This window comes from Electrona antarctica (genome assembly GCF_951216825.1).
Source record: "Electrona antarctica genome assembly, chromosome: 9".
In the NCBI taxonomy this organism is placed as follows: Eukaryota; Metazoa; Chordata; class Actinopteri; order Myctophiformes; family Myctophidae; genus Electrona; species Electrona antarctica.
The window spans coordinates 52715770-52776717 of record NC_136790.1 but is presented as its reverse complement, the minus strand read 5'-3'; the positions used below and the strand labels follow the sequence as shown (position 1 = coordinate 52776717).

At 43.6% G+C, this 60948-nt stretch overlaps 1 protein-coding gene across 3 annotated transcripts; it reads right to left on the bottom strand.

Moving 5' to 3' along the window:
• Window positions 1–1821: 1821 nt before the first annotated feature.
• On the bottom strand, window positions 1822–16930 carry LOC306929791 (syntaxin-16-like). 3 transcript variants are annotated; one of them, XM_079510465.1, is made up of 11 exons: window positions 16779–16930; window positions 15946–16084; window positions 12860–12950; window positions 12382–12489; window positions 10480–10620; window positions 8912–9074; window positions 7848–7936; window positions 6692–6835; window positions 4707–4787; window positions 3825–3949; window positions 1822–3790 (listed from the first exon to the last, which is right to left on the bottom strand). In XM_079510465.1, the coding sequence occupies exons 1-10, from the start codon at window positions 16828–16830 to the stop codon at window positions 3848–3850; spliced, it is 1110 nt and encodes a 369-aa protein (XP_079366591.1). In that variant the 5' UTR covers window positions 16831–16930; the 3' UTR covers window positions 1822–3790; window positions 3825–3847. The 3 variants fall into 3 exon arrangements, with proteins under 3 accessions (XP_079366591.1, XP_079366590.1, XP_079366592.1); XM_079510464.1 differs by having other exon boundaries at window positions 1822–3949; XM_079510466.1 differs by lacking the exon at window positions 16779–16930 and adding an exon at window positions 16430–16449 and having other exon boundaries at window positions 1822–3949.
• Window positions 16931–60948: the final 44018 nt, after the last annotated feature.

The window sequence follows — 60948 nt, the reverse complement described above, 5'->3', positions numbered from 1 at the left end:
AAAAAATATATAATTTATTCAAAAATAAGATTAGACTAATGGAAACCCTAGAAACCCTTCAAATACTGCTGTTGGTGGTCCCGAGACCCCAGACGACCCACTGCCCTAAAAGGAAATCCAACATTGAGAATCTCTCTCAGGCAACACATTAATTCCACTTAAGTCTATCTAAGGTTTATTAGACTCAATGGGTCTGGTTTAGTACTAGTTAACAGATTAACTAAATCGCGTTATATATACTTTAGTAGGGTCAAAGCAGGTCTCGACAGTATTCGTTCTGGACACTAGATGGCAGCATTGCATCTTTACTGGGGACAATGGAGAGCTTCAGCAGCTAATATAATATTTATTAATTAGATCTCCAACTTACAAAACATTTGAATGTTTTTTTTTGAGTGGTGCAAACCACTCCAACAACTGGCTTTGTTAGTACCCGTGTGTGTGTGTGTGTTTGTGTACCTGTTCCCAAACTGTTGCATGTCAAGGACCCCCAAAATTACACTCATTAGCCCACAGACCCCCATTTGAAAACATATGCCAGGGACCCCCATAAGACATTAGTGATTCTTAACCATTTTTATTTCAAGGACCCCCCAGTTTGACATGCATTAGTCTACGGACCCCCATTTAATTGCATTTCTATCTCTGAGATCCCAATTTATATTGTAAAATCAATGTAATTTAACTCTGAGAGTGTACGGGTCCGTTGGGTTCCATTTGTACACGCTCTGAGTTAGACCCATAAGGGTCCATTTGGTTCCAAACTATCATTTAGCTGGGGACCCCCTAGTACTCCCTTAAGGACCCCTGGGGGTGCCCGGACCCCACTTTGGGAAACAGTGGGGTCAAATATATATAGAAATATTAACATTAATTTGTATATTATTACATTGATTCTAGTGCTAGACAGACACAAATATATATTTTGAAGTACTACTTTTTAGTTTTTATACTTCCCCTTCAACTAAAAGTTATTAAATAAATAAGAATGGCGGGAATGCTTTTTGCAGTTCAAAAGACAAAAAAAAAACACCATTTTCCCAGTTTATTTAAAAAAAACTGTTATTTCAACGTTTGTTTGGAAATCAAAGAAAGCCTTCAGTACAGTACCACAGGACCGTTTTTTTCCACACATAACTTCACATCAATGACAATGGAACAAATGGATACAGTGTGCACTTGAGTAGATATGTCAAAAATGTGTGTTTGTCATTTGTAACGCATTAACCCATTCTGTACGGGAACCCCTTTTGGTGTTTGAAGCATTATGTTGTACTTTAGCTATTGAAAAATAGCAATCTACAAGCTCATAGCGCGCCACCGAGTGGCGCGCTACGAGCTTGTAGGTCTGCTATTTTTGAAAAATCGGGAAAATGTGGCACAAATCTTTGGGTTTTTCAGAAAACTCATGATTTAGAAGACATTTGTAGAATCGTTCCCAGGTCAAAATGGGTTAACCGTGTAAGGGATTGTAATTGCATTGCAACATGTTCTAGGTCGGACAAAAAAAGAACTCAAATTTAGACTAGACATATTTTACACGATATTTCAGAATTATGCCCCAAAAGGCAAAATACTTTGACCTCTTAATTATTTGAAGTCATTAAAAAATAAATATTTTCTATTTTTACAGGAAACAGTAGTATCACATCCACGAAAAACAAAACGCCATCAGCCTTCAATATGTGCAAACTGCAAAAGAGTTTAAAAAGGTAGCAAATTATATGGGCGGTCCAGAGAACAAAAATAGTCAAGTGTTAAAATAGTGTTAATAATAATAAAGGCATGAATATTAGAATGAAACAAATAGGCAGCCGTTAGTCAAAATGAATGTTTTTGTTGGGGTATTGAATTCACAACCTAATGGCTTCAGTTTTCCAGAAAAAATAAAAAGCTTCCTTTCTTACGAGGAAATATGAAAGCAGAACAAATGTATATAATATATTGGAATGCATTTGTAGAATAAATAAAAGATGTGAATGATTCTCATTTACAAACAATTGTCACAACTTTTTTCCCCACAAACATTATGCTTGCAATGATCTTCTTCGACTGACATTTTTCCACATGAGAAATATCACAGTTCATGCTCAGAAACCAAGCAAAAAAAATGCTCATGTTTAAACAATAGTATCATCATAAGAGAGTAATGCAGCGTGTCTCCATGAGACAGCGGTCCTTCGACATTAGTCTTGCGTAGCCAGATGATCAGAGACCTCTGCGTACCCATATATATATATATATATATATATATATATATATATATATATATATATATATATATATATATATATATATATCTATTATCTGGTGAAATCTAAATTCAATATTTGGGCTAGAACATCTGTGAGAAGCAGACAAACCTATAGTCCAGTAATAATGTAATTTGACCTCTAACTAATTGCAAAAAAAACAAACTCAACTGATTTTGCATCTTCAATATATCCTGAATAACAGAAAAAATGTTGCCTGGAATTGTCTGAGGGGAAAGTGTTGAAAATGGCCTGTACAGTATGGCCACCATTGACATCCTATTATAAGGCAATATTTTCTAAATTTCCTTATGCTTTAAGTAGCATGTGACATATCAAACTAGGGGGTTTTCATGATGCTGAATCCATTCCATGCATAAAACATAAATCATTGGGCTAAATTTGGCCAAAGCAACCAAACCAAATGTGATGATGTCAGCACATTTGGGCAAGTTGCTATGGCCAACTTTCCCCTCAGACAATTCCAGGCAACTTTATTTCTGTTATTCAGGATATATTGAAGATGCAAAATCAGTTGAGTTCGTTTTTTTGCAATTAGTTAGAGGTTGATCCTGTATTTTCCATAGATTTCCTGTACTACTATGCCTACTGCTTTGAATGCAAATATCACCGTCCCAATGTGTGAAGGCACCGCATTCAAGTCTTTGCATTGGTTCTGCAATGCAGTTTGTAATTTTTAACATTTCTGAACTACCGTATTTCTGCCCAGTTAGTTTTAGCCCCTACATTAAGATGTAGATGTCAAAGAGAGATGTCCGCCTACCGATACGGTAAGCACGGACATCTCTGTGAATCTTCTGGCGAGGCAAGACCCCCTTGGAACATTGTTGGAGTCATTAATTAATAAGTCAGTCACTAGTATGTCTGATGGATTGCGGTCAAGTCACATGAGACAGCAGACCAGGCTCGAACTGGAACAGCCTTACTTTTATTAACCCATTCTGGACGGGAACCCCTTTTGGTGTTTTAACTAAGCATTATGCTGTACTTTAGCTATTGAAAAATAGCAGATCTACAAGCTCATAGCGCGCCACCAAGTGGCGCGCTACGAGCTTGTAGGTCTGCTATTTTTTGAAAAGTCGTGAAAATGTGGCGCAAATCTTTGAATATATATTTCAGAGCGAACTTTTTTAACTAAAATATTGGCTTCTGGGTGGGGTCCCTGAAACTACATATTTTGAGATGGGGGGGTCCGTGGCCCAATAGAGATAATTCTGGGGGTCCTTGACATGAAAAAGGTTGAGGACCACTGACATAGAAACATGGGTTTTTCAGAAAAATGTTAGGATTTAGAAGCCTTTTTTTTTTGAATGGACCTCATGTCCAGAATGGGTTACGGTCATCCACATAACGTCCAGTGCAGTCTAGCCGGGGACAAGTTATGTGGAGTTCTTTCACATGGTGAGTTCTATGAAAGGCAGTCAGTACTGTTTTGACTACAGCAGAGACCCTCGTCCGAGTTCACGCAGATGCACATCAAACACACACACACACACACACACACACACACACACACACACACACACACACACACACACACACACACACACAGCAAAAGCCGGAGGAATGAGGAATTAAAACTTTGTTCCAAAAAGAATAATTATTAGAACAATGACTATGACAAACAGGATCAAAATGACCAGCATCTTTCTGTTTTTCTTCTGGTACTGTTCAGCCTGCAAGGAAAAATAGCAAAAAGAAAAACACAAAAAGTCAAACACTGTATTGAAAATACTGCATTTCCACCGTTTATACCATATCTTTGTGCTGCACTCTACCATAAACACACGTTTAAACTAGATACTGTAAATGAGAAAATAATTTGAATGTATCAATGTTGAGCAACTGCATGGCTTATTTCTAGCCTTAATGTTACCAGAAACGGTTCTTTTTATGAGATATTTTGGTTTAAAAAGGTAGATAAAGTTATGTTCCCAGTCAAAAGTTGCTGAAACACGCAATTCGAAATTAACTCATTCCATGCCACGGGACGCCTTCGGGCGCCTTTCCCGTGACGCCCTCGTTGCCACGTGACGCCTTTTTGAAAAAAATATAAAAATATATATATATATAAATATATATATAAATATACAATATTATTTTTGTTTTGTTTTTCTTTTTAATCCATATTTTGAAAATTCCTCTAATCTGGTGTGCAGGTGATGACATTCACATGACATGCACAATAGAATTTCAATTTCTTTCTTTTTTTTTTATAATGGGCTTTGGTTGGGCACTGAATGAGTTGTTAACAAAAAAAACGTCAAAAATCTCAATCTAACCCAAGAACCACAATGGCATGTGTAATTGTGTATTGTGTACTGTACATCCTTATAATCTGTACAGTATAAACAGGGGAAACATAAAAGCATAATCACATGTCAAGGATTAATTAAACGTTGAAAACTAAATGTGACGCTAGCTTTACAGTACCTTTTGTAACTGTTTCAAGCCCTCGTCTGTTTTAACACAGGCCTGCTCCACGTTGAAGTCAATTCTGTCAAGTACGGTGCCCTAAAAGGAGAACAAAGTCATGTTAAACAGTGGAAGAGCATACTTCATATTTAATCATAATTAATTATACAAGTAATGTAATATAATGATTCTATTCCAAAGTGGCCTTGACGTACAGCATTTACTTTTTCAAAAATAGCAGATCTACAAGCTTATGAGCTTGTGAATGTATATTTTCTATTTTTGAATAGCCAAAGTTTAAAGTAATTGTTAATAGGTTAAAAATCTAAAATGACAGTGTCACAGAGACGCTTTCCCGGTTTTTAATGGGTTAAGCAAAGCAGTATTAGAAATGTGTCTTGATGGTGTTGACAAAAATACAAAAATGTTTTCTAGTGAGGCGAAAAAGTCCAATATTCCGGTTCACAAATCTTTAAAAAATGTCAGAGCTTATGGTAACCAAGTGGGATTCATATCGGATATAGCGCTATGAGCAATACAAACTGCCGGCGCACATATCCAAACGCACCTATAATGTAAACCCAGGGGTCATGAAACATACTCCCCTTCTCAATGCATAGAACAGGGCTGGGCAACTGGCGGCCCGGGGGCCACATGCGGCCCCCACCTTCACTTAATGCAGTCCTCAGGTTAATGTCAGAATACTGATTATTATTATTATTATTGGTTTCAGCTGTTTACAATTCTACGACATGCAAAACATGACTCACTGTAATTACTTCAGTCTAAATCAGTAGCTCATTGCTCAACACAAGTATAACTAGAAAAAGTGCCCTTCTGGGCACAGGTCTCCACCAGGAGGATAGGACTGTGTGAGATGTTTGGCAAAATGTTTAGGAGTAATATAAACATGTTTGCCTTTGATGGCAATTGGATGATTTGAGGCATTTTGTTCCAAAAATGTGTTTTGCAAAAATCAACCTGTTGGTGGCGCTATAACAGGCCAATGTGAAAAGGGTGGGATATATTCCTCAGCCCAGTAAGAAAATGTGTGAAAGATTTCACGTAAATTGCATGCTGCGTTCATGATTTGAGGCTTTTGTTCAAAACGGGGAAATCTTGCAAACTGTGAAAGCCAATTATAGCCAATTAGGATGGAATATGAAATATCGGACAGATCCGACTTGAGCACATGACCATAGAGATACTGTGTAACGATTTGTGAGATTTTTGGACAGAATCTGGAGGAGTAATATCAAAAAATGTGTTTTACAAAAGTCGGCCTCCTGGTGGCGCTATAAAAGGCAGATGCGGAAAATGCAGGTCAAAGGTTTGTCCTTGGCCTCTAGGGAGTGTGCATGCAACGTTTCACGCAGATCGGTGCAGTTTTAGGTAAAACGTGTGAAAAGCTGCCTCATGGTGGCGCTATAACAGGCCGTTCTGGAAAATGCGGGGCAGAGGTTCATCGTTGGCATCCAGGGAGTGTGTGTGCAAAGTTTGGCATCGACCGGGTTAACGGTGCCGGAGATTAGCTGTACACAGACGGACGGAAGGAAGGACGGACGGACACACACACGGACGGACGGACACACGGACGGAGTGCAAAACATACTCTCTCCCCATGCCTTCGGCCTGGTGGAGACAATTAAAGGCATTTGAAATTACATAAAAATGTTAATTTTCAGGATTCCAATTCAAAAATAGCAAAAATTCAAGATTTCAATTCGAATATAGCAAAAATTGCCGATCTACAAGCTCAAAACACGTCGCGCTGCGACGCGTTTTGAGCTTGTAGATCGGCTATTTTTGCTACGACAGTGATATATGGCCCTAGGGAGTGAGTGTGGAAATATAGTGGCCCTCTCCATCGTCAAAGTTGCCCACCCTTGGCATAGAAGAATCATTTGAATTCAGGGGGAAAAAAACAGTACCGACTGATCCATCAGGTGCTTAACCTGCTTATGGCCAGTGCCGTAATTGACGTAATGACTCAATAACATTACCTGTTCCACTACCATTGTAGCCAAGTCCCGAAAAACCTCATTGAGGTCTGAGATGGACTGCACTATTTGACGTATCTCCCTCTCTCGCTCTTCAACCAGGACTGTGTTCTGCTCCACCATCATTAGCTGGTCATCTGTGAAGCCCTAAAAGCAGCGAGTGGAAGAATAATCAAAGTTTGTGATTTAATACATTAAAATAGGGTAACAACAAACAATGGTAGGCTGTCACATTATTAACGGTGCAGATGAGATTCTGGAGCAAGTGGCTATCCCATATCTTCAAAATCTGGGACCCAACGCCATCCTCCAGGATGACAACCCTCGCCCCAGGCTCATCACTGGGTACCTCCAGAATTTGGGAGTGGAGAGGATGGAATGGCCTGCCGTGAGTCCAACCTCAAACCAATTTTGGGCCTGCTGTACGTGCTAGAATGACCAACAGAACCAAGTTGACCGTCTTGCAACAAAACCTGTTTTTTTCAAGTTCAAGTTTCAAGTTTATTGGTCATTTAAAATAAACTCGGGCAATGGGATGCCATCCCACAACAAAATGTGTCTAGGTTGGTGAGCAGCACGAGGAGGTGAGGTGGTGTCAACTGCCAAGTTGTTGCGGCTGCGTTTGGATCTTCCAGACGCTACCGAGTTCCATAACCGAGTGTAAAATTGATAAAGTGTAAAAATGGCCAATATGTGTTGTTTTTTTCTTTATTACTGAGGGAGAGTGCAATCATCCAATCCACTAAGCAACTCAAATAAAAGCAAGGGTTGAATACCAACCATTTTGCCATTTTGGCACATTTGTGGGGGGCGCTACCCACACATTTAGCTGTGTTGCTCATTCCACGAATTCATGATCCTTGCATGCTATACCTCATTGTAAAGGTGACTAATCAGCGATTCAAATTATACAAAATACAATACCAATTGGTATTATTAAAGTGCAGAAATAATAGACCAAACTTTAGTTTCCGAACTTTGTGTTCCGAGTTTTAAATGTCTTCTCCTTATAGAGCGTCGCAGTCCCGCCCCCTTGAGAGACCCGGAAAAGAATTCCCCGTTCATTTTCCTCTGACTGCGACGCTCTATAGAGAGGTCCAGAAGATGGTGCTATGGTTATTAATATTTATCTTCAAATATTTTTCACGTGCTTACTCACCCTGTCATACAGAGCTAAATCTTCATCCTCCTCCATGAGAGGTCCCGAGTCAAAAAAGTGCTTTGACCTCTCCTCGCGATTCTTCATACCTGGAAAACAAACACTGAACACTGAAATCCACAACTAGGTGTGTGTTTATTTTACGGCATAGCACGGGAGGTCAAGAACCTCTTCACATCAGGTGGTTGCCTCTGCTGAGTGCATTACAATCATTTGATAATTCCAGTTATACCACTTAACAGTACCAAAACATAATAGCATTTTTGGTTGGACATTTTGCACTCAAAATGAAAAGGTTATGAGATAACAAGTTATACATATGTAACCAGATTTGACTGAGAGCCTGCCATCGCGCAAACTCCAGCTTTTCACCAGAGAAAAGCTCAAACTGAACAACCGATATGTCAATTTGAAGCTATGATTCCCTGCTTTCATAAAACATGAAAAAACAAAAATTCAAAAAAATCCAATGGCAGTCCCACACAGTCACATATGACCTAGTAACAAAGGATTGGTCAATTATCTTTTAAAACTAGGTGAAGCCATAAGTAAGCCATGGTTATATCATCACTCACTATTATCTTAAAAACAATGTCAGAATTATTATTGTTGCAAGACCATGCCGGTTTCTGAAGTGAATTGTAGTGGTGGATTTGAGTTAAAGGAGCATTCAGTGATTTTGGTGATTTGGACAACCACCCGGTCCGCCCGGTAACACAATGTGCACATGCACACGCTCTACAGTGGGGGGAAGTGCAACAGGCCAACAGCATGTGCCCCCACTCGATCATGATTGGAGGAAGGCCCCTCTCATCCTGATTGGATGAAGGCTTTGCCACCCGCCACCAAAACTGAAACTAGGGTTTTTTGACCCCAGGGGCTCACTGGGGACAGGGAGGAACTCCTTATATGGTCAGCACACTCTATGGTAGGGAGGATTATCAAAAAAAAAAAGAAAAAATAAGTGATATTTGAATTAAGTCAAATCACTGAATGCTCCTTTAAAAGGGAAAATGGAAATAACATTTGATCAAGTCCTTCATAATGCCCAGAGGAAGCCTTACGTTTTAGGTAGCCGGACTGTGTGTGTCTAAAGTTGGTGGACAGGTCCTGCAGGTTCTGGGCCAGAGACGACACCACGTTCCTCAGAAGCCTCTCCTCCTGCTCGGTGCAGTGACCGCAGCGGGCCTGCAGGCCCGTCACGGCCCGCTGACATCGATGGAACATCTACCAGGAGGAGGTTTTCAAAAATGCACATTTTTTAGATCGGTGAATACTGGAGGAGGTTTTCAAAATGCACATTTTTAAGATCGGTGAATACTGGAGGAGGTTTTCAAAATGCACATTTTTAAGATCGGTGAATACTGGAGGAGGTTTTCAAAAATGCACATTTGTAACAGCTTCCGCGCCATTGCCGACGATTAAAGTCAATTGAAGCTTAATTTTGATACTGGCGCTTAACGCCATTGCCGACGGCCTCCGGCAATTGAGCTTTTATAGCGCGTTCGATTGCTCGAGCCAAAATGCTACTCACGTTAGCCGGTTAGCTAGCTGTGTTGTTAGCACAGCATTGGATCGCCCATCTTAGATCGTCGTCGCCATAAGCATCCATTCTATCCATTTCTTTCAATCGCCTGTAACTCCTATTCCTTGTCCCAGATGGCATTTTTGGTCAAAACAGCGTTTCTTTGACGGCACAGAGCTGACAATCTAGAGCTCTCCGGAGCTCCGGCCTGGATTCACATAGTAAACAAGGCCCATCCAGCTGTGTGAAAACTCCTAACGTAGAACTACCGGTTGTGGACCGGAAATGGCGGATTTTCAAAATAAGAGCTCAAATTAAAAAAATGCTGGCGTGAATTAGATCCTAATTTTTCAATAAATGATAGCGGTCTAAGTGTTAAGATCGGTGAATACTGGAGGAGGTTTTCAAAATGCACATTTTTAAGATCGGTGAATACTGGAGATTTTCAAAATGCACATTTTTAAGATCGGTGAATACTGAATACTAGGCCCGGACGGTTAGCTCAACCGTCTGGGCACCTAAGGCTGCCAAGCCAGCCGGACGGCGTGCCGCGGGTTCGACTCCTGAGCCCCACGGCCTTTGCCGCGTGTCACTGCCCATCTCTCTCCCCCTTTCCTGTCGGTCTACTGTCACTATCAATAAAAAGGCACAGAATTCCCCAAAACAAATATTAAAAAAATTATTAATACTGAATAAAAGTAAAATAATATATTTCAAAGGATTTTTGTTATAATAAAAACAAACAAATTTAAGAAATGCCATAAATAAAAAGAATACAAAAATGTAACAAGTAGTGAAAATCACTGATGAAACGACGCACTGCGCACTTGTAGAGCTGCTAATTTCACTCAAACGCTTCCTACTGTACGTCCTAGCACTAAAGCTATAATCCAGGACTTAATTAATAAAAGAATATATATTTTGGCCATGACAGTTTAACAACAAGCATACAAGTAGCATTATCTGTGGTTGGAGGTGTTCTGCAGCTTGCAATTACCTCTCTACGCCAGGAGAGGGAGATGACGGACATAAAACATAAAGGGTTGGAGCTTTACATTTACAATTATTTCAACGGCTAATAATATGGCCTCTTGTAAATCACTATACCTGTGTGATCTCCTGAGTGGTGATTTCTATGGCGTGTTCTTCCTCGCTGCTGTCGTCCAACGTGGGGCGATTCATGTGCTTGTCGTGAAGTCCCGCCAGGTCCTTCATCTTCTGCCGGACCCGTGTGATTTCATACTGAATCTGAAAAGACAACGGCCCGTCAGTCAGTTCGGCTGCATGGCAGCACATCCACTATCCTATCCACTAACAGATCCTGAAGGTGAACAATTTGACAGCCCCCTAGATAAGACTTTGAAGCTATTCACTCAGTTAACCTGAGACACAAGAGCACGTACACGGAAATAGTAAACTATACGTCCAAAACGGTTACTTGTCGGGATTCACATTAGAAAACGGGAAAAGTAGCTGTCAGACAAGCTCAGAGCTTTCAGAGCTACTTTTGATGCCATTGTGTGACGCTGTGGTATTATCAAGTAGGGCGTTAATTTAAGAACAATATGGAGGCTTCAAATGTCGTCTAAAGAGTTTAGGCTAGTTCAGAATATCATGGTGGTGCAAGAAGTGCCGTACTTCGGCATGGCACTGCGTTTGTTCGTTTGCTCCACATTGATGTTATTATGTTCTTGTTGACCTGCCTAACTTTGTTTCTGCAAGGGCGCCTGCTGGCCTAGCGGTCCAGGCGCACGCCACATATAGGCTCTGGCCTGACGGCGCGTCGCGTGTTCGAGTCCCGTTCATGACCACCTTTGCTGAATTTCTCTCCCCTTCTCTCTCTCTACCTCTTTCCTGTCAGTCTTCACTTGAAACTATCAATAAAGACAGAAAAGCCAAAAACAAATCTAAAAAAAAAAAAAAAAAACTTTGTTTCTGCAAGAAGTATGCTGCAGCAGTGCAGTCTATACTGTACACCAGAGTCCTGCACGGGTCCAATTTTCGAAACCCGCACCCGGCCCGGCCCGTCAATCATCAGTTCCGCAAACCGCCCGTTACCAGTGATTTATATAAAACTCGAAACCAAATCCGCCCCGCCCGTCAAAAATTGGACCCGTTACCCGTTCGTATCACAGGCACCGATAGCTATAATTGACTTTATTTCATCTAACACCGCATGTGGTGGTGGTGGTGGTGGTGGCGGCAGTGCGCTGCACACGGAACGGAAGACATGTAGTTGACTGAGGATACTGCTGCTTATTATCACAACATAAAGTTATATCACGATTTCGAACTAAATGGCATATTGGCATAATATATCAACAAGGAGAGGATGATAAAAAAAAAGATTAGCCTGATGAGTCGACCGTCTTGATCCAAGGATGTTTCAAACACGGTCATCACTCATCAGGCTAATCTTTTTTACTTTATTTACACTTACAGAGTGACGCATTAGGCCAACATTACCTGGGTTAGCTTTACATCTTGTGTTGAATGTTGGCATTATAATCCCTTGGTGTTTCATCAGCGCGAACGAAAATCACCAGGCTGCAGCCTGGTGATAAAAAAATAAACTCCACGCGTGAAATGCTACGATAAGGAAGCAAGGATTCGGCCGTGATGTCACTGCTATGCAACAAGGAAGTAGCACAGGGAAGCACAGCAGCAGAAACAGAACGCCATTATGAAGGACTCGGCAGTGATGTGACATCACTGACGATTCCTTGGGCATGTGACGGATCTAACTGGTCTCCGCTGTTGAGGAAAACCCCCAGCTCAGCTGCGGTTTATAACATGGTGCAGTCCGCTGATTCAAAAAGGTCACCCACCCGTGTTTCGTTGCGTCCCGCCCGCACCCGCACCCGTTATCTTATAAAAGTATATTTTCCGCCCGTTCCCACCCGTCAAACTCGGGTACCCACGGGGTATCCGACCCGGTGCAGGACTCTTCTGTACGGACCTGCCGTTGGTGATGAATAAACACCAGACCGTTTCACATCAGATCCTCACCTCGTCCACTCCGTCTACCCATTTGGGAGGCAGTTTTTTGGTGACGCCAATGGCAGCTTCAGGATCCAGACTGATCCCTGACACCAGAGCCATTCTGTCATCAGCCAACTTCAAGAAGAGAAGGAAAAACATCGTTTAAAAAGTAGTCATTTCAGAGACACTGTATATTACTAGTTACTACATGTAAAAGTTGACACTAGTTATTATTGGTTTAATATTCACTGTACATACAGTATGTTAAATTAACCTATCCCAACTATAACAGTGGGTGCTATTAAATAAGACCTTTTTTTCCATCTACAAGCTCAGCTCACAACACACCATGGCATCGACATGTAGTGAACTATTTTCTAATAATATATAAATATCTATTTTCGCTATATGTGGAAAATAATCCGGAAAACAATATTAATATTTGGAAGAATTTTGGAAAATTTTCAACTATGATGACATTCTCAAAATAGGTATGCCAGGTTACCAGCCATTTAAGGACCATCCTTTCATCTTGGAGTGCTCCCTCAGTCACGAACCCTTCAGCGAACACGTACTTTCGTACTGTAGATGGAAATCTGTGTGTTGTGTAGAAAAGACAGGTTGTTTTGTGCGTTGAAGAAGCCGACATGCACATGTGTACATACAGTATGTTACTATTTTTTTTTTAACTCTTTGAATGCTCTCTCGCACTCTTTATTATTCTTTGTTTGCTGCAGCTTGCTGTGTTTTAGTTGTTTTTTAATGTTATGCTATATCTATGCTGCTGCATTGTCAAGTTTTACTCTTATGCAACAATAAAGTACTACCTTTGTCACGGGGTAACCCGTGCCCTATATAGCCTACACTAGGACAGGGGTTCTCAACGTTTTTGGCCGGGGACCCCCGGAAATGCTTTGGCAATGTCTCGGGACCCCCACCCCGCCCCCTCCCGACCCCCAATATAAATTGACTGCTACAATAACCTTAAACCATTTTGGGCGGGAACCCCTTTTGGTGTTTTAAGCATTGTTATAATTTAGCTATTGAAAAATAGCAGATCTACAAGCTCATAGCGCGAGTGGCGCGCTACGAGCTTGTAGGTCTGCCATTTAAAACCTTTGCTTCTTTAGAACGCCACAACGGTAAGGCCCTCCGGTCTGCTTTTCAGATATGTTATAGAGCTCCACGAGACGCACGCGTGGAACTGTAGCACGTCCTCGGGCGACCTTTCTAGTCGACATGGCGCACGCGAACGTTCCACTACACCGAGTGGCGCGCTACGAGCTTGTAGATCTGCTACTTAAAACCTTTGCTTCTGTATAACGCCACAACGGTAAGGCCTTCCGGTCTGATTTACGGATATGTTATAGAGCTCCACGAGACGCACGCGTGGAACTGTAGTACGTCCTCGGGCGACCTTTCTAGTCGACATGGCGCGCGCGAACGTTCCACTACACCGAGTGGCGCGCTACGAGCTTGTAGATCTGCTACTTAAAACCTTTGCTTCTGTAGAACGCCACAACGGTAAGGCCTTCCGGTCTGATTTACGGATATGTTATAGAGCTCCACGAGACGCACGCGTGGAACTGTAGTACGTCCTCGGGCGACCTTTCTAGTCGACATGGCGCGCGCGAACGTTCCACTACACCGAGTGGCGCGCTACGAGCTTGTAGATCTGCTACTTAAAACCTTTGCTTCTGTAGAACGCCACAACGGTAAGGCCTTCCGGTCTGATTTACGGATATGTTATAGAGCTCCACGAGACGCACGCGTGGAACTGTAGTACGTCCTCGGGCGACCTTTCTAGTCGACACGGCACGCGCGAACGTTCCACTACACCGAGTGGCGCGCTACGAGCTTGTAGATCTGCTACTTAAAACCTTTGCTTCTGTAGAACGCCACAACGGTAAGGCCTTCCGGTCTGATTTACGGATATGTTATAGAGCTCCACGAGACGCACGCGTGGAACTGTAGTACGTCCTCGGGCGACCTTTCTAGTCGACATGGCGCGCGAACGTTCCACTACACCGAGTGGCGCGCTACAAGCTTGTAGATCTGCTACTTAAAACCTTTGCTTCTGTAGAACGCCACAACGGTAAGGCCTTCCGGTCTGATTTACGGATATGTTATAGAGCTCCACGAGACGCACGCGTGGAACTGTAGTACGTCCTCGGGCGACCTTTCTAGTCGACATGGCGCGCGCGAACGTTCCACTACACCGAGTGGCGCGCTACGAGCTTGTAGATCTGCTACTTAAAACCTTTGCTTCTGTAGAACGCCACAACGGTAAGGCCTTCCGGTCTGATTTACGGATATGTTATAGAGCTCCACGAGACGCACGCGTGGAACTGTAGTACGTCCTCGGGCGACCTTTCTAGTCGACATGGCGCGCGCGAACGTTCCACTACACCGAGTGGCGCGCTACGAGCTTGTAGATCTGCTACTTAAAACCTTTGCTTCTGTAGAACGCCACAACGGTAAGGCCTTCCGGTCTGATTTACGGATATGTTATAGAGCTCCACGAGACGCACGCGTGGAACTGTAGTACGTCCTCGGGCGACCTTTCTAGTCGACATGGCGCGCGAGAACGTTCCACTACACCGAGTGGCGCGCTACGAGCTTGTAGATCGCCACAACGGTAAGGCCTTCCGGTCTGATTTACGGATATGTTATAGAGCTCCACGAGACGCACGCGTGGAACTGTAGTACGTCCTCGGGCGACCTTTCTAGTCGACATGGCGCGCGCGCGAACGTTCCACTACACCGAGTGGCGCGCTACAAGCTTGTAGATCTGCTACTTAAAACCTTTGCTTCTGTAGAACGCCACAACGGTAAGGCCTTCCGGTCTGATTTACGGATATGTTATAGAGCTCCACGAGACGCACGCGTGGAACTGTAGTACGTCCTCGGGCGACCTTTCTAGTCGACATGGCGCGCGTGAACGTTCCACTACACTGAGTGGCGCGCTACGAGCTTGTAGATCTGCTACTTAAAACCTTTGCTTCTGTAGAACGCCACAACGGTAAGGCCTTCCGGTCTGATTTACGGATATGTTATAGAGCTCCACGAGACGCACGCGTGGAACTGTAGTACGTCCTCGGGCGACCTTTCTAGTCGACATGGCGCGCGCGAACGTTCCACTACACCGAGTGGCGCGCTACGAGCTTGTAGATCTGCTACTTAAAACCTTTGCTTCTGTAGAACGCCACAACGGTAAGGCCTTCCGGTCTGATTTACGGATATGTTATAGAGCTCCACGAGACGCACGCGTGGAACTGTAGTACGTCCTCGGGCGACCTTTCTAGTCGACATGGCGCGCGCGAACGTTCCACTACACCGAGTGGCGCGCTACGAGCTTGTAGATCTGCTATTTAAAACCTTTGCTTCTGTAGAACGCCACAACGGTAAGGCCTTCCGGTCTGATTTTCATATGTTATAGAGCCCAGCAACACCGGCCGACACCTCCAAGGCTTCCTGGGTGATGGCGAGGAGGAGGAGGAGGGCTGCCACGTCACCTCACAGTCCAACTGTCTGTGTACGCCTCTGCTGTGCCTGAGGGAGGCACGCGCACACACACACGCACGCACTCACCTGCCCAGGCCATTGATGCCAGACGACCCTCGGGCCAGGCACTGCAGCCTCAGCCTCTCCACGGGATCTGAACTCACACACAGACGTCTCTTGGCGTCCAGCGCCATCTCTCGGTCGTGCCTCGACGTCCTGGCCATGGCTGAACACACAGAGCACATTAATATAATGTGTAACATTATAGTGGATGCAGTTAGCTTAATGCTAATTCCGATTAGCATAGTTAGCTTCTTATCCATGCTACTGGTGACTGGTTTAGCACAATACAAACTCGGACTCATTACATAACATGCAAATCACACCACCACTCAATATAAAAATAAAACGTTGTCTTATAAAAGCAGCATATACTTTGTTTACATTCAGACCCATGGCTTTGTACAACTACTGGCCAAAGTTGAAGTTCATATAGTTGTAAAACATTCACCATAAAAGCCAAAATCGCGACAGAGTCAGCTATTCATTCATTACTAACTATTTCACAGACCTTGATGTGACTGTTAGCTGTGATAAAAGTAAACAAAGTGATGATGAATGACACGACACGAAACACACACGTAGGATGTAGCTCTTCTCACAACATTGACGACACAGGTCGGTTCTTTATAAACAGGCATTTATTGGGCATTCTTCTCATCCCTCTGCTGTTCCATGCCGTGAGAACTATGTTCACACAAAATAATAAACACATAAACAATCAACAAATTACGTCGCAATACATAATATTGATCAAACAAAGAAATACAAAACCTGTAGAAATGCGCGATGCGCAAGTGAACGTGTCCGTCAAAACACCACAATACAACACAACAAAGATAACTCTCAAATAATAATACCTCGTTGGCCGCTTGTTGTGTAAAGAGGTTCTTGATGCTTCTTGAGTTTCATACAGTCCTTTGAATGTCCTTTTGACCGTGTTTAATAACTTTAAACAGTTCAAACACACTACTCTGCTGCGAGTGTGCTTCCTTGTGCAGACCAGAGTCTGAATGAGTGAGAGAAATGTTTGTACCACCTGTGTGCAATGCCAGGCAATCATGCATCAATCAGTCAATCAATCATGGTCCAGTGTTGCTACTGACAGACAGGGAACTTGGTTCTGCCTCAGAAAGTTATCATCACATCATGTTTACATTTTTAACCTCATATGAAATCAATTATGAACCACATATTTATTATTGTATCATGACATTATTATGAATTATGCTTTATGAACTTATGACCATGAATTGTTGTATTTTAGCTATTTTAGTCTTTTTAAAGTAAGCATTTTAATAGCAGCACTTACATAGGAAGTCAGAGAAACGAATCAAAGAAAAGACCGTCATCTGCCAGTGGAATTCAGAACAGCGCCACAGCCCATCCACATGTATGAAGGCATATGCCTCTCCCCTCCTCTCCTCTCCCTCCTCTCTTTTTGAATGAACAGACAAAACACAACATGTTCATTAATGTTATTCTTCACAAACTAGACATTTTATTCATATTTAGAAAATGCAGAATCCAATGGCGTCGGTCTGGGCTCTCCACGCCGTTTGCAAAGGTCAATGGTCAGCAAAAAGACTGCCTCCTCTCTCCCCTCTCTCCACAGAAGTGAAAACAGACAGAACACACCTTTAAAATATGTTCCCTAACCCTATTCTTCGCAAACGAGACATTTTATTCATATTTAGAGCGTCCCAAATTCAATGGGGCCGGTCTCGAATTTCCAGGACGTTTGCAAAGGTCAATGGTCAGCAGAAAGACTGCAACGGTGACCCTTTGGGCCAAATTCTTAAAAAAACGGGGTGATATATATTTTTAAAAATATGTAAGAACCTCCAATATCCATATTCAGGACATGTCGAATCCAATGGAACCAGTCTCGAATTTCCACGACGTTTGCAAAGGTCAAAGGTCAGCCGAAAGACTGCCACGGTGACCTTTGGGCCAAATGCCTTAACAATTAAGTGATAGATATTTTTTTAAATATGTAACACCCCCGAATATCCATATTCAGGCCATGGCGAATAAAATGGCGTTGGTCTCGATTTTGTGGGACTCTTACAAGCGTCCGATAAAGGGAACTACACTGCAATGCTAGGCCTCGGGTCAGATTTGAGGTTCCCGAGGTCGCAGAAAAAAACTCAGACCATCACGAAGATCGGCTCGTCGCCGCGATCGCAGAGGTGTTCGGCCTATCCCGAACAGACTTACGATCGTCGGCGTAGGCGCGCGTGAACGTCAAACTTTGCTTCACTGGAACGCCACGACGGTGAGGCCTTCCGGGCTGATTTTCGGATATGTTATAGAGCTCCCGGAGACGCACGCATGGATCTATAGAACGTCCTCGGGCGACCTTTCTAGGAGGTGCGGTCTCGTTTCAATTTTTCAGCCAGGACGCTGTTAGAGTCTATGGGTCTATGATGTGTCTGCATGCACAGAGCCAAAGTGAAGGACGTTTTGTACGACTGTCGGAGGCGTACGTCCGAGACACCTAACCGTTCGTCTCGGCTGGCTCTCCGACATATCCGAACGTCGGACCGTGATGTTTTATCGTTGGCGCGTTGGCGCGCGTCAAAGTCGGCAATTTGTAGGCGTTCGTTCAAGGCTACCGCCGCGGCCGTATGTCCGTTTGGCCCAAACCCTATACGGCTGCGATCGGGGCCGCGACCCGGTTGCGGTGATGGTCTCGGATTTGTTCTGTCGAATTTCGCGACTATTCTCGCTAACTTAGGCCTTACTTTGTGGGAGCAGTTTATGCTAATGAAGGGCATGGTTCCGGCAACTTTGTGGGATCGGCTTATGCAAATGAAGGGGCGTAGTATGCAAATGAAGGGGAGTGGCATGCAAATGAAGGGGCATGGTTCCGGCTACTTTGTGGGATTAGTGTATGCAAATGAAGGTGCGTGGTATGCAAATGAAGGGGAGTGGTATGCAAATGAAGGTGCGTGGTATGCAAATGAAGGGGCATGGTATGCAAATGAAGGGGAGTGGTATGCAAATGAAGGGGATATGCAAATGAAGGAGTGTGGTATGCAAATGAAGGGGAGTAGTATGCAAATGAAGGGCGTGTTTCGGCTACTCTGTGGGATTAGTTTATGCAAATGAAAGGGCGTGGTATGCAAATGAAGGGGATATGCAAATGAAGGGTCTTGGTATGCAAATGAAGGGGATATGCAAATGAAGGGGTGTGGTATGCAAATGAAGGGGAGTAGTATGCAAATGAAGGGCGTGTTTCGGCTACTTTGTGGGATTAGTTTATGCAAATGAAAGGGCGTGGTATGCAAATGAAGGGGATATGCAAATGAAGGTGTGTGGTATGCAAATGAAGGGGAGTGGTATGCAAATGAAGGTGCGTGGTATGCAAATTAAGGGGATATGCAAATTAAGGTGTGTGGTATGCAAATTAAGGGGAGTAGTATGCAAATGAAGGGCGTGTTTCGGCTACTTTGTGGGATTAGTTTATGCAAATGAAAGGGCGTGGTATGCAAATGAAGGGGATATGCAAATGAAGGGTCTTAGTATGCAAATGAAGGGGATATGCAAGGTGTAGTATGCAAATGAAGGGGAGTAGTATGCAAATGAAGGGCGTATTTCGGCTACTTTGTGGGATTGGCTTATGCAAATGAAAGGGCGTGGTATGCAAATTAAGGGGATATGCAAATGAAGGGTATTGGTATGCAAATGAAGGGGATATGCAAATGAAGGGGTGTGGTATGCAAATGAAGGGGAGGAGTATGCAAATGAAGGGCGTGTTTCGGCTACTCTGTGGGATTAGTTTATGCAAATGAAAGGGCGTGGTATGCAAATGAAGGGGATATGCAAATGAAGGGTCTTAGTATGCAAATGAAGGGGATATGCAAGGTGTAGTATGCAAATGAAGGGGAGTAGTATGCAAATGAAGGGCGTATTTCGGCTACTTTGTGGGATTGGCTTATGCAAATGAAAGGGCGTGGTATGCAAATTAAGGGGATATGCAAATGAAGGGTATTGGTATGCAAATGAAGGGGATATGCAAATGAAGGGGTGTGGTTTGCAAATGAAGGGGAGGAGTATGCAAATGAAGGGCGTGTTTCGGCTACTCTGTGGGATTAGTTTATGCAAATGAAAGGGCGTGGTATGCAAATGAAGGGGATATGCAAGGTGTAGTATGCAAATGAAGGGGAGTAGTATGCAAATGAAAGGGCGTGGTATGCAAATGAAGGGGATATGCAAATGAAGGGGAGTGGTATGCAAATGAAGGGGATATGCAAGGTGTAGTATGCAAATGAAGGGGAGTAGTATGCAAATGAAGGTGCGTGGTATGCAAATGAAGGGGCATGGTATGCAAATGAAGGGGAGTGGTATGCAAATGAAGGGGATATGCAAATGAAGGAGTGTGGTATGCAAATGAAGGGGAGTAGTATGCAAATGAAGGGCGTGTTTCGGCTACTCTGTGGGATTAGTTTATGCAAATGAAAGGGCGTGGTATGCAAATGAAGGGGATATGCAAATGAAGGGTCTTGGTATGCAAATGAAGGGGATATGCAAATGAAGGGGTGTGGTATGCAAATGAAGGGGAGTAGTATGCAAATGAAGGGCGTGTTTCGGCTACTTTGTGGGATTAGTTTATGCAAATGAAAGGGCGTGGTATGCAAATGAAGGGGATATGCAAATGAAGGTGTGTGGTATGCAAATGAAGGGGAGTGGTATGCAAATGAAGGTGCGTGGTATGCAAATTAAGGGGATATGCAAATTAAGGTGTGTGGTATGCAAATTAAGGGGAGTAGTATGCAAATGAAGGGCGTGTTTCGGCTACTTTGTGGGATTAGTTTATGCAAATGAAAGGGCGTGGTATGCAAATGAAGGGGATATGCAAATGAAGGGTCTTAGTATGCAAATGAAGGGGATATGCAAGGTGTAGTATGCAAATGAAGGGGAGTAGTATGCAAATGAAGGGCGTATTTCGGCTACTTTGTGGGATTGGCTTATGCAAATGAAAGGGCGTGGTATGCAAATTAAGGGGATATGCAAATGAAGGGTATTGGTATGCAAATGAAGGGGATATGCAAATGAAGGGGTGTGGTATGCAAATGAAGGGGAGGAGTATGCAAATGAAGGGCGTGTTTCGGCTACTCTGTGGGATTAGTTTATGCAAATGAAAGGGCGTGGTATGCAAATGAAGGGGATATGCAAATGAAGGGTCTTAGTATGCAAATGAAGGGGATATGCAAGGTGTAGTATGCAAATGAAGGGGAGTAGTATGCAAATGAAGGGCGTATTTCGGCTACTTTGTGGGATTGGCTTATGCAAATGAAAGGGCGTGGTATGCAAATTAAGGGGATATGCAAATGAAGGGTATTGGTATGCAAATGAAGGGGATATGCAAATGAAGGGGTGTGGTTTGCAAATGAAGGGGAGGAGTATGCAAATGAAGGGCGTGTTTCGGCTACTCTGTGGGATTAGTTTATGCAAATGAAAGGGCGTGGTATGCAAATGAAGGGGATATGCAAGGTGTAGTATGCAAATGAAGGGGAGTAGTATGCAAATGAAAGGGCGTGGTATGCAAATGAAGGGGATATGCAAATGAAGGGGAGTGGTATGCAAATGAAGGGGATATGCAAGGTGTAGTATGCAAATGAAGGGGAGTAGTATGCAAATGAAGGGCGTATTTCGGCTACTTTGTGGGATTGGCTTATGCAAATGAAAGGGCGTGGTATGCAAATTAAGGGGATATGCAAATGAAGGGTATTGGTATGCAAATGAAGGGGATATGCAAATGAAGGGGTGTGGTATGCAAATGAAGGGGAGGAGTATGCAAATGAAGGGCGTGTTTCGGCTACTCTGTGGGATTAGTTTATGCAAATGAAAGGGCGTGGTATGCAAATGAAGGGGATATGCAAATGAAGGGTCTTGGTATGCAAATGAAGGGGATATGCAAATGAAGGGGTGTGGTATGCAACTGAAGGGGAGTAGTATGCAAATGAAGGGCGTGTTTCGGCTACTTTGTGGGATTAGTTTATGCAAATGAAAGGGTGTGGTATGCAAATGAAGGGGATATGCAAATGAAGGTGTGTGGTATGCAAATTAAGGGGAGTAGTATGCAAATGAAGGGCGTGTTTCGGCTACTTTGTGGGATTAGTTTATGCAAATGAAAGGGCGTGGTATGCAAATGAAGGGGATATGCAAATGAAGGGTCTTAGTATGCAAATGAAGGGGATATGCAAATTAAGGGGTGTAGTATGCAAATGAAGGGCGTGTTTCGGCTACTTTGTGGGATTGGCTTATGCAAACGAAAGGGCGTGGTATGCAAATGAAGGGGATATGCAAATGAAGGGTATTGGTATGCAAATGAAGGGGATATGCAAATGAAAGGGTGTGGTATGCAAATGAAGGGGAGGATTATGCAAATGAAGGGCGTGTTTCGGCTACTTTGTGAGATTAGTTTATGCAAATGAAAGGGCGTGGTATGCAAATGAAGGGGATATGCAAATGAAGGGGAGTGGTATGCAAATGAAGGGGATATGCAAGGTGTAGTATGCAAATGAAGGGGAGTAGTATGCAAATGAAGGGCGTATTTCGGCTACTTTGTGGGATTGGCTTATGCAAATGAAAGGGCGTGGTATGCAAATTAAGGGGATATGCAAATGAAGGGTATTGGTATGCAAATGAAGGGGATATGCAAATGAAGGGGTGTGGTTTGCAAATGAAGGGGAGGAGTATGCAAATGAAGGGCGTGTTTCGGCTACTCTGTGGGATTAGTTTATGCAAATGAAAGGGCGTGGTATGCAAATGAAGGGGATATGCAAGGTGTAGTATGCAAATGAAGGGGAGTAGTATGCAAATGAAAGGGCGTGGTATGCAAATGAAGGGGATATGCAAATGAAGGGGAGTGGTATGCAAATGAAGGGGATATGCAAGGTGTAGTATGCAAATGAAGGGGAGTAGTATGCAAATGAAGGGCGTATTTCGGCTACTTTGTGGGATTGGCTTATGCAAATGAAAGGGCGTGGTATGCAAATGAAGGGGATATGCAAATGAAGGTGTGTGGTATGCAAATTAAGGGGAGTAGTATGCAAATGAAGGGCGTGTTTCGGCTACTTTGTGGGATTAGTTTATGCAAATGAAAGGGCGTGGTATGCAAATGAAGGGGATATGCAAATGAAGGGTCTTAGTATGCAAATGAAGGGGATATGCAAATTAAGGGGTGTAGTATGCAAATGAAGGGCGTGTTTCGGCTACTTTGTGGGATTGGCTTATGCAAACGAAAGGGCGTGGTATGCAAATGAAGGGGATATGCAAATGAAGGGTATTGGTATGCAAATGAAGGGGATATGCAAATGAAAGGGTGTGGTATGCAAATGAAGGGGAGGAGTATGCAAATGAAGGGCGTGTTTCGGCTACTTTGTGAGATTAGTTTATGCAAATGAAAGGGCGTGGTATGCAAATGAAGGGGATATGCAAATGAAGGGGAGTGGTATGCAAATGAAGGGGATATGCAAGGTGTAGTATGCAAATGAAGGGGAGTAGTATGCAAATGAAGGGCGTATTTCGGCTACTTTGTGGGATTGGCTTATGCAAATGAAAGGGCGTGGTATGCAAATTAAGGGGATATGCAAATGAAGGGTATTGGTATGCAAATGAAGGGGATATGCAAATGAAGGGGTGTGGTTTGCAAATGAAGGGGAGGAGTATGCAAATGAAGGGCGTGTTTCGGCTACTTTGTGGGATTAGTTTATGCAAATGAAAGGGCGTGGTATGCAAATGAAGGGGATATGCAAGGTGTAGTATGCAAATGAAGGGGAGTAGTATGCAAATGAAAGGGCGTGGTATGCAAATGAAGGGGATATGCAAATGAAGGGGAGTGGTATGCAAATGAAGGGGATATGCAAGGTGTAGTATGCAAATGAAGGGGAGTAGTATGCAAATGAAGGGCGTATTTCGGCTACTTTGTGGGATTGGCTTATGCAAATGAAAGGGCGTGGTATGCAAATTAAGGGGATATGCAAATGAAGGGTCTTGGTATGCAAATGAAGGGGATATGCAAATGAAGGGGTGTGGTATGCAACTGAAGGGGAGTAGTATGCAAATGAAGGGCGTGTTTCGGCTACTTTGTGGGATTAGCTTATGCAAATGAAAGGGTGTGGTATGCAAATGAAGGGGATATGCAAATGAAGGTGTGTGGTATGCAAATTAAGGGGAGTAGTATGCAAATGAAGGGCGTGTTTCGGCTACTTTGTGGGATTAGTTTATGCAAATGAAAGGGCGTGGTATGCAAATGAAGGGGATATGCAAATGAAGGGTCTTAGTATGCAAATGAAGGGGATATGCAAATTAAGGGGTGTAGTATGCAAATGAAGGGCGTGTTTCGGCTACTTTGTGGGATTGGCTTATGCAAACGAAAGGGCGTGGTATGCAAATGAAGGGGATATGCAAATGAAGGGTATTGGTATGCAAATGAAGGGGATATGCAAATGAAAGGGTGTGGTATGCAAATGAAGGGGAGGAGTATGCAAATGAAGGCCGTGTTTCGGCTACTTTGTGAGATTAGTTTATGCAAATGAAAGGGCGTGGTATGCAAATGAAGGGGATATGCAAATGAAGGGGAGTGGTATGCAAATGAAGGGGATATGCAAGGTGTAGTATGCAAATGAAGGGGAGTAGTATGCAAATGAAGGGCGTATTTCGGCTACTTTGTGGGATTGGCTTATGCAAATGAAAGGGCGTGGTATGCAAATTAAGGGGATATGCAAATGAAGGGTATTGGTATGCAAATGAAGGGGATATGCAAATGAAGGGGTGTGGTTTGCAAATGAAGGGGAGGAGTATGCAAATGAAGGGCGTGTTTCGGCTACTCTGTGGGATTAGTTTATGCAAATGAAAGGGCGTGGTATGCAAATGAAGGGGATATGCAAGGTGTAGTATGCAAATGAAGGGGAGTAGTATGCAAATGAAAGGGCGTGGTATGCAAATGAAGGGGATATGCAAATGAAGGGGAGTGGTATGCAAATGAAGGGGATATGCAAGGTGTAGTATGCAAATGAAGGGGAGTAGTATGCAAATGAAGGGCGTATTTCGGCTACTTTGTGGGATTGGCTTATGCAAATGAAAGGGCGTGGTATGCAAATTAAGGGGATATGCAAATGAAGGGTATTGGTATGCAAATGAAGGGGATATGCAAATGAAGGGGTGTGGTTTGCAAATGAAGGGGAGGAGTATGCAAATGAAGGGCGTGTTTCGGCTACTCTGTGGGATTAGTTTATGCAAATGAAAGGGCGTGGTATGCAAATGAAGGGGATATGCAAGGTGTAGTATGCAAATGAAGGGGAGTAGTATGCAAATGAAGGGCGTATTTCGGCTACTTTGTGGGATTGGCTTATGCAAATGAAAGGGCGTGGTATGCAAATTAAGGGGATATGCAAATGAAGGGTATTGGTATGCAAATGAAGGGGATATGCAAATGAAGGGGTGTGGTATGCAAATGAAGGGGAGGAGTATGCAAATGAAGGGCGTGTTTCGGCTACTCTGTGGGATTAGTTTATGCAAATGAAAGGGCGTGGTATGCAAATGAAGGGGATATGCAAATGAAGGGGAGTGGTATGCAAATGAAGGGGATATGCAAGGTGTAGTATGCAAATGAAGGGGAGTAGTATGCAAATGAAGGGCGTATTTCGGCTACTTTGTGGGATTGGCTTATGCAAATGAAAGGGCGTGGTATGCAAATTAAGGGGATATGCAAATGAAGGGTATTGGTATGCAAATGAAGGGGATATGCAAATGAAGGGGTGTGGTTTGCAAATGAAGGGGAGGAGTATGCAAATGAAGGGCGTGTTTCGGCTACTCTGTGGGATTAGTTTATGCAAATGAAAGGGCGTGGTATGCAAATGAAGGGGATATGCAAGGTGTAGTATGCAAATGAAGGGGAGTAGTATGCAAATGAAAGGGCGTGGTATGCAAATGAAGGGGATATGCAAATGAAGGGGAGTGGTATGCAAATGAAGGGGATATGCAAGGTGTAGTATGCAAATGAAGGGGAGTAGTATGCAAATGAAGGGCGTATTTCGGCTACTTTGTGGGATTGGCTTATGCAAATGAAAGGGCGTGGTATGCAAATTAAGGGGATATGCAAATGAAGGGTCTTGGTATGCAAATGAAGGGGATATGCAAATGAAGGGGTGTGGTATGCAACTGAAGGGGAGTAGTATGCAAATGAAGGGCGTGTTTCGGCTACTTTGTGGGATTAGCTTATGCAAATGAAAGGGTGTGGTATGCAAATGAAGGGGATATGCAAATGAAGGTGTGTGGTATGCAAATTAAGGGGAGTAGTATGCAAATGAAGGGCGTGTTTCGGCTACTTTGTGGGATTAGTTTATGCAAATGAAAGGGCGTGGTATGCAAATGAAGGGGATATGCAAATGAAGGGTCTTAGTATGCAAATGAAGGGGATATGCAAATGAAGGGGTGTGGTATGCAACTGAAGGGGAGTAGTATGCAAATGAAGGGCGTGTTTCGGCTACTTTGTGGGATTAGCTTATGCAAATGAAAGGGTGTGGTATGCAAATGAAGGGGATATGCAAATGAAGGTGTGTGGTATGCAAATTAAGGGGAGTAGTATGCAAATGAAGGGCGTGTTTCGGCTACTTTGTGGGATTAGTTTATGCAAATGAAAGGGCGTGGTATGCAAATGAAGGGGATATGCAAATGAAGGGTCTTAGTATGCAAATGAAGGGGATATGCAAATTAAGGGGTGTAGTATGCAAATGAAGGGCGTGTTTCGGCTACTTTGTGGGATTGGCTTATGCAAACGAAAGGGCGTGGTATGCAAATGAAGGGGATATGCAAATGAAGGGTATTGGTATGCAAATGAAGGGGATATGCAAATGAAAGGGTGTGGTATGCAAATGAAGGGGAGGAGTATGCAAATGAAGGGCGTGTTTCGGCTACTTTGTGAGATTAGTTTATGCAAATGAAAGGGCGTGGTATGCAAATGAAGGGGATATGCAAATGAAGGGGAGTGGTATGCAAATGAAGGGGATATGCAAGGTGTAGTATGCAAATGAAGGGGAGTAGTATGCAAATGAAGGGCGTATTTCGGCTACTTTGTGGGATTGGCTTATGCAAATGAAAGGGCGTGGTATGCAAATTAAGGGGATATGCAAATGAAGGGTATTGGTATGCAAATGAAGGGGATATGCAAATGAAGGGGTGTGGTTTGCAAATGAAGGGGAGGAGTATGCAAATGAAGGGCGTGTTTCGGCTACTCTGTGGGATTAGTTTATGCAAATGAAAGGGCGTGGTATGCAAATGAAGGGGATATGCAAGGTGTAGTATGCAAATGAAGGGGAGTAGTATGCAAATGAAAGGGCGTGGTATGCAAATGAAGGGGATATGCAAATGAAGGGGAGTGGTATGCAAATGAAGGGGATATGCAAGGTGTAGTATGCAAATGAAGGGGAGTAGTATGCAAATGAAGGGCGTATTTCGGCTACTTTGTGGGATTGGCTTATGCAAATGAAAGGGCGTGGTATGCAAATTAAGGGGATATGCAAATGAAGGGTATTGGTATGCAAATGAAGGGGATATGCAAATGAAGGGGTGTGGTTTGCAAATGAAGGGGAGGAGTATGCAAATGAAGGGTGTGTTTCGGCTACTCTGTGGGATTAGTTTATGCAAATGAAAGGGCGTGGTATGCAAATGAAGGGGATATGCAAGGTGTAGTATGCAAATGAAGGGGAGTAGTATGCAAATGAAAGGGCGTGGTATGCAAATGAAGGGGATATGCAAATGAAGGGGAGTGGTATGCAAATGAAGGGGATATGCAAGGTGTAGTATGCAAATGAAGGGGAGTAGTATGCAAATGAAGGGCGTATTTCGGCTACTTTGTGGGATTGGCTTATGCAAATGAAAGGGCGTGGTATGCAAATTAAGGGGATATGCAAATGAAGGGTCTTGGTATGCAAATGAAGGGGATATGCAAATGAAGGGGTGTGGTATGCAACTGAAGGGGAGTAGTATGCAAATGAAGGGCGTGTTTCGGCTACTTTGTGGGATTAGTTTATGCAAATGAAAGGGCGTGGTATGCAAATGAAGGGGATATGCAAATGAAGGTGTGTGGTATGCAAATGAAGGGGAGTGGTATGCAAATGAAGGTGCGTGGTATGCAAATTAAGGGGATATGCAAATTAAGGTGTGTGGTATGCAAATTAAGGGGAGTAGTATGCAAATGAAGGGCGTGTTTCGGCTACTTTGTGGGATTAGTTTATGCAAATGAAAGGGCGTGGTATGCAAATGAAGGGGATATGCAAATGAAGGGTCTTAGTATGCAAATGAAGGGGATATGCAAGGTGTAGTATGCAAATGAAGGGGAGTAGTATGCAAATGAAGGGCGTATTTCGGCTACTTTGTGGGATTGGCTTATGCAAATGAAAGGGCGTGGTATGCAAATTAAGGGGATATGCAAATGAAGGGTATTGGTATGCAAATGAAGGGGATATGCAAATGAAGGGGTGTGGTATGCAAATGAAGGGGAGGAGTATGCAAATGAAGGGCGTGTTTCGGCTACTCTGTGGGATTAGTTTATGCAAATGAAAGGGCGTGGTATGCAAATGAAGGGGATATGCAAATGAAGGGTCTTAGTATGCAAATGAAGGGGATATGCAAGGTGTAGTATGCAAATGAAGGGGAGTAGTATGCAAATGAAGGGCGTATTTCGGCTACTTTGTGGGATTGGCTTATGCAAATGAAAGGGCGTGGTATGCAAATTAAGGGGATATGCAAATGAAGGGTATTGGTATGCAAATGAAGGGGATATGCAAATGAAGGGGTGTGGTTTGCAAATGAAGGGGAGGAGTATGCAAATGAAGGGCGTGTTCCGGCTACTCTGTGGGATTAGTTTATGCAAATGAAAGGGCGTGGTATGCAAATGAAGGGGATATGCAAGGTGTAGTATGCAAATGAAGGGGAGTAGTATGCAAATGAAAGGGCGTGGTATGCAAATGAAGGGGATATGCAAATGAAGGGGAGTGGTATGCAAATGAAGGGGATATGCAAGGTGTAGTATGCAAATGAAGGGGAGTAGTATGCAAATGAAGGGCGTATTTCGGCTACTTTGTGGGATTGGCTTATGCAAATGAAAGGGCGTGGTATGCAAATCAAGGGGATATGCAAATGAAGGGTATTGGTATGCAAATGAAGGGGATATGCAAATGAAGGGTATTGGTATGCAAATGAAGGGGATATGCAAATGAAGGGGTGTGGTTTGCAAATGAAGGGGAGGAGTATGCAAATGAAGGGCGTGTTTCGGCTACTCTGTGGGATTAGTTTATGCAAATGAAAGGGCGTGGTATGCAAATGAAGGGGATATGCAAGGTGTAGTATGCAAATGAAGGGGAGTAGTATGCAAATGAAAGGGCGTGGTATGCAAATGAAGGGGATATGCAAATGAAGGGGAGTGGTATGCAAATGAAGGGGATATGCAAGGTGTAGTATGCAAATGAAGAGGAGTAGTATGCAAATGAAGGGCGTATTTCGGCTACTTTGTGGGATTGGCTTATGCAAATGAAAGGGCGTGGTATGCAAATTAAGGGGATATGCAAATGAAGGGTATTGGTATGCAAATGAAGGGGATATGCAAATGAAGGGGTGTGGTATGCAAATGAAGGGGAGGAGTATGCAAATGAAGGGCGTGTTTCGGCTACTCTGTGGGATTAGTTTATGCAAATGAAAGGGCGTGGTATGCAAATGAAGGGGATATGCAAATGAAGGGTCTTGGTATGCAAATGAAGGGGATATGCAAATGAAGGGGTGTGGTATGCAACTGAAGGGGAGTAGTATGCAAATGAAGGGCGTGTTTCGGCTACTTTGTGGGATTAGCTTATGCAAATGAAAGGGTGTGGTATGCAAATGAAGGGGATATGCAAATGAAGGTGTGTGGTATGCAAATTAAGGGGAGTAGTATGCAAATGAAGGGCGTGTTTCGGCTACTTTGTGGGATTAGTTTATGCAAATGAAAGGGCGTGGTATGCAAATGAAGGGGATATGCAAATGAAGGGTCTTAGTATGCAAATGAAGGGGATATGCAAATTAAGGGGTGTAGTATGCAAATGAAGGGCGTGTTTCGGCTACTTTGTGGGATTGGCTTATGCAAACGAAAGGGCGTGGTATGCAAATGAAGGGGATATGCAAATGAAGGGTATTGGTATGCAAATGAAGGGGATATGCAAATGAAAGGGTGTGGTATGCAAATGAAGGGGAGGATTATGCAAATGAAGGGCGTGTTTCGGCTACTTTGTGAGATTAGTTTATGCAAATGAAAGGGCGTGGTATGCAAATGAAGGGGATATGCAAATGAAGGGGAGTGGTATGCAAATGAAGGGGATATGCAAGGTGTAGTATGCAAATGAAGGGGAGTAGTATGCAAATGAAGGGCGTATTTCGGCTACTTTGTGGGATTGGCTTATGCAAATGAAAGGGCGTGGTATGCAAATGAAGGGGATATGCAAATGAAGGGTATTGGTATGCAAATGAAGGGGATATGCAAATGAAGGGGTGTGGTTTGCAAATGAAGGGGAGGAGTATGCAAATGAAGGGCGTGTTTCGGCTACTCTGTGGGATTAGTTTATGCAAATGAAAGGGCGTGGTATGCAAATGAAGGGGATATGCAAGGTGTAGTATGCAAATGAAGGGGAGTAGTATGCAAATGAAAGGGCGTGGTATGCAAATGAAGGGGATATGCAAATGAAGGGGAGTGGTATGCAAATGAAGGGGATATGCAAGGTGTAGTATGCAAATGAAGGGGAGTAGTATGCAAATGAAGGGCGTATTTCGGCTACTTTGTGGGATTGGCTTATGCAAATGAAAGGGCGTGGTATGCAAATTAAGGGGATATGCAAATGAAGGGTCTTGGTATGCAAATGAAGGGGATATGCAAATGAAGGGGTGTGGTATGCAACTGAAGGGGAGTAGTATGCAAATGAAGGGCGTGTTTCGGCTACTTTGTGGGATTAGCTTATGCAAATGAAAGGGTGTGGTATGCAAATGAAGGGGATATGCAAATGAAGGTGTGTGGTATGCAAATTAAGGGGAGTAGTATGCAAATGAAGGGCGTGTTTCGGCTACTTTGTGGGATTAGTTTATGCAAATGAAAGGGCGTGGTATGCAAATGAAGGGGATATGCAAATGAAGGGTCTTAGTATGCAAATGAAGGGGATATGCAAATTAAGGGGTGTAGTATGCAAATGAAGGGCGTGTTTCGGCTACTTTGTGGGATTGGCTTATGCAAACGAAAGGGCGTGGTATGCAAATGAAGGGGATATGCAAATGAAGGGTATTGGTATGCAAATGAAGGGGATATGCAAATGAAAGGGTGTGGTATGCAAATGAAGGGGAGGAGTATGCAAATGAAGGGCGTGTTTCGGCTACTTTGTGAGATTAGTTTATGCAAATGAAAGGGCGTGGTATGCAAATGAAGGGGATATGCAAATGAAGGGGAGTGGTATGCAAATGAAGGGGATATGCAAGGTGTAGTATGCAAATGAAGGGGAGTAGTATGCAAATGAAGGGCGTATTTCGGCTACTTTGTGGGATTGGCTTATGCAAATGAAAGGGCGTGGTATGCAAATTAAGGGGATATGCAAATGAAGGGTATTGGTATGCAAATGAAGGGGATATGCAAATGAAGGGGTGTGGTTTGCAAATGAAGGGGAGGAGTATGCAAATGAAGGGCGTGTTTCGGCTACTCTGTGGGATTAGTTTATGCAAATGAAAGGGCGTGGTATGCAAATGAAGGGGATATGCAAGGTGTAGTATGCAAATGAAGGGGAGTAGTATGCAAATGAAAGGGCGTGGTATGCAAATGAAGGGGATATGCAAATGAAGGGGAGTGGTATGCAAATGAAGGGGATATGCAAGGTGTAGTATGCAAATGAAGGGGAGTAGTATGCAAATGAAGGGCGTATTTCGGCTACTTTGTGGGATTGGCTTATGCAAATGAAAGGGCGTGGTATGCAAATTAAGGGGATATGCAAATGAAGGGTATTGGTATGCAAATGAAGGGGATATGCAAATGAAGGGGTGTGGTATGCAAATGAAGGGGAGGAGTATGCAAATGAAGGGCGTGTTTCGGCTACTTTGTGGGATTGGCTTATGCAAACGAAAGGGCGTGGTATGCAAATGAAGGGGATATGCAAATGAAGGGTATTGGTATGCAAATGAAGGGGATATGCAAATGAAAGGGTGTGGTATGCAAATGAAGGGGAGGAGTATGCAAATGAAGGGCGTGTTTCGGCTACTTTGTGAGATTAGTTTATGCAAATGAAAGGGCGTGGTATGCAAATGAAGGGGATATGCAAATGAAGGGGAGTGGTATGCAAATGAAGGGGATATGCAAGGTGTAGTATGCAAATGAAGGGGAGTAGTATGCAAATGAAGGGCGTATTTCGGCTACTTTGTGGGATTGGCTTATGCAAATGAAAGGGCGTGGTATGCAAATTAAGGGGATATGCAAATGAAGGGTATTGGTATGCAAATGAAGGGGATATGCAAATGAAGGGGTGTGGTTTGCAAATGAAGGGGAGGAGTATGCAAATGAAGGGCGTGTTTCGGCTACTCTGTGGGATTAGTTTATGCAAATGAAAGGGCGTGGTATGCAAATGAAGGGGATATGCAAGGTGTAGTATGCAAATGAAGGGGAGTAGTATGCAAATGAAAGGGCGTGGTATGCAAATGAAGGGGATATGCAAATGAAGGGGAGTGGTATGCAAATGAAGGGGATATGCAAGGTGTAGTATGCAAATGAAGGGGAGTAGTATGCAAATGAAGGGCGTATTTCGGCTACTTTGTGGGATTGGCTTATGCAAATGAAAGGGCGTGGTATGCAAATTAAGGGGATATGCAAATGAAGGGTATTGGTATGCAAATGAAGGGGATATGCAAATGAAGGGGTGTGGTATGCAAATGAAGGGGAGGAGTATGCAAATGAAGGGCGTGTTTCGGCTACTCTGTGGGATTAGTTTATGCAAATGAAAGGGCGTGGTATGCAAATGAAGGGGATATGCAAATGAAGGGTCTTGGTATGCAAATGAAGGGGATATGCAAATGAAGGGGTGTGGTATGCAACTGAAGGGGAGTAGTATGCAAATGAAGGGCGTGTTTCGGCTACTTTGTGGGATTAGCTTATGCAAATGAAAGGGTGTGGTATGCAAATGAAGGGGATATGCAAATGAAGGTGTGTGGTATGCAAATTAAGGGGAGTAGTATGCAAATGAAGGGCGTGTTTCGGCTACTTTGTGGGATTAGTTTATGCAAATGAAAGGGCGTGGTATGCAAATGAAGGGGATATGCAAATGAAGGGTCTTAGTATGCAAATGAAGGGGATATGCAAATTAAGGGGTGTAGTATGCAAATGAAGGGCGTGTTTCGGCTACTTTGTGGGATTGGCTTATGCAAACGAAAGGGCGTGGTATGCAAATGAAGGGGATATGCAAATGAAGGGTATTGGTATGCAAATGAAGGGGATATGCAAATGAAAGGGTGTGGTATGCAAATGAAGGGGAGGAGTATGCAAATGAAGGGCGTGTTTCGGCTACTTTGTGAGATTAGTTTATGCAAATGAAAGGGCGTGGTATGCAAATGAAGGGGATATGCAAATGAAGGGGAGTGGTATGCAAATGAAGGGGATATGCAAGGTGTAGTATGCAAATGAAGGGGAGTAGTATGCAAATGAAGGGCGTATTTCGGCTACTTTGTGGGATTGGCTTATGCAAATGAAAGGGCGTGGTATGCAAATTAAGGGGATATGCAAATGAAGGGTATTGGTATGCAAATGAAGGGGATATGCAAATGAAGGGGTGTGGTTTGCAAATGAAGGGGAGGAGTATGCAAATGAAGGGCGTGTTTCGGCTACTTTGTGGGATTAGTTTATGCAAATGAAAGGGCGTGGTATGCAAATGAAGGGGATATGCAAGGTGTAGTATGCAAATGAAGGGGAGTAGTATGCAAATGAAAGGGCGTGGTATTCAAATGAAGGGGATATGCAAATGAAGGGGAGTGGTATGCAAATGAAGGGGATATGCAAGGTGTAGTATGCAAATGAAGGGGAGTAGTATGCAAATGAAGGGCGTATTTCGGCTACTTTGTGGGATTGGCTTATGCAAATGAAAGGGCGTGGTATGCAAATTAAGGGGATATGCAAATGAAGGGTCTTGGTATGCAAATGAAGGGGATATGCAAATGAAGGGGTGTGGTATGCAACTGAAGGGGAGTAGTATGCAAATGAAGGGCGTGTTTCGGCTACTTTGTGGGATTAGCTTATGCAAATGAAAGGGTGTGGTATGCAAATGAAGGGGATATGCAAATGAAGGTGTGTGGTATGCAAATTAAGGGGAGTAGTATGCAAATGAAGGGCGTGTTTCGGCTACTTTGTGGGATTAGTTTATGCAAATGAAAGGGCGTGGTATGCAAATGAAGGGGATATGCAAATGAAGGGTCTTAGTATGCAAATGAAGGGGATATGCAAATTAAGGGGTGTAGTATGCAAATGAAGGGCGTGTTTCGGCTACTTTGTGGGATTGGCTTATGCAAACGAAAGGGCGTGGTATGCAAATGAAGGGGATATGCAAATGAAGGGTATTGGTATGCAAATGAAGGGGATATGCAAATGAAAGGGTGTGGTATGCAAATGAAGGGGAGGAGTATGCAAATGAAGGCCGTGTTTCGGCTACTTTGTGGGATTGGCTTATGCAAATGAAAGGGCGTGGTATGCAAATTAAGGGGATATGCAAATGAAGGGTATTGGTATGCAAATGAAGGGGATATGCAAATGAAGGGGTGTGGTTTGCAAATGAAGGGGAGGAGTATGCAAATGAAGGGCGTGTTTCGGCTACTCTGTGGGATTAGTTTATGCAAATGAAAGGGCGTGGTATGCAAATGAAGGGGATATGCAAGGTGTAGTATGCAAATGAAGGGGAGTAGTATGCAAATGAAGGGCGTATTTCGGCTACTTTGTGGGATTGGCTTATGCAAATGAAAGGGCGTGGTATGCAAATTAAGGGGATATGCAAATGAAGGGTATTGGTATGCAAATGAAGGGGATATGCAAATGAAGGGGTGTGGTATGCAAATGAAGGGGAGGAGTATGCAAATGAAGGGCGTGTTTCGGCTACTCTGTGGGATTAGTTTATGCAAATGAAAGGGCGTGGTATGCAAATGAAGGGGATATGCAAATGAAGGGGAGTGGTATGCAAATGAAGGGGATATGCAAGGTGTAGTATGCAAATGAAGGGGAGTAGTATGCAAATGAAGGGCGTATTTCGGCTACTTTGTGGGATTGGCTTATGCAAATGAAAGGGCGTGGTATGCAAATTAAGGGGATATGCAAATGAAGGGTATTGGTATGCAAATGAAGGGGATATGCAAATGAAGGGGTGTGGTTTGCAAATGAAGGGGAGGAGTATGCAAATGAAGGGCGTGTTTCGGCTACTCTGTGGGATTAGTTTATGCAAATGAAAGGGCGTGGTATGCAAATGAAGGGGATATGCAAGGTGTAGTATGCAAATGAAGGGGAGTAGTATGCAAATGAAAGGGCGTGGTATGCAAATGAAGGGGATATGCAAATGAAGGGGAGTGGTATGCAAATGAAGGGGATATGCAAGGTGTAGTATGCAAATGAAGGGGAGTAGTATGCAAATGAAGGGCGTATTTCGGCTACTTTGTGGGATTGGCTTATGCAAATGAAAGGGCGTGGTATGCAAATTAAGGGGATATGCAAATGAAGGGTCTTGGTATGCAAATGAAGGGGATATGCAAATGAAGGGGTGTGGTATGCAACTGAAGGGGAGTAGTATGCAAATGAAGGGCGTGTTTCGGCTACTTTGTGGGATTAGCTTATGCAAATGAAAGGGTGTGGTATGCAAATGAAGGGGATATGCAAATGAAGGTGTGTGGTATGCAAATTAAGGGGAGTAGTATGCAAATGAAGGGCGTGTTTCGGCTACTTTGTGGGATTAGTTTATGCAAATGAAAGGGCGTGGTATGCAAATGAAGGGGATATGCAAATGAAGGGTCTTAGTATGCAAATGAAGGGGATATGCAAATGAAGGGGTGTGGTATGCAACTGAAGGGGAGTAGTATGCAAATGAAGGGCGTGTTTCGGCTACTTTGTGGGATTAGCTTATGCAAATGAAAGGGTGTGGTATGCAAATGAAGGGGATATGCAAATGAAGGTGTGTGGTATGCAAATTAAGGGGAGTAGTATGCAAATGAAGGGCGTGTTTCGGCTACTTTGTGGGATTAGTTTATGCAAATGAAAGGGCGTGGTATGCAAATGAAGGGGATATGCAAATGAAGGGTCTTAGTATGCAAATGAAGGGGATATGCAAATTAAGGGGTGTAGTATGCAAATGAAGGGCGTGTTTCGGCTACTTTGTGGGATTGGCTTATGCAAACGAAAGGGCGTGGTATGCAAATGAAGGGGATATGCAAATGAAGGGTATTGGTATGCAAATGAAGGGGATATGCAAATGAAAGGGTGTGGTATGCAAATGAAGGGGAGGAGTATGCAAATGAAGGGCGTGTTTCGGCTACTTTGTGAGATTAGTTTATGCAAATGAAAGGGCGTGGTATGCAAATGAAGGGGATATGCAAATGAAGGGGAGTGGTATGCAAATGAAGGGGATATGCAAGGTGTAGTATGCAAATGAAGGGGAGTAGTATGCAAATGAAGGGCGTATTTCGGCTACTTTGTGGGATTGGCTTATGCAAATGAAAGGGCGTGGTATGCAAATTAAGGGGATATGCAAATGAAGGGTATTGGTATGCAAATGAAGGGGATATGCAAATGAAGGGGTGTGGTTTGCAAATGAAGGGGAGGAGTATGCAAATGAAGGGCGTGTTTCGGCTACTCTGTGGGATTAGTTTATGCAAATGAAAGGGCGTGGTATGCAAATGAAGGGGATATGCAAGGTGTAGTATGCAAATGAAGGGGAGTAGTATGCAAATGAAAGGGCGTGGTATGCAAATGAAGGGGATATGCAAATGAAGGGGAGTGGTATGCAAATGAAGGGGATATGCAAGGTGTAGTATGCAAATGAAGGGGAGTAGTATGCAAATGAAGGGCGTATTTCGGCTACTTTGTGGGATTGGCTTATGCAAATGAAAGGGCGTGGTATGCAAATTAAGGGGATATGCAAATGAAGGGTATTGGTATGCAAATGAAGGGGATATGCAAATGAAGGGGTGTGGTATGCAAATGAAGGGGAGGAGTATGCAAATGAAGGGCGTGTTTCGGCTACTTTGTGGGATTGGCTTATGCAAACGAAAGGGCGTGGTATGCAAATGAAGGGGATATGCAAATGAAGGGTATTGGTATGCAAATGAAGGGGATATGCAAATGAAAGGGTGTGGTATGCAAATGAAGGGGAGGAGTATGCAAATGAAGGGCGTGTTTCGGCTACTTTGTGAGATTAGTTTATGCAAATGAAAGGGCGTGGTATGCAAATGAAGGGGATATGCAAATGAAGGGGAGTGGTATGCAAATGAAGGGGATATGCAAGGTGTAGTATGCAAATGAAGGGGAGTAGTATGCAAATGAAGGGCGTATTTCGGCTACTTTGTGGGATTGGCTTATGCAAATGAAAGGGCGTGGTATGCAAATTAAGGGGATATGCAAATGAAGGGTATTGGTATGCAAATGAAGGGGATATGCAAATGAAGGGGTGTGGTTTGCAAATGAAGGGGAGGAGTATGCAAATGAAGGGCGTGTTTCGGCTACTCTGTGGGATTAGTTTATGCAAATGAAAGGGCGTGGTATGCAAATGAAGGGGATATGCAAGGTGTAGTATGCAAATGAAGGGGAGTAGTATGCAAATGAAAGGGCGTGGTATGCAAATGAAGGGGATATGCAAATGAAGGGGAGTGGTATGCAAATGAAGGGGATATGCAAGGTGTAGTATGCAAATGAAGGGGAGTAGTATGCAAATGAAGGGCGTATTTCGGCTACTTTGTGGGATTGGCTTATGCAAATGAAAGGGCGTGGTATGCAAATTAAGGGGATATGCAAATGAAGGGTATTGGTATGCAAATGAAGGGGATATGCAAATGAAGGGGTGTGGTATGCAAATGAAGGGGAGGAGTATGCAAATGAAGGGCGTGTTTCGGCTACTCTGTGGGATTAGTTTATGCAAATGAAAGGGCGTGGTATGCAAATGAAGGGGATATGCAAATGAAGGGTCTTGGTATGCAAATGAAGGGGATATGCAAATGAAGGGGTGTGGTATGCAACTGAAGGGGAGTAGTATGCAAATGAAGGGCGTGTTTCGGCTACTTTGTGGGATTAGCTTATGCAAATGAAAGGGTGTGGTATGCAAATGAAGGGGATATGCAAATGAAGGTGTGTGGTATGCAAATTAAGGGGAGTAGTATGCAAATGAAGGGCGTGTTTCGGCTACTTTGTGGGATTAGTTTATGCAAATGAAAGGGCGTGGTATGCAAATGAAGGGGATATGCAAATGAAGGGTCTTAGTATGCAAATGAAGGGGATATGCAAATTAAGGGGTGTAGTATGCAAATGAAGGGCGTGTTTCGGCTACTTTGTGGGATTGGCTTATGCAAACGAAAGGGCGTGGTATGCAAATGAAGGGGATATGCAAATGAAGGGTATTGGTATGCAAATGAAGGGGATATGCAAATGAAAGGGTGTGGTATGCAAATGAAGGGGAGGAGTATGCAAATGAAGGGCGTGTTTCGGCTACTTTGTGAGATTAGTTTATGCAAATGAAAGGGCGTGGTATGCAAATGAAGGGGATATGCAAATGAAGGGGAGTGGTATGCAAATGAAGGGGATATGCAAGGTGTAGTATGCAAATGAAGGGGAGTAGTATGCAAATGAAGGGCGTATTTCGGCTACTTTGTGGGATTGGCTTATGCAAATGAAAGGGCGTGGTATGCAAATTAAGGGGATATGCAAATGAAGGGTATTGGTATGCAAATGAAGGGGATATGCAAATGAAGGGGTGTGGTTTGCAAATGAAGGGGAGGAGTATGCAAATGAAGGGCGTGTTTCGGCTACTTTGTGGGATTAGTTTATGCAAATGAAAGGGCGTGGTATGCAAATGAAGGGGATATGCAAGGTGTAGTATGCAAATGAAGGGGAGTAGTATGCAAATGAAAGGGCGTGGTATGCAAATGAAGGGGATATGCAAATGAAGGGGAGTGGTATGCAAATGAAGGGGATATGCAAGGTGTAGTATGCAAATGAAGGGGAGTAGTATGCAAATGAAGGGCGTATTTCGGCTACTTTGTGGGATTGGCTTATGCAAATGAAAGGGCGTGGTATGCAAATTAAGGGGATATGCAAATGAAGGGTCTTGGTATGCAAATGAAGGGGATATGCAAATGAAGGGGTGTGGTATGCAACTGAAGGGGAGTAGTATGCAAATGAAGGGCGTGTTTCGGCTACTTTGTGGGATTAGCTTATGCAAATGAAAGGGTGTGGTATGCAAATGAAGGGGATATGCAAATGAAGGTGTGTGGTATGCAAATTAAGGGGAGTAGTATGCAAATGAAGGGCGTGTTTCGGCTACTTTGTGGGATTAGTTTATGCAAATGAAAGGGCGTGGTATGCAAATGAAGGGGATATGCAAATGAAGGGTCTTAGTATGCAAATGAAGGGGATATGCAAATTAAGGGGTGTAGTATGCAAATGAAGGGCGTGTTTCGGCTACTTTGTGGGATTGGCTTATGCAAACGAAAGGGCGTGGTATGCAAATGAAGGGGATATGCAAATGAAGGGTATTGGTATGCAAATGAAGGGGATATGCAAATGAAAGGGTGTGGTATGCAAATGAAGGGGAGGAGTATGCAAATGAAGGCCGTGTTTCGGCTACTTTGTGAGATTAGTTTATGCAAATGAAAGGGCGTGGTATGCAAATGAAGGGGATATGCAAATGAAGGGGAGTGGTATGCAAATGAAGGGGATATGCAAGGTGTAGTATGCAAATGAAGGGGAGTAGTATGCAAATGAAGGGCGTATTTCGGCTACTTTGTGGGATTGGCTTATGCAAATGAAAGGGCGTGGTATGCAAATTAAGGGGATATGCAAATGAAGGGTATTGGTATGCAAATGAAGGGGATATGCAAATGAAGGGGTGTGGTTTGCAAATGAAGGGGAGGAGTATGCAAATGAAGGGCGTGTTTCGGCTACTCTGTGGGATTAGTTTATGCAAATGAAAGGGCGTGGTATGCAAATGAAGGGGATATGCAAGGTGTAGTATGCAAATGAAGGGGAGTAGTATGCAAATGAAAGGGCGTGGTATGCAAATGAAGGGGATATGCAAATGAAGGGGAGTGGTATGCAAATGAAGGGGATATGCAAGGTGTAGTATGCAAATGAAGGGGAGTAGTATGCAAATGAAGGGCGTATTTCGGCTACTTTGTGGGATTGGCTTATGCAAATGAAAGGGCGTGGTATGCAAATTAAGGGGATATGCAAATGAAGGGTATTGGTATGCAAATGAAGGGGATATGCAAATGAAGGGGTGTGGTTTGCAAATGAAGGGGAGGAGTATGCAAATGAAGGGCGTGTTTCGGCTACTCTGTGGGATTAGTTTATGCAAATGAAAGGGCGTGGTATGCAAATGAAGGGGATATGCAAGGTGTAGTATGCAAATGAAGGGGAGTAGTATGCAAATGAAGGGCGTATTTCGGCTACTTTGTGGGATTGGCTTATGCAAATGAAAGGGCGTGGTATGCAAATTAAGGGGATATGCAAATGAAGGGTATTGGTATGCAAATGAAGGGGATATGCAAATGAAGGGGTGTGGTATGCAAATGAAGGGGAGGAGTATGCAAATGAAGGGCGTGTTTCGGCTACTCTGTGGGATTAGTTTATGCAAATGAAAGGGCGTGGTATGCAAATGAAGGGGATATGCAAATGAAGGGGAGTGGTATGCAAATGAAGGGGATATGCAAGGTGTAGTATGCAAATGAAGGGGAGTAGTATGCAAATGAAGGGCGTATTTCGGCTACTTTGTGGGATTGGCTTATGCAAATGAAAGGGCGTGGTATGCAAATTAAGGGGATATGCAAATGAAGGGTATTGGTATGCAAATGAAGGGGATATGCAAATGAAGGGGTGTGGTTTGCAAATGAAGGGGAGGAGTATGCAAATGAAGGGCGTGTTTCGGCTACTCTGTGGGATTAGTTTATGCAAATGAAAGGGCGTGGTATGCAAATGAAGGGGATATGCAAGGTGTAGTATGCAAATGAAGGGGAGTAGTATGCAAATGAAAGGGCGTGGTATGCAAATGAAGGGGATATGCAAATGAAGGGGAGTGGTATGCAAATGAAGGGGATATGCAAGGTGTAGTATGCAAATGAAGGGGAGTAGTATGCAAATGAAGGGCGTATTTCGGCTACTTTGTGGGATTGGCTTATGCAAATGAAAGGGCGTGGTATGCAAATTAAGGGGATATGCAAATGAAGGGTCTTGGTATGCAAATGAAGGGGATATGCAAATGAAGGGGTGTGGTATGCAACTGAAGGGGAGTAGTATGCAAATGAAGGGCGTGTTTCGGCTACTTTGTGGGATTAGCTTATGCAAATGAAAGGGTGTGGTATGCAAATGAAGGGGATATGCAAATGAAGGTGTGTGGTATGCAAATTAAGGGGAGTAGTATGCAAATGAAGGGCGTGTTTCGGCTACTTTGTGGGATTAGTTTATGCAAATGAAAGGGCGTGGTATGCAAATGAAGGGGATATGCAAATGAAGGGTCTTAGTATGCAAATGAAGGGGATATGCAAATTAAGGGGTGTAGTATGCAAATGAAGGGCGTGTTTCGGCTACTTTGTGGGATTGGCTTATGCAAACGAAAGGGCGTGGTATGCAAATGAAGGGGATATGCAAATGAAGGGTATTGGTATGCAAATGAAGGGGATATGCAAATGAAAGGGTGTGGTATGCAAATGAAGGGGAGGAGTATGCAAATGAAGGGCGTGTTTCGGCTACTTTGTGAGATTAGTTTATGCAAATGAAAGGGCGTGGTATGCAAATGAAGGGGAGTGGTATGCAAATGAAGGGGATATGCAAGGTGTAGTATGCAAATGAAGGGGAGTAGTATGCAAATGAAGGGCGTATTTCGGCTACTTTGTGGGATTGGCTTATGCAAATGAAAGGGCGTGGTATGCAAATTAAGGGGATATGCAAATGAAGGGTATTGGTATGCAAATGAAGGGGATATGCAAATGAAGGGGTGTGGTTTGCAAATGAAGGGGAGGAGTATGCAAATGAAGGGCGTGTTTCGGCTACTCTGTGGGATTAGTTTATGCAAATGAAAGGGCGTGGTATGCAAATGAAGGGGATATGCAAGGTGTAGTATGCAAATGAAGGGGAGTAGTATGCAAATGAAAGGGCGTGGTATGCAAATGAAGGGGATATGCAAATGAAGGGGAGTGGTATGCAAATGAAGGGGATATGCAAGGTGTAGTATGCAAATGAAGGGGAGTAGTATGCAAATGAAGGGCGTATTTCGGCTACTTTGTGGGATTGGCTTATGCAAATGAAAGGGCGTGGTATGCAAATTAAGGGGATATGCAAATGAAGGGTATTGGTATGCAAATGAAGGGGATATGCAAATGAAGGGGTGTGGTATGCAAATGAAGGGGAGGAGTATGCAAATGAAGGGCGTGTTTCGGCTACTCTGTGGGATTAGTTTATGCAAATGAAAGGGCGTGGTATGCAAATGAAGGGGATATGCAAATGAAGGGTCTTGGTATGCAAATGAAGGGGATATGCAAATGAAGGGGTGTGGTATGCAACTGAAGGGGAGTAGTATGCAAATGAAGGGCGTGTTTCGGCTACTTTGTGGGATTAGCTTATGCAAATGAAAGGGTGTGGTATGCAAATGAAGGGGATATGCAAATGAAGGTGTGTGGTATGCAAATTAAGGGGAGTAGTATGCAAATGAAGGGCGTGTTTCGGCTACTTTGTGGGATTAGTTTATGCAAATGAAAGGGCGTGGTATGCAAATGAAGGGGATATGCAAATGAAGGGTCTTAGTATGCAAATGAAGGGGATATGCAAATTAAGGGGTGTAGTATGCAAATGAAGGGCGTGTTTCGGCTACTTTGTGGGATTGGCTTATGCAAACGAAAGGGCGTGGTATGCAAATGAAGGGGATATGCAAATGAAGGGTATTGGTATGCAAATGAAGGGGATATGCAAATGAAAGGGTGTGGTATGCAAATGAAGGGGAGGAGTATGCAAATGAAGGGCGTGTTTCGGCTACTTTGTGAGATTAGTTTATGCAAATGAAAGGGCGTGGTATGCAAATGAAGGGGATATGCAAATGAAGGGGAGTGGTATGCAAATGAAGGGGATATGCAAGGTGTAGTATGCAAATGAAGGGGAGTAGTATGCAAATGAAGGGCGTATTTCGGCTACTTTGTGGGATTGGCTTATGCAAATGAAAGGGCGTGGTATGCAAATTAAGGGGATATGCAAATGAAGGGTATTGGTATGCAAATGAAGGGGATATGCAAATGAAGGGGTGTGGTTTGCAAATGAAGGGGAGGAGTATGCAAATGAAGGGCGTGTTTCGGCTACTTTGTGGGATTAGTTTATGCAAATGAAAGGGCGTGGTATGCAAATGAAGGGGATATGCAAGGTGTAGTATGCAAATGAAGGGGAGTAGTATGCAAATGAAAGGGCGTGGTATGCAAATGAAGGGGATATGCAAATGAAGGGGAGTGGTATGCAAATGAAGGGGATATGCAAGGTGTAGTATGCAAATGAAGGGGAGTAGTATGCAAATGAAGGGCGTATTTCGGCTACTTTGTGGGATTGGCTTATGCAAATGAAAGGGCGTGGTATGCAAATTAAGGGGATATGCAAATGAAGGGTCTTGGTATGCAAATGAAGGGGATATGCAAATGAAGGGGTGTGGTATGCAACTGAAGGGGAGTAGTATGCAAATGAAGGGCGTGTTTCGGCTACTTTGTGGGATTAGCTTATGCAAATGAAAGGGTGTGGTATGCAAATGAAGGGGATATGCAAATGAAGGTGTGTGGTATGCAAATTAAGGGGAGTAGTATGCAAATGAAGGGCGTGTTTCGGCTACTTTGTGGGATTAGTTTATGCAAATGAAAGGGCGTGGTATGCAAATGAAGGGGATATGCAAATGAAGGGTCTTAGTATGCAAATGAAGGGGATATGCAAATTAAGGGGTGTAGTATGCAAATGAAGGGCGTGTTTCGGCTACTTTGTGGGATTGGCTTATGCAAACGAAAGGGCGTGGTATGCAAATGAAGGGGATATGCAAATGAAGGGTATTGGTATGCAAATGAAGGGGATATGCAAATGAAAGGGTGTGGTATGCAAATGAAGGGGAGGATTATGCAAATGAAGGGCGTGTTTCGGCTACTTTGTGAGATTAGTTTATGCAAATGAAAGGGCGTGGTATGCAAATGAAGGGGATATGCAAATGAAGGGGAGTGGTATGCAAATGAAGGGGATATGCAAGGTGTAGTATGCAAATGAAGGGGAGTAGTATGCAAATGAAGGGCGTATTTCGGCTACTTTGTGGGATTGGCTTATGCAAATGAAAGGGCGTGGTATGCAAATTAAGGGGATATGCAAATGAAGGGTATTGGTATGCAAATGAAGGGGATATGCAAATGAAGGGGTGTGGTTTGCAAATGAAGGGGAGGAGTATGCAAATGAAGGGCGTGTTTCGGCTACTCTGTGGGATTAGTTTATGCAAATGAAAGGGCGTGGTATGCAAATGAAGGGGATATGCAAGGTGTAGTATGCAAATGAAGGGGAGTAGTATGCAAATGAAAGGGCGTGGTATGCAAATGAAGGGGATATGCAAATGAAGGGGAGTGGTATGCAAATGAAGGGGATATGCAAGGTGTAGTATGCAAATGAAGGGGAGTAGTATGCAAATGAAGGGCGTATTTCGGCTACTTTGTGGGATTGGCTTATGCAAATGAAAGGGCGTGGTATGCAAATTAAGGGGATATGCAAATGAAGGGTCTTGGTATGCAAATGAAGGGGATATGCAAATGAAGGGGTGTGGTATGCAACTGAAGGGGAGTAGTATGCAAATGAAGGGCGTGTTTCGGCTACTTTGTGGGATTAGCTTATGCAAATGAAAGGGTGTGGTATGCAAATGAAGGGGATATGCAAATGAAGGTGTGTGGTATGCAAATTAAGGGGAGTAGTATGCAAATGAAGGGCGTGTTTCGGCTACTTTGTGGGATTAGTTTATGCAAATGAAAGGGCGTGGTATGCAAATGAAGGGGATATGCAAATGAAGGGTCTTAGTATGCAAATGAAGGGGATATGCAAATTAAGGGGTGTAGTATGCAAATGAAGGGCGTGTTTCGGCTACTTTGTGGGATTGGCTTATGCAAACGAAAGGGCGTGGTATGCAAATGAAGGGGATATGCAAATGAAGGGTATTGGTATGCAAATGAAGGGGATATGCAAATGAAAGGGTGTGGTATGCAAATGAAGGGGAGGAGTATGCAAATGAAGGCCGTGTTTCGGCTACTTTGTGAGATTAGTTTATGCAAATGAAAGGGCGTGGTATGCAAATGAAGGGGATATGCAAATGAAGGGGAGTGGTATGCAAATGAAGGGGATATGCAAGGTGTAGTATGCAAATGAAGGGGAGTAGTATGCAAATGAAGGGCGTATTTCGGCTACTTTGTGGGATTGGCTTATGCAAATGAAAGGGCGTGGTATGCAAATTAAGGGGATATGCAAATGAAGGGTATTGGTATGCAAATGAAGGGGATATGCAAATGAAGGGGTGTGGTTTGCAAATGAAGGGGAGGAGTATGCAAATGAAGGGCGTGTTTCGGCTACTCTGTGGGATTAGTTTATGCAAATGAAAGGGCGTGGTATGCAAATGAAGGGGATATGCAAGGTGTAGTATGCAAATGAAGGGGAGTAGTATGCAAATGAAAGGGCGTGGTATGCAAATGAAGGGGATATGCAAATGAAGGGGAGTGGTATGCAAATGAAGGGGATATGCAAGGTGTAGTATGCAAATGAAGGGGAGTAGTATGCAAATGAAGGGCGTATTTCGGCTACTTTGTGGGATTGGCTTATGCAAATGAAAGGGCGTGGTATGCAAATTAAGGGGATATGCAAATGAAGGGTATTGGTATGCAAATGAAGGGGATATGCAAATGAAGGGGTGTGGTTTGCAAATGAAGGGGAGGAGTATGCAAATGAAGGGCGTGTTTCGGCTACTCTGTGGGATTAGTTTATGCAAATGAAAGGGCGTGGTATGCAAATGAAGGGGATATGCAAGGTGTAGTATGCAAATGAAGGGGAGTAGTATGCAAATGAAGGGCGTATTTCGGCTACTTTGTGGGATTGGCTTATGCAAATGAAAGGGCGTGGTATGCAAATTAAGGGGATATGCAAATGAAGGGTATTGGTATGCAAATGAAGGGGATATGCAAATGAAGGGGTGTGGTATGCAAATGAAGGGGAGGAGTATGCAAATGAAGGGCGTGTTTCGGCTACTCTGTGGGATTAGTTTATGCAAATGAAAGGGCGTGGTATGCAAATGAAGGGGATATGCAAATGAAGGGGAGTGGTATGCAAATGAAGGGGATATGCAAGGTGTAGTATGCAAATGAAGGGGAGTAGTATGCAAATGAAGGGCGTATTTCGGCTACTTTGTGGGATTGGCTTATGCAAATGAAAGGGCGTGGTATGCAAATTAAGGGGATATGCAAATGAAGGGTATTGGTATGCAAATGAAGGGGATATGCAAATGAAGGGGTGTGGTTTGCAAATGAAGGGGAGGAGTATGCAAATGAAGGGCGTGTTTCGGCTACTCTGTGGGATTAGTTTATGCAAATGAAAGGGCGTGGTATGCAAATGAAGGGGATATGCAAGGTGTAGTATGCAAATGAAGGGGAGTAGTATGCAAATGAAAGGGCGTGGTATGCAAATGAAGGGGATATGCAAATGAAGGGGAGTGGTATGCAAATGAAGGGGATATGCAAGGTGTAGTATGCAAATGAAGGGGAGTAGTATGCAAATGAAGGGCGTATTTCGGCTACTTTGTGGGATTGGCTTATGCAAATGAAAGGGCGTGGTATGCAAATTAAGGGGATATGCAAATGAAGGGTCTTGGTATGCAAATGAAGGGGATATGCAAATGAAGGGGTGTGGTATGCAACTGAAGGGGAGTAGTATGCAAATGAAGGGCGTGTTTCGGCTACTTTGTGGGATTAGCTTATGCAAATGAAAGGGTGTGGTATGCAAATGAAGGGGATATGCAAATGAAGGTGTGTGGTATGCAAATTAAGGGGAGTAGTATGCAAATGAAGGGCGTGTTTCGGCTACTTTGTGGGATTAGTTTATGCAAATGAAAGGGCGTGGTATGCAAATGAAGGGGATATGCAAATGAAGGGTCTTAGTATGCAAATGAAGGGGATATGCAAATTAAGGGGTGTAGTATGCAAATGAAGGGCGTGTTTCGGCTACTTTGTGGGATTGGCTTATGCAAACGAAAGGGCGTGGTATGCAAATGAAGGGGATATGCAAATGAAGGGTATTGGTATGCAAATGAAGGGGATATGCAAATGAAAGGGTGTGGTATGCAAATGAAGGGGAGGAGTATGCAAATGAAGGGCGTGTTTCGGCTACTTTGTGAGATTAGTTTATGCAAATGAAAGGGCGTGGTATGCAAATGAAGGGGAGTGGTATGCAAATGAAGGGGATATGCAAGGTGTAGTATGCAAATGAAGGGGAGTAGTATGCAAATGAAGGGCGTATTTCGGCTACTTTGTGGGATTGGCTTATGCAAATGAAAGGGCGTGGTATGCAAATTAAGGGGATATGCAAATGAAGGGTATTGGTATGCAAATGAAGGGGATATGCAAATGAAGGGGTGTGGTTTGCAAATGAAGGGGAGGAGTATGCAAATGAAGGGCGTGTTTCGGCTACTCTGTGGGATTAGTTTATGCAAATGAAAGGGCGTGGTATGCAAATGAAGGGGATATGCAAGGTGTAGTATGCAAATGAAGGGGAGTAGTATGCAAATGAAAGGGCGTGGTATGCAAATGAAGGGGATATGCAAATGAAGGGGAGTGGTATGCAAATGAAGGGGATATGCAAGGTGTAGTATGCAAATGAAGGGGAGTAGTATGCAAATGAAGGGCGTATTTCGGCTACTTTGTGGGATTGGCTTATGCAAATGAAAGGGCGTGGTATGCAAATTAAGGGGATATGCAAATGAAGGGTATTGGTATGCAAATGAAGGGGATATGCAAATGAAGGGGTGTGGTATGCAAATGAAGGGGAGGAGTATGCAAATGAAGGGCGTGTTTCGGCTACTCTGTGGGATTAGTTTATGCAAATGAAAGGGCGTGGTATGCAAATGAAGGGGATATGCAAATGAAGGGTCTTGGTATGCAAATGAAGGGGATATGCAAATGAAGGGGTGTGGTATGCAACTGAAGGGGAGTAGTATGCAAATGAAGGGCGTGTTTCGGCTACTTTGTGGGATTAGCTTATGCAAATGAAAGGGTGTGGTATGCAAATGAAGGGGATATGCAAATGAAGGTGTGTGGTATGCAAATTAAGGGGAGTAGTATGCAAATGAAGGGCGTGTTTCGGCTACTTTGTGGGATTAGTTTATGCAAATGAAAGGGCGTGGTATGCAAATGAAGGGGATATGCAAATGAAGGGTCTTAGTATGCAAATGAAGGGGATATGCAAATTAAGGGGTGTAGTATGCAAATGAAGGGCGTGTTTCGGCTACTTTGTGGGATTGGCTTATGCAAACGAAAGGGCGTGGTATGCAAATGAAGGGGATATGCAAATGAAGGGTATTGGTATGCAAATGAAGGGGATATGCAAATGAAAGGGTGTGGTATGCAAATGAAGGGGAGGAGTATGCAAATGAAGGGCGTGTTTCGGCTACTTTGTGAGATTAGTTTATGCAAATGAAAGGGCGTGGTATGCAAATGAAGGGGATATGCAAATGAAGGGGAGTGGTATGCAAATGAAGGGGATATGCAAGGTGTAGTATGCAAATGAAGGGGAGTAGTATGCAAATGAAGGGCGTATTTCGGCTACTTTGTGGGATTGGCTTATGCAAATGAAAGGGCGTGGTATGCAAATTAAGGGGATATGCAAATGAAGGGTATTGGTATGCAAATGAAGGGGATATGCAAATGAAGGGGTGTGGTTTGCAAATGAAGGGGAGGAGTATGCAAATGAAGGGCGTGTTTCGGCTACTTTGTGGGATTAGTTTATGCAAATGAAAGGGCGTGGTATGCAAATGAAGGGGATATGCAAGGTGTAGTATGCAAATGAAGGGGAGTAGTATGCAAATGAAAGGGCGTGGTATGCAAATGAAGGGGATATGCAAATGAAGGGGAGTGGTATGCAAATGAAGGGGATATGCAAGGTGTAGTATGCAAATGAAGGGGAGTAGTATGCAAATGAAGGGCGTATTTCGGCTACTTTGTGGGATTGGCTTATGCAAATGAAAGGGCGTGGTATGCAAATTAAGGGGATATGCAAATGAAGGGTCTTGGTATGCAAATGAAGGGGATATGCAAATGAAGGGGTGTGGTATGCAACTGAAGGGGAGTAGTATGCAAATGAAGGGCGTGTTTCGGCTACTTTGTGGGATTAGCTTATGCAAATGAAAGGGTGTGGTATGCAAATGAAGGGGATATGCAAATGAAGGTGTGTGGTATGCAAATTAAGGGGAGTAGTATGCAAATGAAGGGCGTGTTTCGGCTACTTCGTGGGATTAGTTTATGCAAATGAAAGGGCGTGGTATGCAAATGAAGGGGATATGCAAATGAAGGGTCTTAGTATGCAAATGAAGGGGATATGCAAATTAAGGGGTGTAGTATGCAAATGAAGGGCGTGTTTCGGCTACTTTGTGGGATTGGCTTATGCAAACGAAAGGGCGTGGTATGCAAATGAAGGGGATATGCAAATGAAGGGGAGTGGTATGCAAATGAAGGGGATATGCAAGGTGTAGTATGCAAATGAAGGGGAGTAGTATGCAAATGAAGGGCGTATTTCGGCTACTTTGTGGGATTGGCTTATGCAAATGAAAGGGCGTGGTATGCAAATTAAGGGGATATGCAAATGAAGGGTCTTGGTATGCAAATGAAGGGGATATGCAAATGAAGGGGTGTGGTATGCAACTGAAGGGGAGTAGTATGCAAATGAAGGGCGTGTTTCGGCTACTTTGTGGGATTAGCTTATGCAAATGAAAGGGTGTGGTATGCAAATGAAGGGGATATGCAAATGAAGGTGTGTGGTATGCAAATTAAGGGGAGTAGTATGCAAATGAAGGGCGTGTTTCGGCTACTTTGTGGGATTAGTTTATGCAAATGAAAGGGCGTGGTATGCAAATGAAGGGGATATGCAAATGAAGGGTCTTAGTATGCAAATGAAGGGGATATGCAAATTAAGGGGTGTAGTATGCAAATGAAGGGCGTGTTTCGGCTACTTTGTGGGATTGGCTTATGCAAACGAAAGGGCGTGGTATGCAAATGAAGGGGATATGCAAATGAAGGGTATTGGTATGCAAATGAAGGGGATATGCAAATGAAAGGGTGTGGTATGCAAATGAAGGGGAGGAGTATGCAAATGAAGGGCGTGTTTCGGCTACTTTGTGAGATTAGTTTATGCAAATGAAAGGGCGTGGTATGCAAATGAAGGGGATATGCAAATGAAGGGGAGTGGTATGCAAATGAAGGGGATATGCAAGGTGTAGTATGCAAATGAAGGGGAGTAGTATGCAAATGAAGGGCGTATTTCGGCTACTTTGTGGGATTGGCTTATGCAAATGAAAGGGCGTGGTATGCAAATTAAGGGGATATGCAAATGAAGGGTATTGGTATGCAAATGAAGGGGATATGCAAATGAAGGGGTGTGGTTTGCAAATGAAGGGGAGGAGTATGCAAATGAAGGGCGTGTTTCGGCTACTCTGTGGGATTAGTTTATGCAAATGAAAGGGCGTGGTATGCAAATGAAGGGGATATGCAAGGTGTAGTATGCAAATGAAGGGGAGTAGTATGCAAATGAAAGGGCGTGGTATGCAAATGAAGGGGATATGCAAATGAAGGGGAGTGGTATGCAAATGAAGGGGATATGCAAGGTGTAGTATGCAAATGAAGGGGAGTAGTATGCAAATGAAGGGCGTATTTCGGCTACTTTGTGGGATTGGCTTATGCAAATGAAAGGGCGTGGTATGCAAATTAAGGGGATATGCAAATGAAGGGTATTGGTATGCAAATGAAGGGGATATGCAAATGAAGGGGTGTGGTATGCAAATGAAGGGGAGGAGTATGCAAATGAAGGGCGTGTTTCGGCTACTCTGTGGGATTAGTTTATGCAAATGAAAGGGCGTGGTATGCAAATGAAGGGGATATGCAAATGAAGGGTCTTGGTATGCAAATGAAGGGGATATGCAAATGAAGGGGTGTGGTATGCAACTGAAGGGGTGTAGTATGCAAATGAAGGGCGTGTTTCGGCTACTTTGTGGGATTGGCTTATGCAAACGAAAGGGCGTGGTATGCAAATGAAGGGGATATGCAAATGAAGGGTATTGGTATGCAAATGAAGGGGATATGCAAATGAAAGGGTGTGGTATGCAAATGAAGGGGAGGAGTATGCAAATGAAGGGCGTGTTTCGGCTACTTTGTGAGATTAGTTTATGCAAATGAAAGGGCGTGGTATGCAAATGAAGGGGATATGCAAATGAAGGGGAGTGGTATGCAAATGAAGGGGATATGCAAGGTGTAGTATGCAAATGAAGGGGAGTAGTATGCAAATGAAGGGCGTATTTCGGCTACTTTGTGGGATTGGCTTATGCAAATGAAAGGGCGTGGTATGCAAATTAAGGGGATATGCAAATGAAGGGTATTGGTATGCAAATGAAGGGGATATGCAAATGAAGGGGTGTGGTTTGCAAATGAAGGGGAGGAGTATGCAAATGAAGGGCGTGTTTCGGCTACTCTGTGGGATTAGTTTATGCAAATGAAAGGGCGTGGTATGCAAATGAAGGGGATATGCAAGGTGTAGTATGCAAATGAAGGGGAGTAGTATGCAAATGAAGGGCGTATTTCGGCTACTTTGTGGGATTGGCTTATGCAAATGAAAGGGCGTGGTATGCAAATTAAGGGGATATGCAAATGAAGGGTATTGGTATGCAAATGAAGGGGATATGCAAATGAAGGGGTGTGGTATGCAAATGAAGGGGAGGAGTATGCAAATGAAGGGCGTGTTTCGGCTACTCTGTGGGATTAGTTTATGCAAATGAAAGGGCGTGGTATGCAAATGAAGGGGATATGCAAATGAAGGGGAGTGGTATGCAAATGAAGGGGATATGCAAGGTGTAGTATGCAAATGAAGGGGAGTAGTATGCAAATGAAGGGCGTATTTCGGCTACTTTGTGGGATTGGCTTATGCAAATGAAAGGGCGTGGTATGCAAATTAAGGGGATATGCAAATGAAGGGTATTGGTATGCAAATGAAGGGGATATGCAAATGAAGGGGTGTGGTTTGCAAATGAAGGGGAGGAGTATGCAAATGAAGGGCGTGTTTCGGCTACTCTGTGGGATTAGTTTATGCAAATGAAAGGGCGTGGTATGCAAATGAAGGGGATATGCAAGGTGTAGTATGCAAATGAAGGGGAGTAGTATGCAAATGAAAGGGCGTGGTATGCAAATGAAGGGGATATGCAAATGAAGGGGAGTGGTATGCAAATGAAGGGGATATGCAAGGTGTAGTATGCAAATGAAGGGGAGTAGTATGCAAATGAAGGGCGTATTTCGGCTACTTTGTGGGATTGGCTTATGCAAATGAAAGGGCGTGGTATGCAAATTAAGGGGATATGCAAATGAAGGGTCTTGGTATGCAAATGAAGGGGATATGCAAATGAAGGGGTGTGGTATGCAACTGAAGGGGAGTAGTATGCAAATGAAGGGCGTGTTTCGGCTACTTTGTGGGATTAGCTTATGCAAATGAAAGGGTGTGGTATGCAAATGAAGGGGATATGCAAATGAAGGTGTGTGGTATGCAAATTAAGGGGAGTAGTATGCAAATGAAGGGCGTGTTTCGGCTACTTTGTGGGATTAGTTTATGCAAATGAAAGGGCGTGGTATGCAAATGAAGGGGATATGCAAATGAAGGGTCTTAGTATGCAAATGAAGGGGATATGCAAATTAAGGGGTGTAGTATGCAAATGAAGGGCGTGTTTCGGCTACTTTGTGGGATTGGCTTATGCAAACGAAAGGGCGTGGTATGCAAATGAAGGGGATATGCAAATGAAGGGTATTGGTATGCAAATGAAGGGGATATGCAAATGAAAGGGTGTGGTATGCAAATGAAGGGGAGGAGTATGCAAATGAAGGGCGTGTTTCGGCTACTTTGTGAGATTAGTTTATGCAAATGAAAGGGCGTGGTATGCAAATGAAGGGGAGTGGTATGCAAATGAAGGGGATATGCAAGGTGTAGTATGCAAATGAAGGGGAGTAGTATGCAAATGAAGGGCGTATTTCGGCTACTTTGTGGGATTGGCTTATGCAAATGAAAGGGCGTGGTATGCAAATTAAGGGGATATGCAAATGAAGGGTATTGGTATGCAAATGAAGGGGATATGCAAATGAAGGGGTGTGGTTTGCAAATGAAGGGGAGGAGTATGCAAATGAAGGGCGTGTTTCGGCTACTCTGTGGGATTAGTTTATGCAAATGAAAGGGCGTGGTATGCAAATGAAGGGGATATGCAAGGTGTAGTATGCAAATGAAGGGGAGTAGTATGCAAATGAAAGGGCGTGGTATGCAAATGAAGGGGATATGCAAATGAAGGGGAGTGGTATGCAAATGAAGGGGATATGCAAGGTGTAGTATGCAAATGAAGGGGAGTAGTATGCAAATGAAGGGCGTATTTCGGCTACTTTGTGGGATTGGCTTATGCAAATGAAAGGGCGTGGTATGCAAATTAAGGGGATATGCAAATGAAGGGTATTGGTATGCAAATGAAGGGGATATGCAAATGAAGGGGTGTGGTATGCAAATGAAGGGGAGGAGTATGCAAATGAAGGGCGTGTTTCGGCTACTCTGTGGGATTAGTTTATGCAAATGAAAGGGCGTGGTATGCAAATGAAGGGGATATGCAAATGAAGGGTCTTGGTATGCAAATGAAGGGGATATGCAAATGAAGGGGTGTGGTATGCAACTGAAGGGGAGTAGTATGCAAATGAAGGGCGTGTTTCGGCTACTTTGTGGGATTAGCTTATGCAAATGAAAGGGTGTGGTATGCAAATGAAGGGGATATGCAAATGAAGGTGTGTGGTATGCAAATTAAGGGGAGTAGTATGCAAATGAAGGGCGTGTTTCGGCTACTTTGTGGGATTAGTTTATGCAAATGAAAGGGCGTGGTATGCAAATGAAGGGGATATGCAAATGAAGGGTCTTAGTATGCAAATGAAGGGGATATGCAAATTAAGGGGTGTAGTATGCAAATGAAGGGCGTGTTTCGGCTACTTTGTGGGATTGGCTTATGCAAACGAAAGGGCGTGGTATGCAAATGAAGGGGATATGCAAATGAAGGGTATTGGTATGCAAATGAAGGGGATATGCAAATGAAAGGGTGTGGTATGCAAATGAAGGGGAGGAGTATGCAAATGAAGGGCGTGTTTCGGCTACTTTGTGAGATTAGTTTATGCAAATGAAAGGGCGTGGTATGCAAATGAAGGGGATATGCAAATGAAGGGGAGTGGTATGCAAATGAAGGGGATATGCAAGGTGTAGTATGCAAATGAAGGGGAGTAGTATGCAAATGAAGGGCGTATTTCGGCTACTTTGTGGGATTGGCTTATGCAAATGAAAGGGCGTGGTATGCAAATTAAGGGGATATGCAAATGAAGGGTATTGGTATGCAAATGAAGGGGATATGCAAATGAAGGGGTGTGGTTTGCAAATGAAGGGGAGGAGTATGCAAATGAAGGGCGTGTTTCGGCTACTTTGTGGGATTAGTTTATGCAAATGAAAGGGCGTGGTATGCAAATGAAGGGGATATGCAAGGTGTAGTATGCAAATGAAGGGGAGTAGTATGCAAATGAAAGGGCGTGGTATGCAAATGAAGGGGATATGCAAATGAAGGGGAGTGGTATGCAAATGAAGGGGATATGCAAGGTGTAGTATGCAAATGAAGGGGAGTAGTATGCAAATGAAGGGCGTATTTCGGCTACTTTGTGGGATTGGCTTATGCAAATGAAAGGGCGTGGTATGCAAATTAAGGGGATATGCAAATGAAGGGTCTTGGTATGCAAATGAAGGGGATATGCAAATGAAGGGGTGTGGTATGCAACTGAAGGGGAGTAGTATGCAAATGAAGGGCGTGTTTCGGCTACTTTGTGGGATTAGCTTATGCAAATGAAAGGGTGTGGTATGCAAATGAAGGGGATATGCAAATGAAGGTGTGTGGTATGCAAATTAAGGGGAGTAGTATGCAAATGAAGGGCGTGTTTCGGCTACTTTGTGGGATTAGTTTATGCAAATGAAAGGGCGTGGTATGCAAATGAAGGGGATATGCAAATGAAGGGTCTTAGTATGCAAATGAAGGGGATATGCAAATTAAGGGGTGTAGTATGCAAATGAAGGGCGTGTTTCGGCTACTTTGTGGGATTGGCTTATGCAAACGAAAGGGCGTGGTATGCAAATGAAGGGGATATGCAAATGAAGGGTATTGGTATGCAAATGAAGGGGATATGCAAATGAAAGGGTGTGGTATGCAAATGAAGGGGAGGATTATGCAAATGAAGGGCGTGTTTCGGCTACTTTGTGAGATTAGTTTATGCAAATGAAAGGGCGTGGTATGCAAATGAAGGGGATATGCAAATGAAGGGGAGTGGTATGCAAATGAAGGGGATATGCAAGGTGTAGTATGCAAATGAAGGGGAGTAGTATGCAAATGAAGGGCGTATTTCGGCTACTTTGTGGGATTGGCTTATGCAAATGAAAGGGCGTGGTATGCAAATTAAGGGGATATGCAAATGAAGGGTATTGGTATGCAAATGAAGGGGATATGCAAATGAAGGGGTGTGGTTTGCAAATGAAGGGGAGGAGTATGCAAATGAAGGGCGTGTTTCGGCTACTCTGTGGGATTAGTTTATGCAAATGAAAGGGCGTGGTATGCAAATGAAGGGGATATGCAAGGTGTAGTATGCAAATGAAGGGGAGTAGTATGCAAATGAAAGGGCGTGGTATGCAAATGAAGGGGATATGCAAATGAAGGGGAGTGGTATGCAAATGAAGGGGATATGCAAGGTGTAGTATGCAAATGAAGGGGAGTAGTATGCAAATGAAGGGCGTATTTCGGCTACTTTGTGGGATTGGCTTATGCAAATGAAAGGGCGTGGTATGCAAATTAAGGGGATATGCAAATGAAGGGTCTTGGTATGCAAATGAAGGGGATATGCAAATGAAGGGGTGTGGTATGCAACTGAAGGGGAGTAGTATGCAAATGAAGGGCGTGTTTCGGCTACTTTGTGGGATTAGCTTATGCAAATGAAAGGGTGTGGTATGCAAATGAAGGGGATATGCAAATGAAGGTGTGTGGTATGCAAATTAAGGGGAGTAGTATGCAAATGAAGGGCGTGTTTCGGCTACTTTGTGGGATTAGTTTATGCAAATGAAAGGGCGTGGTATGCAAATGAAGGGGATATGCAAATGAAGGGTCTTAGTATGCAAATGAAGGGGATATGCAAATTAAGGGGTGTAGTATGCAAATGAAGGGCGTGTTTCGGCTACTTTGTGGGATTGGCTTATGCAAACGAAAGGGCGTGGTATGCAAATGAAGGGGATATGCAAATGAAGGGTATTGGTATGCAAATGAAGGGGATATGCAAATGAAAGGGTGTGGTATGCAAATGAAGGGGAGGAGTATGCAAATGAAGGCCGTGTTTCGGCTACTTTGTGAGATTAGTTTATGCAAATGAAAGGGCGTGGTATGCAAATGAAGGGGATATGCAAATGAAGGGGAGTGGTATGCAAATGAAGGGGATATGCAAGGTGTAGTATGCAAATGAAGGGGAGTAGTATGCAAATGAAGGGCGTATTTCGGCTACTTTGTGGGATTGGCTTATGCAAATGAAAGGGCGTGGTATGCAAATTAAGGGGATATGCAAATGAAGGGTATTGGTATGCAAATGAAGGGGATATGCAAATGAAGGGGTGTGGTTTGCAAATGAAGGGGAGGAGTATGCAAATGAAGGGCGTGTTTCGGCTACTCTGTGGGATTAGTTTATGCAAATGAAAGGGCGTGGTATGCAAATGAAGGGGATATGCAAGGTGTAGTATGCAAATGAAGGGGAGTAGTATGCAAATGAAAGGGCGTGGTATGCAAATGAAGGGGATATGCAAATGAAGGGGAGTGGTATGCAAATGAAGGGGATATGCAAGGTGTAGTATGCAAATGAAGGGGAGTAGTATGCAAATGAAGGGCGTATTTCGGCTACTTTGTGGGATTGGCTTATGCAAATGAAAGGGCGTGGTATGCAAATTAAGGGGATATGCAAATGAAGGGTATTGGTATGCAAATGAAGGGGATATGCAAATGAAGGGGTGTGGTTTGCAAATGAAGGGGAGGAGTATGCAAATGAAGGGCGTGTTTCGGCTACTCTGTGGGATTAGTTTATGCAAATGAAAGGGCGTGGTATGCAAATGAAGGGGATATGCAAGGTGTAGTATGCAAATGAAGGGGAGTAGTATGCAAATGAAGGGCGTATTTCGGCTACTTTGTGGGATTGGCTTATGCAAATGAAAGGGCGTGGTATGCAAATTAAGGGGATATGCAAATGAAGGGTATTGGTATGCAAATGAAGGGGATATGCAAATGAAGGGGTGTGGTATGCAAATGAAGGGGAGGAGTATGCAAATGAAGGGCGTGTTTCGGCTACTCTGTGGGATTAGTTTATGCAAATGAAAGGGCGTGGTATGCAAATGAAGGGGATATGCAAATGAAGGGGAGTGGTATGCAAATGAAGGGGATATGCAAGGTGTAGTATGCAAATGAAGGGGAGTAGTATGCAAATGAAGGGCGTATTTCGGCTACTTTGTGGGATTGGCTTATGCAAATGAAAGGGCGTGGTATGCAAATTAAGGGGATATGCAAATGAAGGGTATTGGTATGCAAATGAAGGGGATATGCAAATGAAGGGGTGTGGTTTGCAAATGAAGGGGAGGAGTATGCAAATGAAGGGCGTGTTTCGGCTACTCTGTGGGATTAGTTTATGCAAATGAAAGGGCGTGGTATGCAAATGAAGGGGATATGCAAGGTGTAGTATGCAAATGAAGGGGAGTAGTATGCAAATGAAAGGGCGTGGTATGCAAATGAAGGGGATATGCAAATGAAGGGGAGTGGTATGCAAATGAAGGGGATATGCAAGGTGTAGTATGCAAATGAAGGGGAGTAGTATGCAAATGAAGGGCGTATTTCGGCTACTTTGTGGGATTGGCTTATGCAAATGAAAGGGCGTGGTATGCAAATTAAGGGGATATGCAAATGAAGGGTCTTGGTATGCAAATGAAGGGGATATGCAAATGAAGGGGTGTGGTATGCAACTGAAGGGGAGTAGTATGCAAATGAAGGGCGTGTTTCGGCTACTTTGTGGGATTAGCTTATGCAAATGAAAGGGTGTGGTATGCAAATGAAGGGGATATGCAAATGAAGGTGTGTGGTATGCAAATTAAGGGGAGTAGTATGCAAATGAAGGGCGTGTTTCGGCTACTTTGTGGGATTAGTTTATGCAAATGAAAGGGCGTGGTATGCAAATGAAGGGGATATGCAAATGAAGGGTCTTAGTATGCAAATGAAGGGGATATGCAAATTAAGGGGTGTAGTATGCAAATGAAGGGCGTGTTTCGGCTACTTTGTGGGATTGGCTTATGCAAACGAAAGGGCGTGGTATGCAAATGAAGGGGATATGCAAATGAAGGGTATTGGTATGCAAATGAAGGGGATATGCAAATGAAAGGGTGTGGTATGCAAATGAAGGGGAGGAGTATGCAAATGAAGGGCGTGTTTCGGCTACTTTGTGAGATTAGTTTATGCAAATGAAAGGGCGTGGTATGCAAATGAAGGGGAGTGGTATGCAAATGAAGGGGATATGCAAGGTGTAGTATGCAAATGAAGGGGAGTAGTATGCAAATGAAGGGCGTATTTCGGCTACTTTGTGGGATTGGCTTATGCAAATGAAAGGGCGTGGTATGCAAATTAAGGGGATATGCAAATGAAGGGTATTGGTATGCAAATGAAGGGGATATGCAAATGAAGGGGTGTGGTTTGCAAATGAAGGGGAGGAGTATGCAAATGAAGGGCGTGTTTCGGCTACTTTGTGGGATTAGTTTATGCAAATGAAAGGGCGTGGTATGCAAATGAAGGGGATATGCAAGGTGTAGTATGCAAATGAAGGGGAGTAGTATGCAAATGAAAGGGCGTGGTATGCAAATGAAGGGGATATGCAAATGAAGGGGAGTGGTATGCAAATGAAGGGGATATGCAAGGTGTAGTATGCAAATGAAGGGGAGTAGTATGCAAATGAAGGGCGTATTTCGGCTACTTTGTGGGATTGGCTTATGCAAATGAAAGGTCGTGGTATGCAAATTAAGGGGATATGCAAATGAAGGGCGTGGTATGCAAATTAAGGGGATATGCAAATGAAGGGTATTGGTATGCAAATGAAGGGGATATGCAAATGAAGGGGTGTGGTTTGCAAATGAAGGGGAGGAGTATGCAAATGAAGGGCGTGTTTCGGCTACTCTGTGGGATTAGTTTATGCAAATGAAAGGGCGTGGTATGCAAATGAAGGGGATATGCAAGGTGTAGTATGCAAATGAAGGGGAGTAGTATGCAAATGAAAGGGCGTGGTATGCAAATGAAGGGGATATGCAAATGAAGGGGAGTGGTATGCAAATGAAGGGGATATGCAAGGTGTAGTATGCAAATGAAGGGGAGTAGTATGCAAATGAAGGGCGTATTTCTACTTTGTGGGATTGGCTTATGCAAATGAAAGGGCGTGGTATGCAAATTAAGGGGATATGCAAATGAAGGGTCTTGGTATGCAAATGAAGGGGATATGCAAATGAAGGGGTGTGGTATGCAACTGAAGGGGAGTAGTATGCAAATGAAGGGCGTGTTTCGGCTACTTTGTGGGATTAGCTTATGCAAATGAAAGGGTGTGGTATGCAAATGAAGGGGATATGCAAATGAAGGTGTGTGGTATGCAAATTAAGGGGAGTAGTATGCAAATGAAGGGCGTGTTTCGGCTACTTTGTGGGATTAGTTTATGCAAATGAAAGGGCGTGGTATGCAAATGAAGGGGATATGCAAATGAAGGGTCTTAGTATGCAAATGAAGGGGATATGCAAATTAAGGGGTGTAGTATGCAAATGAAGGGCGTGTTTCGGCTACTTTGTGGGATTGGCTTATGCAAACGAAAGGGCGTGGTATGCAAATGAAGGGGATATGCAAATGAAGGGTATTGGTATGCAAATGAAGGGGATATGCAAATGAAAGGGTGTGGTATGCAAATGAAGGGGAGGAGTATGCAAATGAAGGGCGTGTTTCGGCTACTTTGTGAGATTAGTTTATGCAAATGAAAGGGCGTGGTATGCAAATGAAGGGGAGTGGTATGCAAATGAAGGGGATATGCAAGGTGTAGTATGCAAATGAAGGGGAGTAGTATGCAAATGAAGGGCGTATTTCGGCTACTTTGTGGGATTGGCTTATGCAAATGAAAGGGCGTGGTATGCAAATTAAGGGGATATGCAAATGAAGGGTATTGGTATGCAAATGAAGGGGATATGCAAATGAAGGGGTGTGGTTTGCAAATGAAGGGGAGGAGTATGCAAATGAAGGGCGTGTTTCGGCTACTCTGTGGGATTAGTTTATGCAAATGAAAGGGCGTGGTATGCAAATGAAGGGGATATGCAAGGTGTAGTATGCAAATGAAGGGGAGTAGTATGCAAATGAAAGGGCGTGGTATGCA

Excerpts from the sequence above, each read along its gene's own strand:
- LOC306929791 (XM_079510464.1), bottom strand. The coding sequence starts at position 16,830 with ATGAAACTCAAGAAGCATCAAGAACCTCTTTACACAACAAGCGGCCAA. Across the intron at positions 12,490-12,859 it reads GGATGGTCCTTAAATGGCTG|TTGGCTGATGACAGAATGGC; the intron begins GTAACCTGGCAT and ends CTCTTCTTGAAG. Across the intron at positions 7,937-8,911 it reads ACAGTCCGGCTACCTAAAAC|GTATGAAGAATCGCGAGGAG; the intron begins GTAAGGCTTCCT and ends TTTGTTTTCCAG.